General features: G+C 44.2%; 1 protein-coding gene across 1 annotated transcript; it reads left to right on the plus strand.

Annotated features, from left to right (window-relative positions):
- The first annotated feature begins 32,134 nt into the window (after positions 1-32,134).
- LOC144799350 (monocarboxylate transporter 13-like) lies at positions 32,135-52,071 on the plus strand. The gene is made up of 5 exons (XM_078670609.1): positions 32,135-32,215; positions 32,322-32,550; positions 36,428-36,571; positions 40,241-41,026; positions 51,812-52,071. The coding sequence occupies exons 1-5, from the start codon at positions 32,135-32,137 to the stop codon at positions 52,069-52,071; spliced, it is 1,500 nt and encodes a 499-aa protein (XP_078526735.1).
- Positions 52,072-72,089: the final 20,018 nt, after the last annotated feature.

Raw genomic sequence — 72,089 nt, forward strand, 5'->3', positions numbered from 1 at the left:
TAAATACATAGATTTCCATCTACAAGAGTTTGTGATCACATTACCAGCATACATCAAAGACACTACAGAGTTCCTGTTTCACATCAACCAATGCACATGGTCGGATGATCTACTATTTATAACCATGGACATATCCACATTGTACACTAGTATAGCCTATGCAGACGGCATTAGAGCTATGCAATATTTCCTTGACAAGCGCCCACTTGAAATGTACCGGCACAATCAAATGCTAACCAAGATGGTTGAAGGATGCTTACACAATAATGTGTTTTTGTTTAACAACACGGTTTACAAACAGCTCTGGGGCGTGGCAATGGGGGCATGTTTTTCCCCCAGCTATGCGGGGCTCCACGTGGGTTGGTGGGAGGAACACGTCCTCAAGGGACAGCATGCGGATTACTGGATAAACAATGTTGTCAAATATTGGCGTTACATTGACGATGTTTTCGTTATTTGGCGAGGCACTGTGGCACAGGCCAATGAGTTTGTCAAAGATATCAATGTAAACCAACTGAACTTAAATTTCACAGCCAGTATCAGCCCTATAGCAGCTAATTTCTTAGATGTGCACGTAGAGATACATTAAAGTAAGATAGTCACCAGTTTGTATCGTAAAACAACCTCAGGAAATACAATCCTGCATGCAGGGAGTTTTCACCCACGCCACACCATCAAAAGTATCCCCTATGGGGAGTTTCTCAGGATACATAGAACCTGTAGTACACCAGAACTCAGGGACCAATACCAACGGGAGGCCAAAATTCGATTAATGCCAAGGGGTTATAATCCCAATAGTTTGGAGGAGGCGATGAACCTCAAACCGCCAAGACCTCCTAGATCCCAATAGAAACAACGTGGGTACTCCTGTGAGGGGCCAGGACAGTGGGGCGATAAGGCTGATAACAGGCTATAGCCGACAATCACGCCAAATCACGAGGATAGTAGAGCAACAATGGTCAATTGTCATGACAGACCATGTACTTAAAGAAGTGTTACCAGATGCCCCGATAGTCACCTTCAGACGGGCTTACGCAATGCGTAATGATCTGGTCACAAATAGTCCAGAAACTGCATCCAAAGATGAATGGCTTTCACCACGGAAAGGATTTTTCCGTTGCAGTTCTTGCCGGGCATGCAAATTCGGGGTGAACACTTCCACCTATGTCACCACGTTTGATGCAACCCCGCTAGCCATAAAGGGCCATTTCACATGCCGCACAGAACTGGCGGTCTATGTACTACGGTGTAGTTGTAACTTAGTGTACGTGGGCAGCACCAAGCTGGCAGTCCATGTACGCATTTTGCAGCACTTACGAGCGATAGTTAATGCCGATCAAAGCTACCCAGTAGCACAACACTTTCAAACCACTCATGGCAAGAATGTATCACACCTTAAGTACTTTGTATTTGATGCAGTGACCCCCAGTAAAAAAGGTGGTGATAACGAGAAGATTTTGAGACAACTGGAGTCCAGGTATATTGTCCAACTGAATAGCAAGGCTCCGGGGGGTCTCAACATGGGGGAGGATCTACGCAACTTCCTATGACCATCATCACTCCATCTAGTCACATAGCATGGACTCTGAAATAGGCGTGTTATGGTAGGGAGTGACAACACATTGGCCATTTGATGTAGCAGGAAAGGCTGAGGGCTCTCAGTGATTAGTCTGCTACTGCATGTGATTATGCATCCCAAGGGCCCTTCCTAGCGAGCATGAGAATCAAGCAACTTTGAAACACTTGCACAGAGCACTTTATCACGAATTTATTACTATTTGTGGTCGCGAGGCAATCACTTAATCTCTTTTTTTACACTATTTTAGCACTTTTTTAATATCATAGGATCAGTACCCTCCTAACGCCATGCACAAGCTGAATAATCATGCCAAGTTTACCCAAATAAGGAACACCACATAGGTGGGTGTGTATGATACATAGAGACAGTAGGATGGAAGTGTGGGGCATTTGGGCCGAATATGACAACTACAAAACGATATGTTTTTTTGGGTATAGATAACTGGCTAATGTGTGGACATATGCCATGTAAATCAGCTATCTGTTTATAAGGTATGAACGAAGGCATTACGGACTTTTGTGCACTACGCATGGCATTAAGTAGCATGTGAAAGTTTAAAACGTATACTTCACCATGGGCATTAATTGTGCATTATTTAGGTTAATAGTGTCAGTAGTGACAGCACACGAATCACTGTAAAGCATCAGGGGGTGCAAACAGCAGCTTAATGACGACGAGGCACAACGATTTTACGTTTGGCCTATATATGGGTCGGTTTAAACATTTATGTATCTGTACGGACAATGGCTTTTAACGACGAACCTTGTATTCCAGTTCATTGGTTTTTGCTGCTCGAATGGGGTTTAAGTAACCTAAAGTGAAATATTAACTGCTGTTCAATAACTGATACTGAAATGCATTATTGGCTATGTATTTTTAAATTGCACATGAGCACTTTAACGAATATGTAGAAATATATTCATCTGTTAGCTATAGTATGCTAAATTTGATTACTTATTGCCTACCATGTATGCCATAGCCATATGTTCAATGTACTTTACAAATGGCGTCCACATTGGTAACAGTAAGCCGGTTTTCTTGTGACATAGTCCTATCACTGTGTTTATGCATGATTACGATTTGGCGCGAAACGGATAGGGGTTCATTTTAAACCACAGTGGCTAACTACCGTTTGACATCAGTGAGCAAGGGCACGGACGTGCCCGAGACACGTCTGACGATATGCACTACTTTAATGCATAAATAAAAGCAACTACAAAGAAGAAATCTGACTCTGGCGATTTTGATATTGTTGCTGTCTGCATACCTGTCTGTGCACGAGGCACCCTGGAGGAATGTTGGATTTTATATATATATATATATATATATATATATAAATTATTCCGTTTGTCTCTTTACAGAGACGCTTTTCCTCGTGCACTCCCGTGTGATTAGCAATAATACCACACTCGTATTTAGTCGATATTCTGTTTATTCTTCCATAAACCAGCAACACCTTACGCGTTTCGGTCTCCACAGAGACCTTGCTCACAGGTTCACACAATCGACAATTTTTTACCATTAAATAACGTGATGAAAGGAAATTACTCATTGCAGTTACATCACTTCCTGTTTACACACAGGATTTCTGGGACATGTAGTTTTTTGAGGAGTTGTTGTTGAATTTTTACACTTTAAGGCTTTAAACTCTTTTCTATATAGTCATTATGAATTCGAACCCTGAACCCTTTTGGACATAATCAGGATGAAGAATTACATTGCCACCTCTAAACAAGTTTCCAAATGAACTAATGTAACTGAGTAAAAATGATGCCTACCCTGCAAATAATTTTAAATCACATTAATTTAATTGTTGAATAATGATTTTTTCTTCGGAGAAAGGACTTGTAGACATTACCTGATAGGCTCTAATTTAAGTTTAATGGTTAATTAATTTTTTCTAGAAGTGAATAGCAATCAATTGTTCCCACATAAGAACACTTCGTTGGTGACACAAAAGGTGTTTCACTAAATTTAGATAATTCCAAATGTCAAGAGAATTGAAATATGAAGTTTATAATTATAATTATACAAATGTTGTTGGGGATACCGCAATAATATTATCAACAAAGCCCACTGGAGGGCTATATTGAAAAAAGTTTTTTTCTTCTCAAATTCATAATGACTATATAGAAAAGAGTTTAAAGCCTTAAAGTGTAAAAATTCAACAACAACTCCTCCAAAAACTACATGTCCCAGAAATCCTGTGTGTAAACAGGAAGTGATGATGTAAAGAGACAAACGGAATAATTTACACGCGGCCTGGTCCTCCCGCGCCTCGCGTGCACCACCTCAGAGCACCTCGGAAGCCCCGACCTTGGATCAAATAGAATTAATATATATATATATATATATATATATATATATATATATCCGTTTCACTTCCTCCAACGAAACCGGGACACAAAGACTGCGGTGCAGTACAGGGTCAGAGGGTTTCCTGCCAATAGTACTCCGTTTCACAGAAGCACTTCAAAAAGCGAGCAATGCACTCTTTTTCCAGTTTTAAACACCACGCGTTTCACCGAACACCCGTGATCAAGCCGAGTGTTAGGTGAAACGCGTTGGGTTGGTTCCATGCACTGTTGTCATGCTGGAATGAAAATATGGAGAATATGAAATACGATCTTTTGGTCTGAAGAAGTGGTGTTTAAAACTGGAAAAAGAGTGCATTGCTCGCTTTTTGAAGCGCTTCTGTGAAACGGAATATATATATATATATATATAATTAGAAATGGGGGTCTCTAGTTGGCAAGGGTTTGCACCTTTGTCCAAGTGGGGACCCTTCTTCCTAGTCAGGATAAGGGAGTTGCACTCCTAAAATAACCCCTGCTCATCCCCTTGGTAACTTGGCACGAGCAGTAAGGTTAATCTTAGAGGCATTGTGTAAAGCATTTTCACATAACCAACAGTAATACAGTAAAAGCACTACAAAAGGACACCACACCAGTTTAGAAAAATATCCAATATTTTATATACTCAAAACAAGACCAAAAAGATAGAAATCCACAATATAGTACTTAAAAAAGTATACTTTGCAAGAATACTTGAAAAACACAGTTTGTACGAGTTGGTAGCTCTATTCGGGGCTACCACCATACTGAAAACAACATAGTCTAACAGTTCCAGCCGACCACATTGGTTCTGGTCAGCGAAAGCGTTGACAGACTCGGCAACCGTACCTTTCTCGTTGTGGCTGGCACTTTGGTTTAAGTTGGTTGTGGCAACCGTCGCGGTTGCATTGCAAAATGGAAGCGTTGCAGGGTGTGGTGCCCTCTTGAGGCAGGCAGCCGCTCGGTGATGATCATCCAGACGGCGTTGGTGAGCCCAAGCCTTACAGTGCAGGCGAGGCGGTGCTCGATGCGGTGCAGGCAGATTGCGGTGCAAGGAACAGAGCCGGTTAGCGGGAACTGGCGTCAGTCAGCCCAGACTGCTGTGTTGGACGAGGCAGTGCATCGTGAAACTTATGAGCATTGCCCCCAACCCCGATGTGGTCACAGGTGTCGAAGTCAGCAACAGCGACGGTGTCGGTGAGCGAGGTGGTGCAGAGTGCTGTGCCCACAGGTCACGGTGCAAGCAGTGGCTCTGTGGCGTCCATCATTGGTGAGACCAGGGTTGCGGTAGAAGATGCGGACGGTGCCTTCTGTGGTGCCATCAGGACACAGAGCCAGCGAAGGAGTCGGTTGTGTTTCCCTTCTCTGTTGCAACTGAAACCGCGGTTCCAGAAGCGGTATCCAGAGGTTGGTGAAGTCTTTGCAGTCCCTGAGATTTCAGAACAGGAAGCACGCTCTGATACAAAGCCCTTGGAGATACTCAGCCGAAGTAAAGAAAGTTCAGTCCAGTCATTTCCCTGCCCAAGGCAGAAGCAGCAACTGCAGGCCAACCCAACAAAGCAACAACACAGCAAAGGGGCAGTACTCCTTCTGGGAGCCCTTCCAGCTCTTCTCCTTGGCAGGTTCCTTGATTCCATCAAGTTCTAAAGTTCTGGGGTCTGGGCCCCACTATTTATACTACAAAAAATCCTTTGTTCTCTCAGTCAGAAAATGTCTGTGCTTAGTCCAAACCAGTTCTGTCCTCTCTGGACCAGCTTCCTGGAAGGAGGTGGAGACTACAAGGTGGAAGGCAGACCAGGCTGATTCAGGTGAAAGGAAGTCTCCTCCACTACTCTAAATGCAACCGAGGTCTATTCAGCCCAGCCCTGACTCATCAGACGCTCTAGAGCTACTGCACATCCCCAGCCCGTGTCACCCCCAAAGCCAGACAGCCAAAACACATCCTAGCAGAGGCACAGTGGATGGCTAAGCAAGAAAATACCTACTTTCTAAAAGTGGTATATTCAAACACAGAATGGAAAAACACTTTCACTAAAAGATGCATTTTAACATTCTAAGTTCAGGCATACTAAACATTTTTTTCCTACCTGGTTCCCAGGGGTAGTTATATTATGTTTATAAGATGTTATAAGCAAACTCCCCATTCTATCCTATCCTATAGGAACGGGTAGCCTTGCAATAGTCAAAAATGTAATTGCCAGTATTTCACTATCGGGACATGCAACACACACCAGGACATTTCCTACCTTTGACATACACTGCACCCTGCCCACAGGGGTACCTTGGGCCTACCTTAGGGGTGACTAACATGTAGGAAAAGGAAAGGTTAGGGCCTGGCAAGTTGGTGCACTTGCCAGGTCAACATGGCATTACAAACTGCACACAGACTCGGCAGTGGCAGGTCTAAGTAACCTTTCCAGGGCTACTTCTGTGGGTAGTATATATGAAAAGGGGTCCCAGACAAACCACAACAAATTAACAGATTCACAGTGTTTAAGTTAAATTAATTCAAAAACAATCGAATCAGGGTGCAAGGTGTTTTTATTTTCACTGCACCTGTTCTAAATATTCATTAGTTCATTTAGTCAGAAGATAAATATATACACAATATACATAAATTCAATGCGCCCACGGGGGAGAGGGGAAAGTGCAAGTGAAATGATACACATTTTGATAGTTCAACATCACTAATCAAAAAAAAATTCTCATTTGCATATGTCCATATTTCAAAATTACAAGAAATCATAGATCCCCATATGAGAGGTCAAATACAGTGTATAAACATCAGAGAGAATTTCATAACAGAATCTCCTATTCAGCTATAAACATTAAACTGTTCTGTAGGAGTTCAAGTTAGTAGAGAAAAGTCTACGTTTCGACCCATAGGATGTAGGACGATCGATCCTTACTACGCGGGTCTTCGTCAGGACGTGAGGGAGGGGGAGGGAAGGTGGGGCTGTTCCTAAAGACAAAACAGTGAAACACGATTTTTAAAAAAGGTCTCTGAACAGAGTCCTTGAACATAAGATGCCAATATATAACAGAAGAATGGAAATTATAAATAAAAATAAAATTCAAGGTGATTAACAAGGAGGTGAAACTGGTGGCAAACCGTTAGGTTACACGAAATTACCTGTAGAGGAATCAAATGGTGACCTGAGAGAACGTGGTCCTTGCCATCAATGTGGGTATCAGTGGAAATAGCTGTATCTAGGAACCAATAAAGGCGCCAATCAATTTGTATCCTCGCCGTAAAAATGTAATTCTACTTGGGCTACACACAATAAATGGCCTACCTCTGCCGTATTTCAAATTGGACTCGAAGATTCAAATTATTCTATTATTCTCAACCTCCATGGCGGGGGAGTTACTCGTGTTTCAGGTCAAACAACGTCATTTTGCCCTCGGCATATCTGTAAGGGCAAATTACACATAGCCGCGTCAATTGTTAAGAAAGCTAGCCGCTCGATCAAACGGAGCCGAGTAAACACACGTCTACAGACACCGCCTAGTTAAACACTCACCCGATCTGATTTGGAAAGGTTGGGGAGCGTGTGGGACAGCGTCTTCCCCGTTGGCAGACAAACAGGAAGTGCTGTCATGGTAACCCGAAGGGTTTACCCACACCACATGAAAAAAGACTGGCGTTACTATAGTAACACAGAACGCCGTCGGGATACATTGACGTCGGAAAAGAGACTAATATCGCAAAAAGTCCGCAAAGGAGCTAAAAATATTAAATAAATACATTCAGGCAATTGTTAATGTGACGTTCTCCAGCAGGTAGGTAAAATACACCATTAGCTAAATGATAAAGTTAGAGGAGCAAACAGTCAGTTTAAAAATTACACACATTTTTGGCGCGGACCTACCGAAACGCAGGGCGGTCAAGGCGCACATTGTAGCACGGGACAAGTTATCTTATCGATAGTATATTATTGAGCAAAAGATAGCGCGCGGACCTACCAAGCATGGTGGTCTAAGGCGTGGTATGTATCCCAAACCATTCTTCTGTTATATATTGGCATCTTATGTTCAAGGACTCTGTTCAGAGACCTTTTTTAAAAATCGTGTTTCACTGTTTTGTCTTTAGGAACAGCCCCACCTTCCCTCCCCCTCCCTCACGTCCTGACCAAGACCCGCGTAGTAAGGATCGATCGTCCTACATCCTATGGGTCGAAACGTAGACTTTTCTCTACTAACTTGAACTCCTACAGAACAGTTTAATGTTTATAGCTGAATAGGAGATTCTGTTATGAAATTCTCTCTGATGTTTATACACTGTATTTGACCTCTCATATGGGGATCTATGATTTCTTGTAATTTTGAAATATGGACATATGCAAATGAGAATTTTTTTTTGATTAGTGATGTTGAACTATCAAAATGTGTATCATTTCACTTGCACTTTCCCCTCTCCCCCGTGGGCGCATTGAATTTATGTATATTGTGTATATATTTATCTTCTGACTAAATGAACTAATGAATATTTAGAACAGGTGCGGTGAAAATAAAAACACCTTGCACCCTGATTCGATCGTTTTTGAATTAATTTAACTTAAACACTGTGAATCTGTTAATTTGTTATGGTTTGTCTGGGACCCCTTTTCATATATACTGTCCAAATACCCAGGTCCCACCGACTATATGGGTCCAACCCCTAGATTTATAATATACTTCGAGCAGACGCTGGTCTGCGAGGTTGTCCTTTCTTTATATTATCAAAACCCTCTGTTTGGTTCTTTTATTTTCTAATTTGTTTGTCCACCCAACCAATATGGTTGACAAGGAGGTCCTTTCCTATACTGAGGATTACATTAAGCAACTCCTATTAGATCCTGCTAATAATTTCCTGTCTCCAACTGCACCTGTGATTGATTTTTCTCTCAATGATAAAGTTAACAATTTGGAACGTCTCGAAAAGAAATTGATCAGAACTAAACTCCATGGTAATTTCCTCGCACAGTGTTTGCAATCTAACATCATTCCTGTAGGCTTACAGGTTAAAGTTGAACCCGCAATTTTCATAGACGTACCCAAATTCCGTGAAGGCTTCAGTTTTGTCGCGAACAATTGTTCGCGGCATTGGATGGTCCTAGGAATCGAAACTGCTAATGAGCAAATTGCTACCCTAACCAAGCAGATAGCTGACTTGAAGGCTGAAATATCTGGGGACACGACTCTCACTAACTCGAAAGAGGCTTTGACCAAACTTGTAGCAACTCTCCAAGACTTTGAAACAACTACAATAAAAAGGAAACTTGAGAAACTGGCACGTGATGTGAAACTCTATGACAAAAAAAGAACATATCCCTACCTTCAGGACGAATATTACAGGCAAGATAGCCAAGGAAGATTCACTAACCGCGGCCGCGGTTCTTTCAGAGGAAGACGAAACTTTACCACTTTCTCGGATTCGTCATATAGTTCCGGAGAGGATTCCGAAAGAGCTGGCCCAAGTGGGGCATACGGATATCAGGACCCCTACGGGCCCCCATACCAACCTACAGCTTTTTTAGGTCAGGGCGGATGGAGACCACCACGTGGCAGAGCGAACAACTGGAACAGAGGCACCGGCAGGGGCCAATCCAATGCTGGACAAGAGTGGGACTCCGGGAGAGGGAGAGGCACGAAACAAGTGAGTTTTCCCCAGGAGGAACACGGAGAAAGATCAACACGCAGGAAGAATTACAGGTGGTAAAAAGGACTTCCCCTGTGATCAACATCTCTAAATACTCCTTACTGGATGATGAAATCAAAGTACTCAGCCGAGGTCTATCTTTCGTTCCTACCTCGAAACCAGATACCTTCAACACCATAGTTGAACTCCATAAGTTCTTTCGTAAGATACGCATTCATGCGTCTTAACCACCATGTGGTAGGTTCACGCAAATTTTGTGACACTGATAGTGGTTTTTCCTAAACAGAGACTCTGTGAGAATTATGTCTTTTTGATATGCCTGTGCTGAATTTCACTACTTGTCTTCTTTTTGATTGTTTCCCAGGTGGTCTTCACCCTCTGGTTGCATATGTCACTGGTTTGGGATACCGCGCCTTAGACCACCATGCTTGGTAGGTCCGCGCGCTATCTTTTGCTCAATAATATACTATCGATAAGATAACTTGTCCCGTGCTACAATGTGCGCCTTGACCGCCCTGCGTTTCGGTAGGTCCGCGCCAAAAATGTGTGTAATTTTTAAACTGACTGTTTGCTCCTCTAACTTTATCATTTAGCTAATGGTGTATTTTACCTACCTGCTGGAGAACGTCACATTAACAATTGCCTGAATGTATTTATTTAATATTTTTAGCTCCTTTGCGGACTTTTTGCGATATTAGTCTCTTTTCCGACGTCAATGTATCCCGACGGCGTTCTGTGTTACTATAGTAACGCCAGTCTTTTTTCATGTGGTGTGGGTAAACCCTTCGGGTTACCATGACAGCACTTCCTGTTTGTCTGCCAACGGGGAAGACGCTGTCCCACACGCTCCCCAACCTTTCCAAATCAGATCGGGTGAGTGTTTAACTAGGCGGTGTCTGTAGACGTGTGTTTACTCGGCTCCGTTTGATCGAGCGGCTAGCTTTCTTAACAATTGACGCGGCTATGTGTAATTTGCCCTTACAGATATGCCGAGGGCAAAATGACGTTGTTTGACCTGAAACACGAGTAACTCCCCCGCCATGGAGGTTGAGAATAATAGAATAATTTGAATCTTCGAGTCCAATTTGAAATACGGCAGAGGTAGGCCATTTATTGTGTGTAGCCCAAGTAGAATTACATTTTTACGGCGAGGATACAAATTGATTGGTGCCTTTATTGGTTCCTAGATACAGCTATTTCCACTGATACCCACATTGATGGCAAGGACCACGTTCTCTCAGGTCACCATTTGATTCCTCTACAGGTAATTTCGTGTAACCTAACGGTTTGCCACCAGTTTCACCTCCTTGTTAATCACCTTGAATTTTATTTTTATTTATAATTTCCATTCTTCTGTTATATATTGGCATCTTATGTTCAAGGACTCTGTTCAGAGACCTTTTTTAAAAATCGTGTTTCACTGTTTTGTCTTTAGGAACAGCCCCACCTTCCCTCCCCCTCCCTCACGTCCTGACGAAGACCCGCGTAGTAAGGATCGATCGTCCTACATCCTATGGGTCGAAACGTAGACTTTTCTCTACTAACTTGAACTCCTACAGAACAGTTTAATGTTTATAGCTGAATAGGAGATTCTGTTATGAAATTCTCTCTGATGTTTATACACTGTATTTGACCTCTCATATGGGGATCTATGATTTCTTGTAATTTTGAAATATGGACATATGCAAATGAGAATTTTTTTTTGATTAGTGATGTTGAACTATCAAAATGTGTATCATTTCACTTGCACTTTCCCCTCTCCCCCGTGGGCGCATTGAATTTATGTATATTGTGTATATATTTATCTTCTGACTAAATGAACTAATGAATATTTAGAACAGGTGCGGTGAAAATAAAAACACCTTGCACCCTGATTCGATCGTTTTTGAATTAATTTAACTTAAACACTGTGAATCTGTTAATTTGTTGTGGTTTGTCTGGGACCCCTTTTCATATATACTGTCCAAATACCCAGGTCCCACCGACTATATGGGTCCAACCCCTAGATTTATAATATACTTCTGTGGGTGGCACAATCAGTGCTGCAAGCCCACTAGTATCATTTAATTTACAGGCCCTGGCACTCTCAGTGCACTTTACTAGGGACTTACAAGTAAGTCAAATATGCAAATCCTTGAAACACCTAGCCATAACACAATTTACAACAGGAGCACTTGCACTTTCACACTGAACAGCAGTGAGAAAGTGCAGATAGACACTAGACACTAAACCAGCAAAAATAGAATCAAAACCGAGAGGTAAGAAAGCAAAAAGACAAAGGGAAACATTCCAAAAGATGCCACGTCTAACACACACTCTGTTCCACGGCCGTTCGAATCCTCAGGGTTGGTTCGATGCTCAAATAGTATCCATCTCTAAACCGCCCCAAATCTGCTATACATAACACGCAGACTGAAGGATGGTTAAGCGAGGGAAAGATGGAAAAAAGCTAGGAAGGAAATGAATGGGAACAGCGGGGAGGGAGACCTTAGAAGACACAAGAAGAGAGAAGAACAAACAATTACTAACCACTATATATGTTCTTCTACTCTATAACAATGCATATATGATACACTACCACTAACCTGTAAAGGAAAATAAATTGGCATTCAAACATGGGAGTTGTGTATAAGGAGTCTTCCTACTGCAGGAGGCTGTAACAACAATGAGGGATATCAGACAGTTCTCCACATATTCATTATAATCCTCAACAATAGGTAAAGCACACTACCTGTCTAGTATAGACGAACCCCTTCATTCATACACAACTCCTGTAAAGAAAAGAACAGCATGTATTTCATGAATGATTTTCTTGTGCAGTATGCCTTCCGTGATCATTTGCATGCAACACTATCAGACCTTTCCTTCGTCTTGTATTAATCCTGGAGTTACGTCACTCCACAACATGAAATGTTATTGAGGCAAAAAGATGTAACAAGGTTTCCTTATAACTGACGAACACAAATGAAGCCTTGTACATTCCAAGCCATCACGAGCAAGAAAGAGACTCCTTGCACCCAGAATAACTGACTTGGTAACCAATCCTTAAAGTACCCAATGAAGAATATAGTTCACCATCCTCATGGAAGCGTTAACACCACCAAGTAGTCACAAACGAGTATACAGTTCCAAAACATATACGATCCCGAGAAAACAAGGAAAACGCCGTTTGTTGACTTCACAAACGATCGTATATATGAGCTCCAGAAAGCACTCAGAACACGGTGCCAGATGGCACCCTTACCAGCCGCAGAACGCCTCCGGTAAGAACCTCCAAACGCCTGTAACACAAAATAATCGGCAGCATTCTGCCCAGTCTCCGTGATGATATGCGTTGCACACACGTGACCCGGAAGTGATCTGGTCACGGCCGCGCATGGCGCAACTGCCTCTGGGTAATATAGTTCGTGACGGGCTGTGCCCTCGTACAGTCTAGTGCCCCCTAACAGTACATCCCCCTCCCGGAGGGCACAGACAGGCACAAGGCTTACCAGGATGGTGACGATAAAAGGCAGCAACCAATCTGGGAGCATGTACTCCCGGAGCAGGTTCCCACGAGTTCTCCTCAGCTCCATAGCCCCTCCAGGCAATCAGATACCACAGCTTACCCCTGCTAACCTTAGAGTCCAGCACCCTCGCAACCTCGTACTCATCCCCCTGATCCACCCACATGGAAGGAGGCTGCACGCGAACATGCCCAGCAGCAGATTTCAGTAATGACACATGGAACACAGGATAGAACTTCATGTGAGAAGGTAAAGCAATCTTTACAGCAACTGGATTCACATGTTTAACCACAGGGAATGGACCTATATAGCGTGGATTGAAAATGCTATACCTTCTGAATCGAATGTTCCTTGTGGACAACCACACCAGATCGCCTTTCTTATACACAGGCCCCTGTTTACGATGCTTATCAGCTTGTTTCTTATACTTCAGCTTAGCATTCACCAAATGTTTCCTAGTATTCACAATAACATTCTGGATTGCAGATATCCTATCTCTGACTTCAGGGACCCGATCACCCCGGATAGGAGAACTAAAAGGGATGAACCTGGGATGAAAACCATATGTGCTGTAGAATGGTGTGTGTTTTGTAGAGCTGTGAAGTGCATTGTTATAGGCTATTTCCGCCAACCAAAGCCATTCCACCCACATGTCGGTATTGCAGTCCACGTAACAACGCAAATACTGCTTCAATGTTCTGTTCAACCGTTCAGTCTGGCCATCCGTTTGCGGGTGGAAACTGGTCGACAAAGCTGAGGAGATATGCAAAGACGAACACCACGCTTTCCAGAATTTAGCAGTGAATTGCGAGCCACGGTCTGAAACTATTACCTTAGGTAAGCCATGTAATCTCACAACGTTCTCCATAAGTAACTTGGCTAATTGACCTGCTGTGGTAAGGGTTTTGCATGCCACAAAGTGTCCCATCTTAGTTAGATAATCAATAATTACCAGTATGACAGTATGTCCTTTGTCTGCAGGTAGATCTACAATGAAATCCATGGATATGCTTTCCCAAGGCACTTCCGGTGTGGGTAGAGGTTGTAGCAGCCCTTGTGGTTTCCCTGTTAAAGGTTTGTTTTGCGTGCATACGGTGCACTCTTTTATCCATTCCGGAACGTCTTTTCTCAGAGACGGCCACCAAAATTGCCTCAAGATCTTTTCACAAGTCTTCTCAACACCTTGATGACCAGCACAAGGGACTTCATGACACCAATGAAACACCGTGCGGCGTAATTGTAAAGAGGGCAAGAGTAACTGCTTCCCTTTCACGTACACCCCTTGTTTCTTGATCCATTCGGGATGGTATTTCAACCAATCCTTCCAATGAAATGTATTAAGACCCTTCCTTGTTTCCTGTAAGAAATGATCAGTGTGAATCACTCCTATCACTTTGTGTTCCTCGAAGATTGCTCTTTCCGAGGGCACCACAGAACAGACGGTAGAATCTTGCCTGGATAAAGCGTCTGCTTTCTTGTTCTGGCTCCCAGGACGAAAGGTTACAATGAAATGGTACTCTTCGAAGAATGTCATCCATCGCAAAAGCCGAGGAGTGAGAAGACGAACAGTTCTCAAATACTGTAGATTGCGATGATCCGTGTACACGGTGATGGCATGTCGCGCTCCAAGCAACCAGTGTCTCCACTCTCCAAATGCCTCCTTGATAGCGAGAAGCTCTTTCTCCGTGATGGTATAGTTTTGTTCGGCAGCATTGAATTTCTTCGACATAAATACCACAGGATGTAGTTGCCCTGTTACTTGGTGTCTTTGCGAAAGGACCGCACCCATAGCCACATCTGATGAGTCTGCCTCTACAATGAACGGAAGACTTGGATTTGCGTGGACTAAAACAGGAGCAGATGTGAACGCTGTTTTTAATTCCTCAAAGGCTTCCTGAGCTTCTGAAGTCCATACGAACGGAATGTTTTTCTTAGTCAAATGGGTAAGCGGTGCAGCTTTAGCAGAGAAGTTAGAAATGAAACGTCTGTAAAAGTTTGCAAATCCCATAAAACGCTGGATGTCTTTGATGTTCTTGGGACTGGGCCACTCTGCTATCGCTTTGACCTTTCTTTCCGCCATTTCTTGACCAACTGGAGTGAGAATTACCCCCAGAAATTCTACGGTGGAAACATGAAATTCGCATTTGCTAAGTTTGCAATACAAATGGTGTTTTCTTAATGCCTGAAGAATGAGACTCACGTGTTGTACATGTTGTTCTTCATGTGTGGAATAAACCAGGATATCGTCAATGTAACGATCACAAATTTATCCAAGTACTCCCTCAAGACATCGTTTAGAAAAAATTGAAATGCAGCTGGCGCATTGCACAGCCCGAAGGGCATTACCAGGTATTCAAATAAGCCATACCTTGTTTTAAAGGCTGTTTTCCATTCGTCGCCGTGACGCATCCGGACCAAATGGTATGCTCCACGTAAATCCAGTTTCCTATAGATTACTGCTCCTTTTACCTGTTCCAACAAAACTGTTATCAATGGTAAGGGGTATTGATTTCGGATGGTGATAGAATTCAATGCTCTAAAGTCTATGCACGTTCTTAATTCCCCATTTGCCTTGGGAATAAAAAACAGTGGAGAGGCCGCTGGTGAAGCAGATGGACGAATGAACCCCAAATTCAAATATTTATCCAAATATTTCCGTAAATGGATATTTTCTGGTTCGGTGAGTGCATATATCCGTCCACACGGCACTACTGATCCTGGTTGTAGATCTATTCTACAATCATATGGTCTGTGGGGTGGAAGTGACTCCGCTTTCTGATCACAGAACACATCCTGAAATTGTTCATACCATGAAGGCAGTTCGATGTCTTTCTCTGCAGCCGTGGCAATGTGTAGCGTCTTCCTAATGCCTGATTCCGCTGAAGTCCAACAATTAGTGGCACAATAGTCTGAGGATAGACCCAGCGTTTTCTTTTCCCAATCGATGTTTGGGTTGTGAATAGACAACCACGGTAACCCCAAAATTAAACCATAAGAAGGAGCGGAAATGATGTTAAACGACAAATGTTCTTGATGGCCTGGTAGGCATTCCACTATACATGATTTAGTGATTTGTCGAATGGGGCCTGCTTCCAATTGCTTGCCATCTACCGCAAGTACAATTTCTGGTTCAATTTTATCCATTAGTGGAATACCTAAACGCTTGGCCTCCATGATGTCCATGAAACACCCTGTTGCTCCTGAGTCTACCATGGCTTGGGTGCTACATGGTTCTTGATCCCGATATATGATAATGTCAATGAAAAAGTGCTCTTTAGGCCCACTGTTGTTCTTCTGTAATGAAGGGATTCCTAACACGCTTGACGACTCCCCTTCTTTGCATCGCAAGCTTTTCAGTTTCCCGACTCAGCTTTCGGGTTTTGTACCTGTATGGCAGTGTTTCCATATCTGAAACGGCCGGATTTGGGTTTAACAGGGCATTCACGAAGGTAATGCCCCTTCTTCCCACAATAAAGGCATAATCCGTTCCGTCTTCTATGATCCCTTTCTTCTCCTGTTAATGCGGCTCTCACTGTTCCGATTTCCATAGGTTCGGAGGAAGATGCTCCTGTTTCTGACATCTTAGGCTTGTCATAACGTGTTGGGTATCTATCCTTCCTAACATGTTCACCTTTACGTTCTCTCATTCTATGATCCAATCTCATAGTAAGTTCAATTAACGCTGTACAGGTTTGAGGTTGAGGATCCACTTGTGCTATTAAGTCCTTTAGATCCTCTCTGAGTCCTTGATAGAAGACTGCTGCTTGTTTATCTTCAGGCCACCGAGTTTCAGAGACCAACCTTCTGAACGTGTTCACATAAGTCAACAGATCTTTATTCCCTTGTTTGATGACTATCAGCTCCCTATCTGCTGCAAAAATGTCTGCACGCCGATCAAATGTCTTTTCAAATTCGTCTCGGAAAGCATTCCAATCGTGTAGTAGATTATCCTCATTTCTCACCAATGGGACAGCCCATTGTGCTGCGTCGCCTGCCAAATATGAGATTAGAAACGATACCCTGGCTTGGTTGGTGGCAAACACCTTAGGTTTACAATTAAAGTGTAGTAGCACTTGCGATAAAAACACTTGCGCCTTATGTGGGTCTCCCGTGAATTTTTCAGGTGGCGCTAAAGGAATCGGGGTTGGGATTTCAACTACCATGGCATTAGAGGCAGTTTGTGAAGTGCTTCCCATATCAAAAGGATTGCGTTGCATCCTATCTACCTTGGCTTGTAATGCAGCCGTTTCATTACGAGAGGCGGCTAATTCTACTTGTACTAAAGCTAACGCGGCCATCACATCATCCATTGTGGCCATTGTATTTGAGTTCGACCCAACCGGGAGGATAGGATATTCGTGGGCCGACTATTCTGTTCCACGGCCGTTCGAATCCTCAGGGTTGGTTCGATGCTCAAATAGTATCCATCTCTAAACCGCCCCAAATCTGCTATACATAACACGCAGACTGAAGGATGGTTAAGCGAGGGAAAGATGGAAAAAAGCTAGGAAGGAAAGGATGGGAACAGCGGGGAGGGAGACCTTAGAAGACACAAGAAGAGAGAAGAACAAACAATTACTAACCACTATATATGTTCTTCTACTCTATAACAATGCATATATGATACACTACCACTAACCTGTAAAGGAAAATAAATTGGCATTCAAACATGGGAGTTGTGTATAAGGAGTCTTCCTACTGCAGGAGGCTGTAACAACAATGAGGGATATCAGACAGTTCTCCACATATTCATTATAATCCTCAACAATAGGTAAAGCACACTACCTGTCTAGTATAGACGAACCCCTTCATTCATACACAACTCCTGTAAAGAAAAGAACAGCATGTATTTCATGAATGATTTTCTTGTGCAGTATGCCTTCCGTGATCATTTGCATGCAACACTATCAGACCTTTCCTTCGTCTTGTATTAATCCTGGAGTTACGTCACTCCACAACATGAAATGTTATCGAGGCAAAAAGATGTAACAAGGTTTCCTTATAACTGACGAACACAAATGAAGCCTTGTACATTCCAAGTCATCACGAGCAAGAAAGAGACTCCTTGCACCCAGAATAACTGACTTGGTAACCAATCCTTAAAGTACCCAATGAAGAATATAGTTCACCATCCTCATGGAAGCGTTAACACCACCAAGTAGTCACAAACGAGTATACAGTTCCAAAACATATACGATCCCGAGAAAACAAGGAAAACGCAGTTTGTTGACTTCACAAACGATCGTATATATGAGCTCCAGAAAGCACTCAGAACACGGTGCCAGATGGCACCCTTACCAGCCGCAGAACCCCTCCGGTAAGAACCTCCAAACGCCTGTAACACAAAATAATCGGCAGCATCCTGCCCAGTCTCCGTGAGGATATGCGTTGCACACACGTGACCCGGAAGTGATCTGGTCACGGCCGCGCATGGCGCAACTGCCTCTGGGTAATGTAGTTCGTGACGGGCTGTGCCCTCGTACAGTCTAGTGCCCCCTAACACCCACACGCACACACCCACACGCACACACACACACACACACACACACACACACACACATATATATATATATATATTTATATTTATATAACAGCTCCCAAACACCATCCAACTGCACTCGTGAGCGGGTGCACACGCAACGGGGGTGCACCCGTTATTTAAACCAAGCTACAAAAACATCCCAGGATCCTTAGTCCATAAAGAAAGTAGCACTCACAGGGGGTCGTTCCTCACGGCAATTTATTCCGGGAACACACAGCAACGACGCGTTTCGCCTTAGGGCTTTTTCAAATTTATATTTATATATATATATATATATATGATCAAGGCAGGGGATCCTGCCGAAACGTGTCATAGTCCTCAAATCTGCAATAAAGTGAAATTGGAGAAACTCACCTTGGACCGCTGTGTCGTGTTCTGGTACGAGGAGGTAACACGCTGGTTTTGTTTTGATTATAGATATATATATATATATATATATATATATATATATATATATATATATGTATTACCTACTGGCGGTCGCCAGTAGGTATATATAGTTAGGATTTTTTCTCTATGGGATTTTTGAAAATTCTATGTCTAATAACTTTGGCGTTTGTGGACGGAATTGGCTGAAATTTTCAGGAAAATGGCACATTTTGTTTCTGAGCAGCCCTTGAAAATTTGGGGGGGGGTTCGTCAAGGGGGGGCCGAGAAAAAAGGGGGGTCCCAAAACGTGTTTTTAACATTGAGTTTTCCATAGGGCGGTTGGCCTCACTTTTAGCCCGAACGGCTGAATGGATTTGCACGAAACTTGGTAAAATTGTAGGGACTGGTAGCCCGATGTGCCTTTTGTAGGTCTCAATATATGTGCTCCAGTGGATTTTGAGAAATTAACGTTTAAAAAAAGATATATATCTGTAACAGCGGACCAGGCAGCGTCCCAGGACGCGTACTTTTCGCGCAACGGAGCTTTGTGAAGCGAAGCTGATTGGTTCTCCGGCGTCTGTCAACATTCCAAACAGTCCGTAGCGGCCGCCATCTTGTCTCTCGGTAGGATCGAGAGACAAGAGGAGGCGAAAGCGAAGGGGCAAATGACCATAAGGGGGAATAGTAGATCCTCGCTGACCCCCTAGGTTTGATGTGGAGGTTTTAAAAGGGCCCCGCGGGGCAAAAAAAAAAATAATAATAATAATCGAACGGCTGAATGGATTTGCACGAAACTTGGTAAAATATTAGGGACTGGTAGCCCGATGTGCCTTTGCTAGGTCTCAATATATGTGCTCCAGTGGATTTTGAGAAATTAACGTTCAAAAAAAGATATATATCTGTAACAGCGCTCCGCTTCGCGTAACGGAGGTTTGCGAAGCTGATTGGTCATTCTGTCACTGGGCTATAGTTGGGCTACATCTGGCTGATATTTGGGCTACATTTGTTTTTTTGTGTGTCTGGCGGCCATCTTTGGGCTACATTGGGCTACATTGGGCTTCATTGGGCTACATTGGGCTACATTTGGGCTCCAACATATATAGAGGCCAATGTAGCCCAATATATATTTTTCAAAGTTAATTTTCGTAAAAACCACTGGAGCATATATCTTGAGACATAGCAAAGGCACATCGGGCTACCAGTCCCTACAATTTTGCCAAGTTTCGTGGAAATCCATTCAGCCGTTCGAGCTAAAAGTGAGTCCAACCGCCCTATGGAAATGAAGGAAATGAATGGGTAATTTGTAATTAGCAAATAGCTAATCGCAAACTAGGAATGGTAAAGAATCGCTATTTATTCCTTAAAGTTCGCTATTTAGGAAATGCAAAAAACTTTGATGATACATATGGCGGTTCATCTCTAACAAGATAAGAAGCATAGGGATACATTTATGATGACTGGCGCATCACCAGGGATGTGTTAGTCATTCTGTGCCGCTGTTCCGTCACCTATGGTGTGCTGCATTTACAATGCGGCGCATCATGGGGCAAAAACAGCACAGATGCGTGATGTATCTGTGCCGTAAAGGTGGCGCATTGCTGGAGTTGTATCGCAAGTGTGATGAAGCTCCAGCAAGGGTCGGGGGTGCCCCTGTCGCAGGGTTTCTGTTCTCACACAGAACTGTGGACAGAGGATTGGAACCTCGGCGAATTAGGGTGTCCCAAAACTCACGTTAGTAATCAAAAACTCCTTAGCAAGCTAGGTACAGTGTCACATTGGATATAACAAACTCTCAATGTTTAGACAATCCAGAATATGAACTTATAGTACCTCAGGATACGTGGAACTCATGAACAGTCGGTCGTTATATATTTCTTAGAAACCAGAACATGGAGTTAAGAAGAACACATGTGTATTTGAAATGTTTATTTACTAATGCCGTCTTCTCAGGCGTAGTACCTTAGATAATACAAGTACACATATTATCAGTAGCAAAATTACCAGCATAGTTACTAGTACATAAAAAGCGAATGGTGACAGTATGTTAACATGCTGTAAATGAATAAGAGTTAGCAACACTTATAAGCAGCCGCGGGCCGTGGAGGGAGTTACGGTGGGGCAGGGAGGCGGGGAGGGGGAGGGGCAGGGTGGAGAATACAAGTACACATATTATCAGTAGCAAAATTACCAGCATAGTTACTAGTACATAAAAAGCGAATGGTGACAGTATGTTAACATGCTGTAAATGAATAAGAGTTAGCAACACTTATAAGCAGCCGCGGGCCGTGGAGGGAGTTACGGTGGGGCAGGGAGGCGGGGAGGGGGAGGGGCAGGGTAGAGAGGGCTCCACCCTGCTTCTCCCCCTCCCCGCCTCCCTGCCTCACCGTAACTCCCTCCACGGCCCGCGGCTGCTTATATCTCACCCTCCCTAATACACATATTATATTATTTGCTAAGAAGGTCTCTTTGTGTTGGTTTAGGGCGTGCCCATACTTTAGTGTCTTAGATTTGAAGGAATCACATCAGCATACACCAGCTCTCTCTTCATGTGAACCGCATCAACTGTTGTGTATGTGTGTTCGGCAAAGCAATATAAAACCCGCCTCATGCCCAGAATTGGCAGAAGTTGCACTTATGTTATGAGTATGAAGTCGTGGAGATCAGACCTCATAACAATTCTGTATCGTGTTGTTCTTGAAACTTTAGCACTCGCTGTACAGATATAGTTTAACAAGCAAAGCAGATAGTAGAGCAATAACATATTATTCTCATGTAAACCACGATGAACTACTAGGTGGAAAGCTAAAGCAACAACTAAGTGTCGTGTGCAGAAGTTGCAAAAAAGGAAAAATGGCGTTTAAACCGGTAATGAGCCCATGCTAACTTAACACGGTGTAAAGATATCCAGGACCTAGATGACACCTCCCCATGATCCGGAAACGAACTGAATAAGATAATAGAAGTGCCATCTCATGAGAGCAGATTGCAAGTTTATATGTGGACGGTCCGCAAGGTAAAGCATTAAAAACTAGGAAAATTTAATGCTAAAGAAAAATAAAACAGCCAAGTACTTTATCGAGTCTTAAGCCAATAGGCAAGGTAAATAATAAAAACTTGAAAAATAAGTCAATGAATTGTCAAAGAAATGCTAGTACTCAGCATATCAAACATGAAAAAGGTCTATGACATAACTGTGTATGCAAAATAAGCTGCAACAGCCTCCAATAGGAAGTCACCGTCTTCATCCGAAAACAGTTCAGCCATCCAATTTAAAAGCGGAAAAGAACATACGTGCTCTCCCAGCACCGGATCCTCTATCACCATCAGAGGACAGCTCGGTGGGTTTTCAAGAAAGCTCTGTTCCAAGAAAGACTGTGCTGCCGCCAGTAAATTCCAGGGACCAAATAGTCCATGCATCAATGCCACAGCCATAATCCTTTCGCCAGGACAAACCAACTCGTGAGTAATGATAGGAGTCATCAGCTGATTAAAGTTGACGTCAGGAGAAACCGGTCCGCAGAGACACAAATCAATGGCCCAATCGAAATCACAGGTCAGGCAGTGAAATACAGGCTGGACACAGGTGAAGTAGGAGAATCGAAAAGATAATCCATATGCCGTGCTTAATATCGCCAACGGCATTGTGCCATAATATTCTAGCATGCGATTGCGGAACAGTGTCAGCAGCTGCAGGGTGGGAGGTTGCATAGGAGGGACATCCATATTTAAAAATGTAAAAAAGCACAAGAGCGTCCGCTGGTAATGCAAGTAAAAATGCCAATCCACGAAGCAGAGTGGAGAAAATACAATGAAAGAAAGCAGGGATGACTCCAAAGATTTTCTCAAATGAAGTCACGAGACCACTGGTAACAACTTTAAAAAAGTGCGCCAGGGCCTTTGTGGAGGATGCGTTAAAGATAGTCCGAACCATCTTGCTGAAATTGAAAGGCAAATGTGAATTGAAAAGGGTCTGCACCTCTGTACGGGTGTTCGCTATGTGAAGCACGAAAGTTTCACGGGCCGAACTCAAGGCCACCTCTCTCTGAGACAAAAGAGCTCTTATTCTTGCCATGCCGTTGAAATCTCTCCCAAGGTTGGTATTTGTGGCCAAATTGAAAACTCCCTATGTTCATGTGTGGGAGGAAATAGAACATTTCTGCAGCAAATAACCCGTTCACTTACTGTTACGATAAAAGGAATACTTTTAATTAACTCAGAACAATCTTCATTATTGAGCATCAAATAACTACCATTTTCCAACAACTTGAACGTGGGGATGATAGCAGGAACTGGCGTGCCTTGCAACACGCAAGCCATATTTGGTCGGTGTTTGTTGCATGAACCGTGTAACTGTATGTGCCTACACATTAGTGAATGATCTGGCGTCTCAGTGCATTCCTCTCCATTCAGATAAACTTCTTGATCATCTTTGAAACATCTGTATGTGTATGGAAGCGACCAGACCTCATGAAGAAAAGCACTACCTAAAGGTTCATAACGACCTATTGGTATATATTTCATACAATTTGAAAACTTATATAAAGCAAAAGGCAGCGTTATTAAACCGTGGATAAGGCACGTTGCCAAAAAACCCGCAATCCTCTGCTGATGATGTCACTGAGCATGTCATGAATGATGTAATATGTGACATCATCAGCAGTGGATTACGGGTAATAGTATCTCTAGTTTACTCCCCTATAGCTGTCTTTCTTTTAACATAAGTGTCTGTTTCCTTCCCTTATACTTACTGTTTTTGGTTCGCTTCCGGTTCGCGTACCGGCGAGCGAACTGGGAAGCGAACTAAGAGAAATAGAGGTCGGCACAGTTCCAAATATTGTACCAATTTTTTAATAACGGGGAGGTAGTTCTGAAAAGAACTTTTTTTTTATTTTTCTGAACATTTTTTTACTTTTTTTGAATTTTTCTGAACAGTTTTATATTTTTTGGGGTTTTTCTTGGAGGGGGCAATGAAAACGATTCATTGTAAAGGGCTCAACAGGAGCAACAAAACAAAAAAAAGTATTTATTATTTTGGGCGTTTCGTACAAACTTGCATATGATAGTCAATAGCTCTGTTGATCAGAGTGATGCTTCTTTCTCCGTAGCAAATGAATCCATCGCAAAATACGCAGATGTGTTTTACTTCACCAAATCTCATTTGTATATTTGGCACCATCTCCCTGCCCTCTGGTCCCGTTACTTCCGGTACAACAGATCTTCTGGCCATAATAGGGAGATTATCTAGGTCGTTCCGAAACTGTGCAGCACTGTAGTTGTTAGGATGCCACCTAGTCATATGGCGATGCATTGTGTAGTTTCCGAAACTGTATTTTTTCTTGGTTCCTCTGGACAGTCTATCTTGACATATAAGGCAAGTTATGTATCTTGCATTTACTTTTTTCTGACCTTTGGGAATTTTAAAAAATTGCCAAATGAAGTTTTCTTTCCGGTGAGACGTCCTGGGCTCCTCAGGCAAAAACTGCCTCTCTTCGTGCTCGTCGTTCTGTTCCTCTTCTTCCTCTTCTTGTTGAATTATAACTTGAGCAGGTGGTCCACTCTTCCTTGGAGGTGGTGGAGGTGGTGGGGAAGCACCAGCTGAAGCTACTAAAGAAGCCATTGCTCAGTGATCACAAAGGGTCTTTCTCTCACAATGATGAAAGTCAGAGTGAGGAAAGAAGGAGGGATTTTCATCATTTGGGAAAAACAAGAGTTCTCAACCAATGAAAAGTGTTCATTTTAGATTATATGACCTAGTCTTACATCATTAGGAAACCAAAAGTGAAATGAACCAATGAAAAGTGTTATTACCAAGTCACATGACCTGCTGTGTTTACGTTAAGCGCTTTGCAGGGCCTCCCGGTTTGCTTCCAGAAACCTGCGCTTTGCGACTCGCTTCGCGTACCAGTTCGCTAACGTAGCACGTCATATGACGTATCACGCGACAACGTGAAACGTCATGCGGACGGGAGGCGTCACGATGTTGTTTTCTAACGCGGCACTTGCGGTAAAGAAACGTTTACCGGCTCGCGGTCTATTTCGCGGCATCAAGGTCAGCTAACGGGAAGCTTCCCGATTCGCGAAGCGGGAACGAAGAAAAAAAAATATAAAAAAAAAAAATTCTTCATAAACATATAAAATATATTTTTGGATTTAAAGAAGAATACATTTTACAGCTACAGATATTAGCTGTTAAAAAACCAATGAAATTCACTGAAAAAACCATAGGTTATAGACCATATATAGTTAGGAATTAGCATTTACAAAACCTTGAAAATTCACTGAAAAAACCATAGGTTATAGACCATATATAGTTAGGAATTAGCATTTAGAAAACCTTATTTTACTCACACAAAACCATTGAAATTCCATATATAGTTAGTTGCACTAACTATATATCGCGCATCCGCAATCCACTGCTGATGATGTCACATATTACATCATTCATGACATGGTCAGTGACATCACTGATGACATCACTGATGACATCTCAAATGACATCACTGATGACATCTCATTTGACATCAATGACCACATCACTGATGATATCATTCATGTGACAATACAATGCATCTCCTCACATTTTAATATAACCTCTGTTACAACCAGTGTTAAATACAGAGTATAATTTTTGAAACCATTGACACACCAATACTAGTTACTACATACGCACTCACTGATTCCTACGTCTACACACACATTCACTCATTCATCCATACAATCATTCATACATACAATCACTCATCTTTACAACACTATCATATGCACTCATACACCTATACAGACATTTACACTCTGTTGCTCATCCATGGAGTTACTCACACACCTAGTCAGTCATGCAAAGAATCAATCACACCTCCATTTTCTAATCTATACAGTTAAACATAGAGCACCTTACATTTTCAAACATATACTAACACATACTTACTCTCTTATACAATCACTGATACAAGTACACATTGATCTGCACAGAGTCACACACCTCCCAACCAGCCACACACACACTCAGTCTCCCATACAAATACTTGGCCAACCAATCAATAACCCATATAGCCACTCATATAGCTACTGATCAACACATGCAGCAGCTTGCACAACAACAGACATACTGATGCAAACTTTCACACAGTTTAGTCACTAACCTATGCATTCAGTAGGACGCATTTAATCACTCACTCATACAGTCAACCACGCACCTACTAAAACCTTCATTCAGACACTTATACATCTACTCATTCTTCAATATGTAAAACATATTTTAACTTTACAGAAACATACAGTCACTGGATGTTGTCATCAGTGATGTCATTTGAGATGTCATCAGTGATGTCATCAGTGATGTCACTGACCATGTCATGAATGATGTAATATGTGACATCATCAGCAGTGGATTGCGGATGCGCGATATATAGTTAGTGCAACTAACTATATATGGAATTTCATTGGTTTTGTGTGAGTAAAATAAGGTTTTCTAAATGCTAATTCCTAACTATATATGGTCTATAACCTATGGTTTTTTCAGTGAATTTTCAAGGTTTTGTAAATGCTAATTCCTAACTATATATGGTCTATAACCTATGGTTTTTTCAGTGAATATATATATATATATATATATATATATATATATATATATATATATATATATACACTCAAACATGTACTCACTCACGTACAGTTACTGCCACAAGCACATACTGTCTCATACAGTCTCTCATACTCACTTATTCACAGTTATAGACACTCACATAGCCATTCACTCACCATGCAGCCACACATACAGCCACTCAGATAGTCATATATGCACTTACACACCCATACACATACCCATACAACCAATCATGTTCAGACACACTTATATATGTTTTCACTCATCTATACAGTCACTCATACACCATCTTATTCCACAATTACAGTTACCAACACACCCGCCCAATCACACATACAGGCACTCATTCACCCACTCATACACCAATTACATCCACTTTTACAGACATTCACACACCAATACACATATTCACAAAGCTATTTGTGTACTCATACACCTATTAAGACACCACACATTCACCCATAAAAACTTCACAGACATACACTCACTCATGATTACAGTCTCTGACATACATACTCACTCTTCTATACTCCATATACACACCCACAGACTCACCCATACAGACACTATTTTAGCCCCTTACCTCACTATTTACATTTTACACAGTAAGTTATGGAAAACCCTTACAATGACTCCATGATGATTTTGTGAGAGGCTGTGAGTAGTTGTATGGGTGTGCCAATAGGTATGTTGAGATGGTGTATGGATGCGTGACTCGTTGTCTAAGTGATTGTATGACTGATTAAGTGGGTGTGGGAGTACGTGTATGGGTGATTATATGGCGATGTTGGTTGTTGAATGACTGAGTAACTGGCTGCATGAGTAGCTCCATGAGTGAGTGAGTAGTTTTATGAGTGGTTGTATGGGTGAGTGAGTGGGTATGCAACAAGTTGTATTGATATATGAAAAGGTATGTGAATGGTTCTTTGGGTGTGTGAGTGAGTGATGTCCCAACGCGCAGCGGCCACGCGCTGCGGCCGCGCCGAAGGTGCGCCAAAGGTAAGCCCGTCTGCGCCCGTCCGCGCCTGGCCTGCGCCCAGCGCCCGTCCCCCTGCTCTATGCCGCTCCCAACCCCCCAGAGTAACTTATGATGCCGCTACTCTCCTCGCCCTCAACGCCGGACGCACCCCACTCTGCTGCGCAGCTACCCCAGGACGTACCCACGGCCCATTCTCCTGCCTCTCCTGTAAGTTCAACTGCTTCAGGACCCTCACCAAACACACTTCCTCCATTCACAGCTCCGAACCCAACGACTTGAAATGCATCCTACTGAACACCCGCTCGGTCCACAGACATGCAACCGAACTCTGGGACCTAATCGACACTGCGTCACCTGACATCGCCTTCCTTACTGAAACATGGATGAATGCATCCTCTGCCCCCGACATCGCCATAGCCATACCGGACACGTACAAGATCATTCGAAAAGACCGCACCGATCAAACTGGAGGAGGCATCGCCATCGTCCATAGAAACACCATCAAAATTACAACCAGCTCTGACGACAATCTTGCAACCGCCGAACACCTCCACTTTCAGATCCACACCGACCCCAGGACCACACTTAGAGGAACCCTCATTTACAGGCCCCCAGGCACCCGATCTCAATTCAGCGACGACATCACTGACTTCGTCAGCCCGCACGCCCTCGCCTCAGAGAACTACATTCTTCTAGGAGACCTCAACTACCACCTTGACAACATTCTCGACAACAACACCACCACCCTTCTGGACAACCTGTCCAATCTCGGACTCAAACAACTTGTTGACACCCCCACTCACACAGCCGGACACACGCTCGACCCTATCTTCACCTCCAGCAAGCACATCTCCTTCGATCACACTACAGCTCTCCACTGGACGGATCACAGCTGTGTTCACTTCACCTACAAAACAACCCTGACCCACAACCGTCCACAACCCTTTCCCCGAAGAAAATGGAACAAAATCACCACCGACCAACTCCTCACATCACTCAGCCAAAATACTCCCACCTTAGCAACGGACCCAGACCAAGCGGCCACCAACCTCAGGCAATGGATTACCCACAGTGCAGACGAACTAGCACCCCTGAAAAAACACTAGTTGAAATCATCCAGCAAAAAGGCTCCCTGGTTCAATGATGACCTTAAAAAATCCAAAAAGACATGCCGCACCCTGGAGAAGAATTGGAGAAAAGAACCAACCTCAGACAACATGGCCTCCCTCAAGACAGCCACCCGCAAACACCACCAACTGATTCGATCCGCCAAGAAATCAGCATTTAAGGACCGTCTCGACAACAATTCTCATAACAGCAAGGAACTCTTCAATATCGTCAAAGAATTCACCAACCCTCCCGCAGCATCCAACGACATCACTAACTCCCAAGACCTCTGCGATGCGTTATCCTCCTTCTTCTACAACAAAATTGCCGACATCCACAACAGCTTCAAGAATACTCCCAATGACACACTCACCCCACCCCCTTCAAATCCCACCCTTCCAACTAACTACCTTAACTCCTGGAACCCAATCACCATTGAAGACACCATTCGCCTCATGAACTCAATCCACTCTGGCTCACCTTCTGACCCCTGTCCCCACTACATCTTCAACAAAGCTGACTCCATCATCGCTCCCCAACTCCGCGATGTCATCAACTGCTCCTTCAACTCCGCCACCTTTCCAGAAATATGGAAACACGCCGAACTCAGCGCCCTTCTGAAAAAACCAACAGCAGACCCCTCAGAACTGAAAAACTACCGACCCATTTCCCTCCTCCCTTTCCCAGCCAAAGTCATCGAGAAAGCCGTCAATAGCCAACTCGCAGCCTTCCTTGAATCCAACAACTCCCTGGATCCCTCACAGAACGGCTTTCGAGCCAAACACAGCACCGAAACCGCCCTCATTGCGGCGACCGACGACATCCGAGCACTCCTGGACAACGGTGAAACAGTGGCCCTCATTCTACTCGACCTCTCCGCCGCCTTCGACACTGTCTGTCATAACACCCTAATACAACGCCTCTACAACATCGGCATTCAAGGAAAAGCCTTGGACTGGATCATCTCGTTCCTAGCCGGGAGAACCCAGAGAGTCCGACTCCCCCCTTTCTATTCAGAGCCCACCGAAGTCATCTGCGGCGCACCTCAAGGCTCCTCACTCAGTCCCACCCTCTTCAACGTCTACATGAGTCCCCTCGCCTCCATCGCATGTCAACACAACCTCAACATCATCTCCTACGCCGACGACACCCAGCTGATCCTTTCCCTCACCAAAGACCCCAACACCGCCAAAAACAACCTTCACGAAGGTATGAAAGAAGTAGCCGAATGGATGAAACAGAGCCGCTTAAAACTCAACTCAAACAAAACGGAAGTGCTCATCCTAGGATCCTCCCCCTCAGCTTGGGACGACTCCTGGTGGCCTTCCGCTTTGGGATCAGCGCCCACACCCACAGACCATGCACGCAACCTTGGCTTCATTCTAGACTCCTCTCTCTCAATGTCCAGACAAGTCAACGCCGTATCGTCCTCCTGCTTCAACGTCCTTCGCATTCTCAAAAAGATCTTCCGCTGGATCCCCCTCGAAACAAGAAAAACTGTCACCCATGCACTGGTCACGAGTCGACTGGACTATGGCAACACACTCTACGCCGGAATTACAACAAAATTGCAGAAAAAGCTCCAGCGCATCCAAAACGCATCAGCGAGACTCATATTAGACATCCCGCGCCAAGAGCACATCACCGGTCACTTAAAAAACCTCCACTGGCTTCCCGTCAACAAAAGAATTACTTTCCGCCTTCTTACCCACGCACACAAGGCCCTTTATAATCTAGGACCCGAATGCCTCAACACCCGACTGTCCTTCTACTATCCCACCCGCCAACTAAGATCATCCAATCAAGCCCTCGCCGCAGTCCCGCGCATCCGAAAAACCACCATGGGTGGCAGATCCTTCTCCTTCCTGGCTGCCAAGACCTGGAACTCACTCCCCACCCACCTCCGCCTTACTCAGAATCACATCTCCTTCAGAAAAGAACTGAAAACATGGCTATTCGACAAACAGTGAACCCCTCCCTCTAGCGCCTTGAGACCCTCTGGGTGAGTAGTGCGCTTTATAAATGCCTGAACTTGAACTTGAACTATGAGAGATTGTATAGGGGTATGATTGGGTGTGTGAGTGGTTCTGTGGATGATATCATCAATGATGTCAGTTGAGATGTCATCAGTGATATAAAAAAGTTGAATAATCAGCACATTGAAAGTAAAACTGCAGTGTCCCTGAAATAAAAAAAACTGTATAATGGGAAATCAAATTGCAGTAATTACACAAGCAAGGAGATTCTGCTTTCCCAAAAAAGGTGTGTCATGGGCTTTCCAGTATCTATAGGACTACAGGAGAACGGAATAGTTCTAAAGGGTGTATAAAGTCATGTGACATCACTGCTAACACATTGATGGCCCCCCTGTGATCAAGGCTTGAATGAACTGAAACATGCTCGGAAGGTTTTATGGACTTGAAAGCCAGCTGCCTAGTTGCTGTTTGGAAAACAAATTACCTGTTATCCTGAAGGTCTTGTGTGTGACGTGCTTCTTTGGTGGTGACAAGGAAGGTGTTTGAATTTCTATGGGGAACTCTGTCCCCGTGCGCCGAGGGCGGCCTGTGGAGGTTGGGGCTCTGACATGGATTTATTGGTATCTATATGTATGTATAGTTTATACTTACACTTTCATGGTAAAAGCATCCATGGTAAAGGCATACCCATTGTTAAAAATGTTGTTGTAAAAGAGTTTTGTTGTAATAGCGTTTTCTTTGTAAAAACATTGTTGCAAAGCCATATGTTGTGATGGCATTCGTTGTTCCAAGATACATCCCTGTGTGAGGGATCAGACCACAACCCCATTGTGTTTCACTGCTGTAGGAGTAGGATAGGCTGAGCATGCAGATCACCCTCCTCTGGAGGCATAAATATTGAGTAGGCCAACAATACACCCAGGACACATAGCAATCATATGTGAGCCCAGCACTTCATCATCACTTTTAGGCACAGACTTCTCACTGCTGAGTTTGTCATTGTCTGACCATAATTTACAATCAGAGCTTAGCACCAGACTTCCTTTTTCACTTAAAGCATTCCACACATACCAAGGGAGAGACCTTCCATTCTAGAGTGGACAGGGTACAGACAGGAAAACACCTTCAGGAGAGATAACAGATTGTTGCAGAAATAATGAAGCTCTTCTCTGACCATGCACGGTCTCACATAACACAAGGCCCCCATCTTCTGCTTCAGGACCAATATAATGAAGCTGATTCTACAGCCAGAGGCTAAGGACCATTTATTGGGTTGCAGGATTTACATCTGGCATGCAAAAACTATTGTATGTTGCATGTCTATGTTTTGAGATGCAGGGATTTTATTTTGAGAAGCAGGGCCTTGTTTTATTTTATTTATTTTAATTTTATTTAGGAATTGTAGTGCGCATGGCTGCCTCAGCAACGAGGTGTCCCAGCGCAACCAGAAACCAGGGGAGAAAATATATATATATATATATATGTATATATATTGGGGTATGGGGATCCTAAAGAAGTGTTCAATGTTTATAAATGAAGTGCAAAACCCATATTTTCGGAAACACCTCCCACATTTCAAGGTACAAAATCTATAACTAAGGAATCACCAGTTTAGTGCCAATATTTATGGTATATGGCTAATATGTGCATCCAGATGTCATGTGACTATTTTTTTCTTTAATGCAGGTAGCACCCAGAGTTTTGATGGTGCTCCCGAGCCCGGGCCTAGATGCCCCCTCTGAAGGAGGGTGGGCGTGGATGATCGCCCTGTCTGGGTTTATGGTGAATGCACTCACCTATGGTGTTATTCGCTCCATGGGAGTCTTTTACATGGAGTTTGTCTACTCGTTCCACAAACCGTCCAGTGAGGTGTCTTGGATCACCTCCATCTCTATCACTGTTCTACAATTTGCAAGTGAGTGACATTGTGGATGTGACATTGAGTAACACCTGAGGAGGAGGGCAAAGACCAGAGCTCTAAACACTAACATGGTTAATGAGTGAATAATTTAGGGATGCTTATAGAGGGCTAGAGAAGGGAGTGGGCAGGGACCTGAGAGGTGATAGCTCTGAGAGTGCAATCATCTTAGGCCTTCATTATAAGTGGACAATTGCCCGATGCGTTAATTATCGCATTCAACCGAATTCTACACCAAGGTGATTGGCATCTATTGGGATTATCCCCTACCTCAAATTTTCTCTGTGAAAATTGGACATAAATGCAGATTTTTATACTTTCCTCACCAAAATAAAATCTGCATGTCCCCTTAGTTGCCAGATATATTTTTCCCCTGAGTATATTTCTGCAGGTCTGACCTGACAGAAATTACCCATGTATAACTGCATGTGTGTGGCGTTTGCTGCAAAACCTGTAATTCAGGTATATGCAATTATAGAAACTAACTCACAAAGCCACAATTCAGAGGCCAATCATAAGGGCCTTGAAGGATAAGCCTCAGAAGGAATGATTTTCTTAGGGACAGAACAGAGAGGACATGGCTTTGAAAACACACTGTTCAAAAATGCATGGCTCAGATAGAGTCAGGCTCCTCAGTGGTAGAGACATTCAAGAGCCAGATTCTGAGAGAAAAGGGCTCTGACAGTGTAGGAATCAGACAGCAGGAAACTGAGTGTGCAGTGATGAAGGTGTGCATCTTAGAGAGGGCCCTGCTCTGAGAAGGAAAGGTTCAGCAAGGGAAGAAATCAGACAGGGCAAGATTCAAATGGCAACAGACTGAAAGCAGCACAGGCTGAGCAGCACAGATCTTAGATTGTACTGCTTTAAGTAGGGAGGAGTCTCAAACAGCAAGGGACTGAGAAGGTGGGTACCTTTGACAGGAAGTCCTTGTCAGAGGGCAGGGCTCAGATAGAGCATGGCTCTGTGGATGAAAGGGTCTGATATTGCAAAGGACTCTGACAGGGCTTGAGTGTGAAAGGGAGAAGTGATGAATGGTAAATCTCTTTTAGGGCATGAATCAGAGTACAGCACTGCGAAACCCTACTTGGGTAGCCATGCACACTATAAAATATATAAATAAAAATAGAATAGAAATAGTCTGAGAAGACATTGATTTGTGAAGGCAGGGTTTTAAGTGATCCGATCTTAGGGCGGAGGCAAGAGGGTATACCTCTGAAAGGGGATGGGGTTGACTGGTTACAAAACCCACAGCTCCTAGAGTTCTGAGATAAGGATTTGGAGTAGTAAGGGCATAGGTCGGCAATCACACTGACACAGACTGGACAGGACCTAGAGAAGACAGAGCTCAGTATGGTCTTGGGCTCGGTAATAGAAGGACTCAGGGGCAGAGCTCAGACTGGATAAGGCACAGGGATGGCATGGTTCAGAGAGGGTCTAAGCTCACAGAGAGTTGGGTTCAGAGAGGGCATGGAGAGAGATCACAAGTCTGCAGAGTCATCTTTGCATTTGAAGATGGTATGGGCTCAGAAAGGACAGATAGCTGAAAACGCATGGGTGGGAACCCTTTCTTGTGATCTGGGAGTGGTCAGGGGTTACTGGGCACCAATTGTGAAAAAGAGTGTCATTCACCACTGGTGTCCTATGACAACCATACTGTTGAATGAACAGGTTCTCCCTTTTTTGAGGTAAAGGGACAAGCACTCCAAGGGTTACTCTGGATGTTGAGTAGGGTTAGACACTCAGAATAGAGTAAAAACCTAGATGTAGTTTAAAAAATGATTGTCCAGTCAATGGTTTGCTTTAGAAAACTATTTAAATACAAATAATTAAAATATAATAAAAAGGAGTCTGAAGCCTGAGTATAAATGCCCATCTGTTAGTTCCTTAATACAGACCAGTTGTGAGCTAAAAGATCAGAAGAAACAAAAGGCCAGCATGTTTATGTATTACATGGTATAGATCTCCACATCAATGAGATAATCTCTGCATAATTCTACACAATCTAAGTCACAGTACTTTCTTAATCTGATTTTGATTACATTAATCAGATTCTAGTATATTCTTGCAAAAATACTAACTGCTTTTTGGTGTCTTTAATTCCTCAATAAAGATTCTGCTTTTATTAGTGATGTTTGCAGTGAACACAAGAACACAATAGCAAGGATTTAAGGGGCATATCAGCAAGGGCCAGAGTTAAAATTATCGCCGCTTTGGCGTCCGATTTCGGTCGAAAAGCGGCGATAATTTTAACGCCCTATTAGCAAAGACACGCTGTCGCGTGAATCCATGCTTCTTCGCCCTTTCCCTTAACGCCCACCTTTGCATCTCTAATGAGATGCAAAGTGGGCGTTCCTCCCCAGGATAACAGGAGAAATGTCGCTAAGTGATATTTCTCTTATTATCAAGCCTCACGCAAAGAAGCATAGCGACAAGGAAAATAGCGATAACCTCTGTTATCGCTATTTTCCTTATGCCTGCTGTGAAACTGACTTAGCCATGATATCCTATGGAAGGTGGATATCATGGCTAAGTATGTGTAGCCCTATCAGCAAGCTATCGCAGAAAACTTGATGTGTCTTGAACCTTTCTACCAAGAGATACAAACTTATATAGTTAACATGAGGGTAGGACTCATGGAGGGATTAGAGACAGCAGGGTTCAGGTACTCATTCCATTAATGTTGATCTTCCTGGCTGAAGTCCACATTAGAGGTCATGTGTTGAATTGGATTCAGTCTTTCTAAGAGACGGTGAAGGTGGGCTTGGCACCTCTCCCACTAGACCAGAAGTATGTGGTCCTCTCTTTTGCCCCTGTTGTTGAAACAGAACCTAAGGCCATCGGCCCATCCGCAGCATATGGGGAGATTTTCCTTCATGTTTGTGGTTGATGCTCACGTCTTGTTGGACTTGCGAAGATGAGATGGGTTCTATTGTGAAGGGGCTTCGTCCAGCTCTGAATGTGATCTATTAGTGGATGAACTCAAACTTCTTACATTTTTATCCGACCGAAAACAAGATACTGCTTATGGAGATTCACCCTCACTTGTAGGACAGTAGCTTCATCAACTGCCTCCTATTTAAGCTACTTAAGGGGTCCCGATGGATCAGAACATTCCTTGACCCTGCAAATTGCGGCATTAATTAAAGCCTGGTTCTTCCAGCTGAGAGCTCTTTGGAGGCTACCACCGTTTGTGTATTTTGTCAAAAAAGTCAGAGAGATGAAAGCTTCAATTAATTCATGCATTCACTATTGTAATTCTATCTATTTGGGTAGTCACTCTGGGTCCAACAGGAAGCTATGCAATATTCAGATTGGCATTACGCAGACTCTGTTTGACCTTACAAAATATATTACATTTGCTTCCTATGATATTAAAGATGGGCTTTAAATTCCTACGTCTGAGGCAGTGCCTCCTTTACACATAATCTCTCTGTGAAGCCTTTTTCATCCCTTCGGAGGCTGTACACTGAACCTTTTATCAAGAGACCTCAGTGGGAAGGAAGGGCCTTTACTGTGCAGAGTTTCAAATTATCTTCCCTTCAAATTGAAGCTGGTGCCTGGCCATGATCAAAATGTAACCTAACCAGTGATCAGACCTTGAAGAGGCAGCTTTTTGGGCTCCCTCCCAAATGTGCTTGCTATCTACAGCACCAAGATATCCACTTCAGGGTGTATGCAGTGTGTATGTAGTTTGATAGGTTCATTGATAAGTAGTAGTGTAGGACACAAGGAAAGGTGCCCTATGTTGGTAGGTTAGGGGCCAATGTGAAAATCATGGTCAGTGCCTGTATATTCTAAACAGTTTTTCATGATCATCCATCCATGTGTGTCCCCTACTCACTCCAATGTGTCTTTCCCCCCCTTGTTGCTTCAGGTCCGGTTGGCAGCGCCCTCAGCATACAGTATGGGGATCGAGCGGTGGTGATGGCTGGAGGGGTCCTCACCTTCTTGGGAACTCTTCTGGCTTCATTTGGAAACTCCTTGCTGCACCTCTACCTCACCATGGGAGCCTTGACAGGTAAGAGACACTCCCTGTGAATGGAGGGTGGACTGTCGCTCCCTTGGAGTGATGTTCTGGACTTTGGAAGTATGACAGTATGGTGAACACCCTAAATATCGATTCCAAAATATTGAATGGACAGAATATCGAATCAAAAATATAGAATAGACAGAATATTGAATTATCAAAATATAGATAGGCCAGAATATCAAAATTGGGGTAGGAAATCTCGAATTCCACAATATCGAATTTTATAATATAGATTCCCATAATATCGAATTGTATAATATAGATTCCCATAATATCGATTTTTTTTTTGTGTTATGTATAGTAGTATATGTGTTAAAATTATGTATTGTTTTTCTAATGTATGTTTAATTTTTTTAAAGTAATGAATGTTATGTAACTTAGTTTTTGTGTAATTTAATTCCGTAGCTGGTTGTGGGATTATAGGGGAATAGGGTGGGAAGTAATTTAATTATATTAAATTAAATATTCATTTTTATTTTGATGTATTGATAATTAATTGATTGATAATTATTTATTAATTGGTAATTAAATGGTATGAATTGGTAATGAATTTTTATTAATGGATTAATTGATAATTCTGTTAATTGTATTTTTTGTTATTAGGAGCCGGTTGTGGGTTCATAGGGTACTAGGGTGGGAAGTAATTTAATTATAGTAAATTAAATATTAAATTTTATGTATATGTATTGATAATTAATTAATTGATAATTAATTATTTATTGGTAATTAATGTTTTTTATTTGGTAATTAATTTTTATAAATTGGTAATTAGTTTTTATTAATTGATTAATTGATAATTATGTTAATTTTTTATTATAAGGAGCGGGTTGTGGGTTTATAGGGGAATTGGGTGGGACGTCATTTATTTATAATAAAGTTAATATATATTTTTTATATGTATTGATAATTGATTGATAATTTATTATTTATTGGTATTTAATTTATTAATTGGTAATAATTTATTAATTTAATCTTATTTTAATATTAAATCATTTCTTTCCCTACTGTTGCACTCTCTGGAGTGGGAATAGTAATTTTTACCCCTACGCTATCCAACGTTTTCCCTACAGTTGAACTCTCTGGAGTGGGAATAGTAATTGTTACCCCTACGCTGTCCAACGCTTTCCCTACTGTTGCACTCTCTGGAGTGGGAATAGTAATTTCTACCCCCCCCCCGCTATCCAATGTTTTCCCTACTGTTGCACTCTCTGGAGTGGGAATTGTAATTTTTACCCCTACGCTATCCAACGCTTTCCCTACTGTTGCACTCTCTGGAGTGGGAATAGTATTTTTTACCCCTACGCTATCCATTGTTTTCCCTACTGTTGCACTCTCTGGAGTGGGAATAGTAATTTTTTCCACCCCACTATCCAACGCTTTCCCTTCTGTTGCACTCTCTGGAGTGGGAATAGTAATTTTAACCCCCACGCTATCCAACGCTTTCCCTTCTGTTCCACTCTCTGGAGTGGGAATAGTAATTTTTACCCCCCCCCCGCTATCCAACGCTTTCCCTACTGTTGCACTAACGGTAGTGGGTATAGTAATTTTTACCCCTACGCTATCCAACATTTTCACTAGTTACACTCCTTATTAATTACCATAAAATATGTTATTTTAATTATTATATATTTTTTTTTTTATATGTATATATTATGTTTATTTATATATTTATGTCAATATATTTTTATTAATGTTCTAAATATTTTATATTTAAGATTAATAATTATTTTATAATATTAATAAGTAAATTTATATTAAACATTTTTTTTTACATTTCATTTATTATTTTTACATTTTAAGCTTTTTTACATTATTTTAATTATGTTTTATTTAATTATGTTAATTATTTCACTACATTTCTAGTATTTCTAATACATTTAAAAAATTTTAATTAACTATATTTTAACATTCTATATTTTGGAATTGATATTTTAGTACTTACCTGTATGTAGATAGGCATTCTATATTCTGTCCCTCGATATTCTGGCGTCGATGTTTTGATAATTCAATATTTTGTCCCTCGATATTTCAATACTGAACCTGACAGTATATGTGATGTGGTTACTGGCATCATGTTCCTTCCCTCCTACATACTGAACACTGCCCTCACACTCTTTGGAGTCTCTTTGTAAGGGGCACAGACACAAAGGGAATCTGAGGTAGAGTGGTGTTTCATGGCATGATCTGTGTTTATTTCTTCTCTACCTGTATTATCAATGTATGTGATGTGACATATAGGCCCCATTAGGATGGCGGGCGGACTTTGCCTGCCCGTCATCCTTGCAGAAAACGGGACCGCCCGCGAGCTGTGCCGCAGTCCCGCCTAGCATATTATGATGCGCCCGCCACAGTGGTGGGCGTATCATGCATTTATAACATTGCGGTGGGCGGTTTTCACACCAGCACCCGCCGCAATGCTTGTGATGCATTTGCATACACAAAGCGGCAGGCACCGCGCGGTGCCTGCAGCATTGTGTATGCAAATGCAGGGGGGTACCAGAGGTAACCCCCATGTTCATCCCCCCCCTCGCCTTCACCATGGGGGCCCACAGGGCATGACTTTCCGTGGTTGCAAGGCATCTGATCCTGGCCTTCCTAATATGGCTGGCGGTGTCTGAAAGACACCGCCAGCCATATGAACCCTTTTCCGCCCCCGGGGCGGAAAAGCGGCGGATGGCGTTTACGTCCACCGCGGTCCCCCCGCCATTGTAATATGGCGGGGGGGGAATGGGTGGCGGCCGGTGATGGATGTCGGGCGGATCGCCACCGCCTGCATGGAGGCGGCGATCTGCCCGACATCCTAATGGGCCCCATAGTTAGGTCTTTAGATCTAATATTATGTCTGGTAGGAGTAATAATAATAATAATAATAATAAAAATAATAATAATAATCTTTATTCAGCAGTAATCACAGCCATTAAAGATACACAGATAAGAATTCAACAACAACAAAATTAAAACAGTTAGGAGTAGGCAAGCTGGAAGGCGGTTCAACATCCAGGGTTTTCTGGAATAATTCACTTGAAATCGAAATCACGTGCATACCTCTCTTCCCATTCATGACAGACAAGGGAGCTAGAAAAGTACTTTGAAAATATTATATTTACTAATAATTGGAGTACAAAGGCACAGGAGACTGTGCACTTGCATAAACAATCTCTGTTTCGCACATCTCGATCTACAAAAGTGTGTGAACATGTGGTCTGTGGGTCCATTGCAGAAGGGTCCATCAACCAGTGTCATGTATGTTTCCCCTTTCCTATGTCCTCTCACTCTTCCCTCCCATTCTTGTGCTTTCCTGTTTTCTTACTGTCATGATTCTGATTTATTTATTCTTTAATGTAACAAGTATAGTGTAATGTTTATGGTGAGTTGTCCTTGGTCACAAGCTACAATAAAGGTAAATCTTATGTTCTATTTGCTGGAACTTTTGATTTCTACAGGAAGCTGCAACTGGGTATCCCTTGGGGGCTTTGTGTCTATTAGTGTGTGTGTGTGTACATGTGTGCATGTGCATCTGGGTTTAAAGGCAGTTCATCAGAGGCCTAATAAGACTACACCAAGGAAGCACACTGAGAAAAAGAACTTGGTGCCAGTGGTGGGTGGGTGGGTGTAACTGAGGCAGATCATAACAATCTTGGTTTTCTTCCCTCTCAGGTTTTGGTTGGGCTCTGGTATTTTCACCAACCATGGCAATCATTCCACAGTACTTCCACCGCAGAAGGGGCCTAGCACTGGGCTTGGCACTCACTGGAAATGGCCTCTCCTCCATCCTCTTCTCACCACTCTTCCAAGCTCTCATTGACATCTACAGCTGGCGTGGGGCTCTCCTCATCATCTCAGCAATAGAGTTGAACCTGTGCATCTGTGGGGCTCTACTTAGACCTGTCCACTTGCTGCAAGACCACCACCGCGGGCGAGTAGAAACAGAGAAGTCTTCAAAGTGTGCCTCGTTCTTGCGCAAGTTGGCTTCTGACCTGGACCTCAGTCTGTTCCGGAACTGTGGCTATGTATTGTACCAAGCTGCCATGTTTCTTTACTTTGCTGGTACCTTCATGGTTTATGCCCACCTGGTGTTACATGGCAAGGAGATGGGCCTCAGCAGCTATGAGGCAGCCTTTCTCATGTCAGTGACCGGTCTAGCAGACACATGCTTTCGCCCTCTATCAGGATGGTTTGCGGACCTCAAGCTACTTACGACGCTGCAACTCTCGGTGCTTTGGAGTTCAGCAACTGGGCTCAGTCTGCTCTTCTTGCCCCTTACCAACACCTTCCCTGGCATCATGGCCCTGTCGTTCATCTACGGCCTGAACAATGGTGCCAATACACCTCTGTTTTTCGCAACACTGCCTGATCTGGTGACCATTGAGAGGACGACCAGTGCTGTGGGGCTCTCCATGATGCTCAACAGCTTTAGTGCATTGCTAGGTCCCCCATTTTCAGGTAAAGGGAATTGGAATATCTATATTGCAAGGGGCTTTGGAGAAATTAAGTGATTGGGGAGCAGGAAATAGAGTATCATTAGAGGAATGTAGAAAAGGGTGAGAGTGAAAAAGATTCACCCTCCACAAATGCATAAAAAATATTGGTGTTGGATGAGGTTATGACTATGTGGCTGGGAATGGACAGAAAAGGAGATATCAAATGCAGTGTTGTACCTGGTTATTTCTAATATGGCTCTGAAACACTAATTACTGCACACTAACACATTACTCCAGCTCTGGAGTGCACATGTACATAGCAGCTTGGGTGAACATCTGTGTGTCTGTCTCTTGATAACTTCATGCAATGGGCTATTGGTAGATAAAACACTTCTGAGAACATAACAAATGCTGATGAGGGAGTCCCCCTCAACTTGAGGACCCCAAATCCTTCTCCGAAAGTTCATTCAAGTATACAAGAAGACCACCAATATCCAAAATCTCCAAAAGAATTAGCGTATGACTGTTTCTTTACCTCTCCTTATGCAGGATGATCTCCTACATGCTCTCTGGCAACATTCTATGGAGTAAACTAAAGGGTCAGGGGGAAAGAAAGGAGAAAGAAGAAGGAAAAATAGGGTATTTAAGACTTCCCATTATAGTCTATCTTTTCCACTGGACAGATAACTTATAAAACACTTGATTTTGAAATGATTATAAAAAGATTACACATTTGCTAGTCCTTAAACCAAGTCAGATTTTTGGTTGCCCTCCATTTCCTAACTCTAAATACACATTGGTCTATTCCATGCCCTCTGTTATGATTTCCCATTCACCCTTGACAAACAAAGATCATGGAGATAGGATCTTCGGGCCCGATTCACAAAAGTAAGTCATAAAGTAAGGATTTTGGCTCAGTTAAACTTAAGTTTTAGTAAACTTAAGACCAAAACTTAAGTTTAACGGAGACAAAAATCCTAACTTAAGCTTTCGGCATTCACAAAGGGCATTTAGAAGTAGTAACGTTAGGATTCCTAACTTTACTACTCCTAAATGCACTTGTGAATACAGAATCAATCAATCAATCAATCAGAGTACTTGTAAAGAGCGCTACTTACCCGTGAGGGTCTCAAGGGGCTGAGGGGAGGGGGTACAGCTACTGCTCGAAGAGCCAGGTCTGAAGGCGAGTAGGTCTCGGGTCTGCCGTAGGTGGGTAGGGAGGGTGTTCCAGGTCTTGACGGCGAGGTAGGAGAAGGATCTGCCACCGGAGGTCGTTTGTTGGATGTGGGGGACAGCGGCGAGGGCTAAAGCTGGCCGAGCGGAGCTGGCGAGTGGGGGTGTAGAAGTTGAGTCTGCTGTTCAGGTAGGCTTGTCTGGCGTTGTGGAGTGATTTGTTTGTGTGGGTGAGGAGCTTGAAGGTGATCCTCTTGTCGACGGGGAGCCAGTGTAGGTCTCTCAGGTGGGGGGTGATGTGGCTGCGGCGGGGGACGTTGACGATCAGTCGGGTGGAGGCGTTTTTGATGCGTTGTAGTCGTCTTAGGTGTTTGGCTGGGATTCCTGCATAGAGTGTGTTGCCGTAGTCGAGTCTACTGCTGACGAGGGCCTGTGTCACCGTTCTTCTTGTTTCGGTCGGGATCCACTTGTAGATCCTGCAGGGCGTGCGCAGGGTGTTGTAGCATGAGGAGGAGAAGGCGTTGACCTGCTTAGACATGGAGAGGGAAGAGTCGAGGATGAGGGTGTCTGTGCTGTTCCCAGTGTGGTCGGCCACCAGGAGTCGTCCCAGTCTGAGGGGGAGGGTCCGAGGATGAGGACCTCCGTCTTGTCCGAGTTCAGTTTCAGACGGCTGCTCCTCATCCAGTCGGTGACGGCCTTCATTACCTCGTGGAGGTTTGTTTTGTCGGTGTGTGGGTCCTTGGTGAGGGAGAGGATGAGCTGGGTGTCATCGGCGTAGGAGATGATGTTGAGGTTCTGATGGCGGGCCACTTGTGCGAGGGGGGCCATGTAGACGTTGAATAGCGTCGGGCTGAGGGATGAGCCCTGGGGGATGACGCAGATGATGTCGGTGGCTTCGGATCGGAAGGGTGGGGGGGCGGAAGCTCTGGGTTCTGCCGGAGAGGAAGGACGTGGTCCAGTCAAGGACCTTCTCTTGGATTCCGGCTTCTTGGAGGCGTGTCTTTAGAGTGCGATGGCAGACCGTGTCGAGGGCGACAGGTCCAGGAGGATGAGGGCTGATGTTTCGCCGTTGTCTAGTTGGCTCCTGATGTCGTCTGTGGTGGTGAAGAGGGCTGTCTCGGTGCTGTGGTTTCGTCTGAATCCGGACTGGGACGAGTCCAAAATGTTGTTGTCTTCGAGGTGGCGGGCCAATTGCATGTTGACGATTTTCTCGATGACCTTCACTGGGAATGGGAGCAGGGAGATGGGCCGGAATTAGTAAAGTTTGTGAATCAGGCCCTTTATATTGTGTTCATTCTCGAACCCTGGACATTTTTCAGCATAATAGCATTCTTACAAATTGTCCAATTTTGTGAGCCTCTTAGAAAATGGTCCTCTTGGCTTGTTTGAGCTTCGGAATTATTCCAAATTTAAGATGTGCCTAAAGCTATCGCAGATCTGCCCTCAAGGGGGGCATAAGCAGCCAAAATGTTCACAAAAAAAAGGGAGCAACCCTAGCCTAAGAGGCCGCTCCATCACATGCCCATAAACAAATCTCTGGTGCCTAGTGGGCTTTCTGCCCTCCCGGGGGGCAAACGGTGACTACTGCCCCATCTGCCCCTCAGGAGGGCAGAATGACTGTGGCTATTTTTTGGGGCGTATTGGCATCACCCCTTATGGGCTGCTCCTACTACTCTTTTAAAAAAGAATCCTGGTGTCTAGTAATAACCCCCATCTGCCCTCCTGGGCAGGCAGAAAGACTGACACTTTTTTGGGGGGAATGGCATGCCTATTTTGGGCAGGCCCCACCCTTACAAATTCAAAACAAAAAATCCCTGGTGCCTATTGGGATTTATGCCCATCCAGGGGAGCAGAAAGCCTTTTTTTTTAATAATTGTGGGTGGGGGCATGGTCTTGGCCATTGTGGGCAGACCCCACTCATCTTTTATAAAATAAAAATCCCTGATGTTTAGTGGGCTTTCCACTCCCTGGGGAGGGAGGGCAGATGAGGGTAATAACTCACATCTGCCCCCTAGTGGACAGAAAGTCTGTCCCTTTTGTTTTGGGCAGTAGAGGCAGATGGTCAATTTTGTGTTGGGGGTGGGGGTATTGGCATGACCAATGTGGGCAGCCCCCCACCCCTTGTTTATTAAAAGAAAAATCATTCCTGGTTTCTAGTGGGCTTTCTGCCTCCTGGGGGGAAAGATCGGGGGCGATTGTCCCCATCTGCACCCCAGGGGTGCAGAAAGACTGTGTCAATTTTTGGGAGGGGTGGGGTATTATAGTGCCCATTTAGGGAAGCCCCATCCCTAATTAGTAAAAAACAACGAATCCCTGGTGTCTAGTCTGCTTTCTGCCCCCCTGGTGGGGCAGAAAGACTGAATATGGCCAATAATATGTTGGGGAGAGCTAAGGCCCTTGCCCAAGGTGCCACTCCCCCCCTCCCTAGTGTCTAGTGGAAGATCCCTGCTTGGGTTTCGCCCTGCTGTGGCAATCTACAAGCAGGGATCCACTAGGGAAGGGTACCATTGGAAAGGGGCGATTCCCCCCATGCCAACAATACCTCTATAATGTGTTTCGGTAGTCGGGGGATGAGAGAAACCCACGAGCAATCAAGAAGTGAAACTGAAAAGAGTCAATCAGCTCATTTCGGTTTAACAATCAATGTAATGACGTCAGCTCGCCATGCGTGCGATCATCATTACATTGAAAGAAAAAATGGCTCAGGAGATTGGGGAAGCTCTTCCCCATCTCCAGAGGCAAAAAATAAATAAAAAGGAAATCCCTCTTATGTTTACAGTAGAGGGATTTGGCGGTGGTGTGCCGAGGACGTAACAGTATATCCTTGGCACACCAGCCCCACAGCCAAGGACGTAACATTTATGTCCTCGGCACCAAACGGGTTGAGAAGTAACTACATTATATTTATGTAATGAATATTTTTGGGTCCACAAATAATTTTAAATAAAAATATATATTTGTTTGAATTTTGTTGTATTTTATATATAATAATATTTGTTGTTATTTGTGGTATGTATTTAACATTGTAATATGTTTTATTTATTAATTTTGAATAATACATATATTTTTAGTGGGAATAGTGCAATTTACCCCTCTGCAATCTAACATTTTCCCCATTGTTGTACTGACTGGTGTGGTAATAGTAAATCTTACCCCTCCGCTATCCAACACTTTCCCAACAGTTGTACTGACTCGAGTAGGATTAGTAAATGTTATTCCTTTGCACTCAAACAGTTTCCCTACTGTTGTACTGGCTAGAGTGGGAATAGTAAATTTTATCTAAGCGCAATCCAACACTTTCACTACTATTGCATTTACTGGAGGGAGATTTGTATATTTTACCCAGTTTTGTTATTTTTCCGTTGTGTGAAGTGGGAGTCGTACATATTTAATATTTTTACTATAATAGTTTGCGTAGTTATATATAAATTGTAGTGGAAATAGTATATGTATTGCATTTTATATTTTATAATTTATCTTATATAGGTATAATGTATATTATTATTTGTTTTTATAAAAATATTTATCATTATTAATTTTTTTGATATATAAAATATTTGCACTAAATTTGAAGTTGTTTACTTTTTTAATTTAATTAAAATGGTTTGTTTTTTAAAGATTATGGGGTCTATTACGATGTCAGTCGTCGGGCTCCTTGAGTCCATCGGAAGCCAGCCGGAATGACTGACTGGTTTCAATTCTCACCGTATGAAAGTATGATATAAATTAAACATATTAGTTTAATAATTCTTTTGTAAATAGATATATGTTAATATATATATATATTAATTATTAAATATGTGTATTGAACTTTTTAAATTACGTTTTTATTATATTTGTTAAACTATATATTAAATCTAATTTATTTTTTAGTTAATGTTACTATTTAATATCATTAATACTTACAATTTTAATTAATACAATATTTTAAAAACTATATTTTTAATGCAATTATATGTATTACATCAATGTTTTTTTTTTCTATATTTTTGTACTTACCATAATAAGTATAGGACAGTGATATTTTTGACATCAATATTTTGGTCAAAAATTGTTTGATAGGGGCATATTTTGAGGGTCGATATTATGTCAGTGAACCGACTAAATCATGTCTGTGTTTGATACCCTCGTGGGAAATGATGTGGTCAAAGTAGTTTAACAATCGCAACCCAATTTATTTATCTTTCTGTATCTCTTAAAATTTCCAAACATTCCTTAAGTTCCAATTATCTTTCTCTCCCATCTCACAATGATCTAGAATATCATCCTGAAAACAGACAACTTTAAGTAGGTTGAATGTAGCAGCTGCTGGTGCTAACCAGAATGCCATGCAACAACACAGATAGGGCACCAGAGAAGTAACAAGGGAGGTGGAAATAGTTTCAATAAAGGCTGTTTTAGCCAAAAAGTTATTATTGTAACAATACAAAGGAAATTGCTTATTGAGTATTTTCCATAGTCAAGGAAATTGTAATTTTGGAGGAAGGTAGTGTTGTATATGTAAGCCACCGCAACATCAAAGAGGCAAATTCAGAAGATGGGAGGAGGGTCAAATGGCAACCAACCGAATGTAGTTTGGAAGGAGATGGGAGGGTACTAGAAGGAGATACTTTAAATGGCATGAGAAAGAACTATAAAGAAGAGTAGAAGGCAGCAGAGTTAGCAAATACTAGAATTGAGATGAAGATAGAGTTAAGAGACTAAGAGGGCACTCTATGAGTTTGGAAACGCACTCGATGGAGCTAGGATGGACAATTGGCATTAGAAAGAGTGTGACTGAAACCTAGAGAGCATTAGAAATGGGAAGAAACTAGAATTGAGATGGAAATGGATTAAAATATTAGAGGGCGCCACTAGGAAATGGGAGTGCCCAAGACTTGGTGAGATGAGAGTAGATTTGAGATGGAGATCAGAAGCCACTAAAGGGAATTGGAAAGGAGCTGGGGCATCAGAAGGACATTGAAAGTGGATGAAAAAAAGGCTATGAAGCAGAAAGAAAGAAGCAGGGATGTTGATGGAAGATGGTGCAGGAGGATTAGGATAAATAGGCAGATAAGAGATTACATTTTATGGGACTTGAACAAATTGGGAAGGGGCTGGGAAGAACTGTTAAGCCATTGGGGAAGTAATTGAGATGTATTTATTTATTCATTTATTTATTTATAAAGTTTTCTATAGCGCGAACAAGATCCCGAGGGATAACAGAGCACTTTACAATATGCCTGGAGGGAGACAAAGAAATATCATAGGCAAAAGAAAAGAAGAGTACGGGCAAGAAAGAGAATATATTATAGAAAACAAATAGGAGGATAATACAATAAAACAAATGTAGAGCGTAACAAGGGTGAAACACAATGTTCAGGGGGGAGTTGCCACAAAATAAGAACAAAGTCATCAGGAGAAATGTCAACGGACCTGTGCGACTAACCCGATTAGGGTATTAATTTGTTCATTAGGAATCTTTTGGCTTCCACTTTGAACTCTGTCAATGAGGAGATTCTGCGAGTTTCTGGTGGGAGAGAGCTCCAAATCTTAGGGGGGCTCCGGAGAAAGCTCGGTGGCAACTTCTCTTTTTCTTAAGGATACCAGGTTTCAGGAGGAGGGAGGAGGCACTTCTTGAGGCTCTTTCTCCACAGGATAAAGTTAGTTTTTCTGTAAGGTACGTAGGAGTATTTAGGTGAAGGGCTTTGTGTGTGAGAACAGCAATCTTTATTTGAATTCGTGCTTCGAAGGGCAGCCAATTGAGGGACTGGTGATATATGATTTTTTCGCTTAGAATCCGTAACCAGTCTAGCAGCTGAGTTGAGTGCAGCCCTTAGTGGAGCCAGACGCATTTGGGAAGGCCACAGAGGGTAGCACTGCTGTAGTCTAGCCTCGTCAAGACGAGCGCTTGCACCACTTGCTTCAAATCATTTGGGGGAAGCAAAGGTTTGATATTTCTTAGAGCTCTCATCAAGTGGTTGGCTCCTTTGCATACATTGCTGATGTGACCTTTCATGTTCAGGTGCTTGTCCATAGTGATACCGAGAGACTTGGCTGCGTCTATGATTTGAGGCGTACAGTTGAAAGCAGTGAGGTGGTTCAGCCACAGATCTAACTTGGGGATGCGATTCAGGGGGAGATGAGCAGGAATTCCGTTTTTGAGGTGTTGAGCAGTAGATGATTCTCCGTTAACCAGTTTTGAGTAAACATTAGGATGGTGCTAAGTACGATGATGTTTTCCGAGGATGAGATTTTCAAATATAATTGCGTGTCATCCACATACATGTGGAAGAGAATGTTCATGGAATTTAGGGGGTGAGCAAGAGGTTCCAAGAAAAGATTGACGAGAATAGGAGATAGAGCAGATCCTTGGGGGACCCCCATGAATACGGGAGAGGGCTGGGAGAGATAGTGGTTTGCCTTGACTCTTTGAGTTCTGTGCTGAAGGAAGGATGAGAACCATAGTAAGACCTGAACAGAAAAACCCATTCTATTTTGTAGGATAGATAGCAAGTTGTCATGATTAACCATGTCAAATGCGGAGGAAAGGTCGAAGAGGATCAGGAGGCAGGATTAATTTTGGTCGAGCATAATTAAGATGTCATCAAAGACGTGAGTGAGAGCCGATTTGGTGCTGTGCCATTTGCTAAAGCTTGATTTGTGCTGGTCTAGGAGTTGGTAGTTCTCAATGTGGGCACAAAGTTGAGATTGTACACATTTTTCTAGTAGTTTCGCTAGGGTGGGGATGTTGGAAATGGGGCAGAAGTAATTGAGATCAGATTTGTCAGCGATAGTTTTTTTTAGTATGGGTGTTACCTGAGCTTCTTTGAGGCATTCAGGAATCATGCCTTGTGCTAGGGAAGCATTGACAATCCTAGTCCATGTGGGGATCAAAGCATTCTTGATTTCTTTGAAAATAGAAGGGGGCAATGGGTTGCTGAAGTGGTTTGAAGGGTTGATATTCTGAAGAATCTTGAAGATATCATATTCGCTAAAGGTGGTAAAGGTGCACCATGATGCATTTTTCTTGGGATTTGTGGAGGTCAGTTTAAACCTCACAGAGGGGTCAATGAGTGAGGGAGTAATAGGAGACGGAAGTAAAGCCTTCTTAGCGGCTAGGTCAATGGAGATGGTTCGAGATTTTTCCGTGAAGAAAGCGGCAAGATCATCACAGGAAGGTGGGTTGCCACCAGGATCAGATTGGTTGGACCCAACAACACATTGTTGTTTGACCAGTTCGAAGAGTTTCTTAGGGCGATTTGCAGCTCGATCCAATTGGTGTCTGAAGTAGGTTGCCTTAGCACTCTTGATTTGCTTGTTGTATCGGCTCCTGGCATCTCTAAGGAGTTTTAGTTGGTCCGAGGAGGGATTGGCTCGCCATGACCGTTCAAATACCCTAAGGTTGCGGCGTTCTGAGTTTAGGTTTCCATTATACCATGGTTTGGTTATTTTTGTTGAGGCATTTTTTAGTTGGAGTGGAGCAATATTCTCCATGATTGGATAGAGTTTATAGCTCTTAAGTCCCTTTTCCAGATCTTAGATTTTAGAGGTTGAACCTTTCTCATCAGTACTTCCCTGTTGATATAGAAGAGGATGTAGTGGTGGTCGGACCAGTCGCAGGGGGTGATGGACTCAATGGAGATAGATTGCTCTTTAGAGATAATGAGGTCTAACATTTCTACTTTGTTATGAGTAGGTTGGATACAGTGCTGAGTAAGATCTTGATCAGTTAAGTTAATGCAGGATACAGTGAGGTCGTTGGTGTTAGACCAATAAAGGTTGAAATCACCATGGAAGATTTGTGATACCGCTGAGTTGACATTACTAGTGATGATTTCCATTAGTTGCTCAGTGAAAGGGAGATTGTCGTCCGGGGGGTGATAAAAGATGTGAAGTTTGCAGACAGGTAGGTTCATATTTGATATAGCGAGACATAAGTATTCACAGGAGGTAGGCTTCAGGGAGTCTGATTGAGAAACCGAAAGTGTGTTTCTGTGAATACATGCTAGTCCCCCACCCAGTTTCAGATCTCTGTCAAGCCTAATTATATCATGAGTGGGAGGGTACTAGGAGGTCTAAGATGGGAGTGGAAGCTAAATTTAACCAAGTTTCAGTAAGGATGATAATGTCTAAATCGTTGTGTTGGATGAGGTTGAAGATATCGGTGGCATGTTTACTGGTGGACCTGCTGTTAAGTAGTACACATTTAAGACAGGGTGGATTTGGGGAGGGAGACGACTGGGAGATCTTTACACTTGTGAGGTTGTCAGTGTTACTGCAACAATGATTGCGACAGGGTTCTCTGCATGGATTAGATGGAATGGAAGGAATTTGTCTCGGAGGGTCAAGGTTAGATTCTGACAGGGTGGGGCTGGCGTTGTGAGAGACATCTGGATCAACAGACGAAAAATAGGACTCAAATCCACTGAGACAGGTGTTAGGTCATTGGTTAGGTTTTGAGAAGGATGCGTTAGTGTTGAGCGAGTTCGGTGGATCAGTGGTCGAAGGTTGGACCTCATCTCCTATGCAACAGGCATTGGTGTTGACTAGGGGGATCGATTCGGACGTGGAGGGACCAAGAGGCTGGACCATGTGATCCGTAGTCCGAGAGGCCTCTATAGGCCAGCTCGTAGAAGAGAGAAGAGAAATAATCCTAGGGACGAGATCTGTTGATAGGGTTTTCAACTCGTGTAGTTCAGAGGAGATAAGGTGTAGCTGTAGAGAGATATCATCAAGGCGTGAAGTCAAGTCAGAGTGTTGGGTGAATGGAGGCAAGAGTGGGGGAAGAGCGGTCGGCAACGGGGGTTGAGGAAGGCCAGAAAGGTCTAGTGGTGGCGATCGAAGCCCGGGCTCATTACTAGTGTGTGGCAGTGTTATAGGGAGGTGGAGGGGGGCATCATCTGCTGTAAGAGAGGGCTGTACTAATGAGGAGAGCAACTCAACTCTAGAGCTTTCCTGAGTCAGGTTGGCGGTAGGAGAAGAGATTGAAGCCATTGGGACCTGAGGGAGCAACTCCGTTCTAAAGTCAACAGATGATAAGCTAACCGAAGGTGAGGAAGAAGAGGCCATTGGGGCATGTAAGGGGGATTGAAGTCCCGAACTCAAGACAAGTATAGGGCAGAGGTATTGGGTTGGTGAAAGGGGCAATGTCAGTTAAATAGGAGGACTGAGTGACTTGGTGAGGTATCTCCACTCGGAAGTCCTCGTGTGTTGAGGTTACAGTCAGTGAAGAAATAGAAGACATCGGTTCGTCCTCCAGTTGGGAGGTGAAATAATGAGATGATGGGATACGACTGGGGGCACTGTAGCTATGTGAGTGGGATATAGGGAGAAGAGAGTGGTCATGACCGTTAAAGAGGGTGTTCTAGTGAGTTGAGGTAATCCTACTGGTGACGTGTAGGCTGTGGACTCAGTAGAAGGAGATGAGGGGTTAATAGAGACTGAGGTATTTAATGATGTTGAAGGAATAGTAATATCCAGGCTCGGCATGGACGTGGTGGTTGACATAGGGTCAGGGGAGTCACTAAAGATCGCTTTCCTGAGAGTTGGGTAGATATTCGCTATCTATGTAGTTTTGCTTTAAGGCAGGTTGTCTGCAGTTTTCAAAATTTACAATCATCACCATCTTTGTTTCACCCTTGTCTTTTTGCAGGATTCCTCAGGGACCTCACCGGGGGCTTCACAGTCTCGTTCCTTGTCTTTGGGGGACTGACATTAGTTGCGAGTGGCATTATTTTGTGTGTCCACTTGTTCTTGACCAGAAACTCATTGCCCTGCCTGGTGAAGAAGAGCAGTGAGTTGCAATGTAATGAAAATGAACCATCAGCTTCCAGAACTCTGATGAGACTATCATCAATGGACCAATCTACAGACATCTCAAAGACCACTGAACTATGTACTGTGTCCAGTTAGTTATAGTCATCTTGGAAAACAACCAAATAACATCAGTGTGTAAAATCAGGAAATGGACTCTCTCTTCTACTTTAGACGAAAACTACAACTCCATTTCTCCAGATATTTTTGCTCTTTATCGCCTTCACCTTGGAAGTCAGACAATTTCACAATCTGTAATAAAAAAATAAAAGTGAATGTTAAAAAAATGTCCATATATATATATATATATAAACTCTTCGTCTCAGCACTTCCCCGCACAGCCAGGCGAACAGAGACAACACGAATCCCAGGTGTTCGGCACTGATGAGATTTTATTCACAGAGCTGCAATCTGACGCGTTTCGGACAGAATGTCCTTCCTCACAGATAGCCAGATTCGGCCTGCCGTGTTTTTAAATTTGCTAAGTGCATACAACGTGTTTGACAAACATAGACAAAATGCAATGCATAAATCCACCATACCAAGCATTGGTCAGTCTGTTTTCCAAATCACGATAAAACATGTAATTGTTATTTGGATATAATATCAAACAAATGGCAAAGAATAAATACCTAAATCAACCATTGTAATAATTAAATGCTTAAATTCAATTTTCATTTAGAAACTAATATTTCAAATAAAAAAAAACTGTATGGTCCAACCTCAAATAACTGTCCTAATACTGATAATAAATGAGTGTGAATCGCCACAATATTTATAAATATGTACTTTTTGGTAATCAAAATGTGCAAATACGCCTTTTGTTGTAAACATTGATCCATGTGCAAATATAGCCCAATTCTACATAAATGCGTTTAATAAATATGTGCAAATAACGCTAAATGTTTGTAAACATATACATCTTAATGACTAATATGTGCAAATTACGCATTTCTTTGTAAACGTAGATCCATGTGCTAATATCTCCAATCTCATTATAAAACCATAAAAGTCAATCCTGCTCAGCCTAAATGCTGATTGAGGATTCGGTGCAAATATCACTGAGTAGTATGTAAATTGGAGACCCCTGTGTAACCATTACAAAATAACTATGGCTTGCATTCCTATTGCCACATGTACCATTCTAATATCGTGTGAAAATCACTAATTGCAATATTTCAACATTTGAGAATGACTTGACCAGAATCAAGTGCTCTACTTAATAAATCTGGGTGCATAAATTGCTAATACTGTATAAACCCCACGCGAAATGAGAAAAAACCCAAGTGAAATGTGTATTTAAAAACAATCGTGCTGCAAGGAGGCCAACCTCTTTAAATGTGCATTCTAAAATTATCCCTTAAAAAAAACCAAAGTCCAGATTTAGGATACCATATATTACTACTTGTATTCTTTATAAAAAGTGGTACAGATCTTCTGTGGTGTTTAAACCGTTGGGGAATTTACCATCTAGTTCTAATATTATTTTGGATTCCATCCTTCTCAACATCTTATCCCTGTCACCTCCTCTACATGGTTTGGGATTCGCCGTTATTACAAAGTACTTCAAACATTGCAGATCATTGCTGTGTGCTTGTTTGAAATGCCTGGCTACAGGATACGAGCTATTGTTAGTAACAATAGCTAGAAGATGTTGGAGGATTCTGACATGCGCCTGCAGCTTGGTGCTGCCCACATATCGCAAGCCACAGGTGCATGTCAGAACATAAACTGCATACTCGGTCCTGCAATTGTAATTCCCTTTGATGGTGACCATTTCTGGACTCAACGTGGTGGCATATTGTGTGGTGTTGATTCCAAACTTGCAGGCCTTGCAGCTGGAACATTTAGCAAACCCCGGCCTGAAATAATATTTTTATTTGAATGATGATATATCCATGCTAATATTATAAAGAGAGAGCCCAAACCTTTGAGGCGGGTAATCTCAGTAACCACAGCACCAATCACAACACCCAATACAGCGTTGGAAAGGGCAGTTGCAGCAGAAGGACATAGGCTATGCAGAGGGAAAGAAAACTACATCATCCAGATGGCCGAGGGCCAAAATAACATCAAACAGGAAATGATGTAATAATGTGACTCACGGGGGAGAAGCCAAGCAGGCATTCGAAATGGTCGCATAGTCGCTCGGCTCCGCGAGCCCTTTTTCCCCACACGGCTATCCTGCCACATATCCTGGCCCACGGAGGCATACTTCGATTGAGGAAGATAACGAGCACCTACCGTTTGCTCCCGGAGCTCCTGCATGCCGCCGTTCCCGGGATTTCTCCCCGAATGTTCTGCGGCCCATGAGGTGGAGAGACCGGGGCGTTAATTAGGCGGGGCCTCCGGCCGCAACCACAGTGCCAACGATCGTTGCTTGCGGAGGGGAGCCTTGCCGGTGGAAGCCACTGATCTGAAGAACCGCTGCCTGCGGTGCCTCCCCGCGCCGCTTGACGGAGGCCCCCGAGGGGCGGTGTGGTGGCGAGGACTCGGAGGGGGCGCTTGGTTCCTGCCCCCTCCCCAAGTCTTGTTGCCCTGGTGTGGCCTGAGATCGCCCCCGACATAGGCGGCCGGCTCCCGGGATCCGGCGGGACTTTTAGCCTTCTGGTGACTCTTCCATTCTGGACCCTGTCCCACAATCCGTTTGACCTGAAGACACGTCCTGCGGTGCCCTCGCAATGCGGCCTGGTCCCTGAGTGTGTGCGGGGGGACGGTGTTGATTGGATCAAGATGGCGGCTGGTGCCCTTCTTCATGGCTCACGTCCGTACCGGGCGGCTGTTCCAGAGATGGGGCCAAAATGCTTGCAACGCGTGACAGAGTTCACGCCCCGGGATGTGTTTGAGGCCATAACAACTTTGCACGAAACCATTGATTGTTACGCCCTCGATCTAGGCGTACGGATCGACGCCATTTTTGTTTCGCTGTCTGTGGAGGCCGCGGTTCTACTTCAGGGGTTAGCCGCTGAACTTGATACTGTCTTCATGGAGGAGGTCTCGGACCTTCGAGTGCCCTTCGGGCCGTTTAGTGACTGGACTCCTGTGCCCGTGCGACTCGTCTCGACTGCTCGTGTGGCTCTATCCCTGGGACACATCTCCGACTGGCGGTTGGCGGTGGAGAGTCCCTCTCCTCCCTGGACTGGCCTGGATGTATCGCGGCAGTGGCCGGAAGTTTGACTTTCATCTCCTGGGTGTTTCTACTCCTTGCCAGCTTCGGGAAGTTTATGGGACCGGCATTGTTATTGCCTGATCTTCACTATCTATATTGTGATGGTTTGAGATTATTATGCTTTTTTATGGCCTCGTCCCTTCCGGGCCGCTTATCCTGTTCAGACCCTCTATACTGTGCTCCGTATTGCTTACTGGGAAGGCTTCGGGCTGTGTCACTGACAGACAGGGCCAGGGATGAGATGGCCTACGGCTTATTTGCTCTATTGCCGTTAAATGATGCAGTGGGTATCTTCACCTGACATTTCATTGAGGCGGTTTTTATGCTCGTGATTTGCATTTTTCCTTGTGGTATTGCTTCCTTCGTGGGATTTCTGTAGTGTTGGGGTACTGGGCGGGGCCGGGCGGCGAGTTATGGGCCCTCCTCCGCTTATGTTTTCTTTTCTTTTCTTCTTCCCTTTCCTATCTTCTATATTTCGGGTTCTCTTAGGGCGACGGGCACGTGGCTGGGGGGTAGGCCATGGCCTTCTGCTGGTGTGCAGGGTGGGGGGTAGCGGGTTGGGGACTGGATTAGTATTTGTTTCTATGGCCCTTTAGTTTCCTTCTTCTTCTCCCTTTTTCAGTGTCGCCATTGCCCATGTGTTTTGCGGGGTGTTGGGGTGGAGGGGCGGGGTTTCTACTCTTTGCATGTGGGGGTTGTGTTTTCATTTCTCCTGCCATTTGTCTTTTATCCCCTGATGGGGCCCCCCTCTCCTCTCCCCCCCGTATTGTCATTGTTCTTAATATCCTGATTCTTATACCTTCGCGAGAATGGGAGTAATTGTGCGACACCATTTTTCAGTTCTTTATTTGAAAATGAACCTTTTCCATCCTGACCCGAGCTGCTGTGTTTACTTATAATTACTGTGCTGTTTTGATACTATATCCCGTTCTGGTTTGTTGCCACTGTACGTAATGCTTGCAATGTCTGATCTTTTAGCGGCCAGCCGTGATGGTTGTAGGCCCATCCTTGTAATCGTACTTACTATTAAATAAAGGTTCAATAAAAAAATAAAAAATAAAAAAAAATAATAATGTGACTCACTATATTGAGACTGAGAGCCTGGAGCCAAATTGATTGTGAACAAGGGATATGCTATCCCGAAACACGTAGATTTGTGCCTGCCTGCTTGAAAAACTCCATGCTGTGAGGATTAAATAAAAAAGCACATAAGTGAAGACAAACGCGAGTTCGTCCCGTTTTTCTCCCAGCTGGGAGAATTGGTTGTGGATTTAAATGCGGCATGGTTCTGCTGCGGGGATTTACGAACCGGCGAGAGAGCGCTGCAAAAGGAACCGAGGGGTATCAATATATATAATATATATATATCAATACTAATATTATAAAGAGAGAGCCCAAACCTTTGAGGCGGGTAATCTCAGTAACCACAGCACCAATCACAACACCCAATACAGCGTTGGAAAGGGCAGTTGCAGCAGAAGTACATAGGCTATGCAGACGGCCACCATATAGATTTAAAAGGTAAAAGAACCGTGCCAGCAAAGTAGTCTCTTGTGGGCGTCTCTGCATTCTGCTGTGGGCGTGTGCTGGGGGCGTGACAAACGCTGGGGGCGTGTGATACATTCCGCCCTTCATGCCATGTGAGGCATAATTGCGCCACATCAAGGGGCACGCTGGGGGCGTGACATGCTGGGGCCGTGACAAACGCTGTGGGCGTGTGCTACGTTCCGCACTTCATGCCATCTGGGTCGTACATTAATCAGATCGTCTGCTGTGGCCGTGTGCTGGGGGAGTCACAAAGGCGTTCACCTCGAAGCGTGGTAAGTAACCATTCTCAAGACTCCCTTGGGGGATAGCCCGTTGTCTCACACATACTGGGGGTGCCAAATGCAGTGTGTGCCTTGGCCTGGGTGCGTCTGAAAGGGCCGAACGCAGTGTGTGGCTTGGCCTGGGTGCGTCTAAAAAGCACTCGCGCCGGAGAGCGTCGGTGTGGGTCATAAAAAAATAAGAACAGCGGGAAACAATCATTCAAGACTCACAGAATTCTAATTGTTAGACGGTCGCCGCTGGCCCTCAAGCGGGGGCACACGTGACTGAGCGTGTCTGCGGGGACAATTACTGGAGCCTCTCATACGCGCTGTTACTGAACTATCACATTAAACCAAATTACACGCGCCTGCTAACATCAGCCAGGGCTGTAGCCGGGCTCAGGTGGCGGATCACTACACTAATTACTTGCGCCTGCTAACATGAACCAGGGCTGCAGCTGGGCCTCAAGCGGGGGAACACGTACCTGAATACACACATTACACACATTCTATTTCATACCCAGACAACGTCGGGACGGGCTGCTAGTATATATATATATATATATATATGCACACACAGAGTTGGCGTGCTTAAGCCACTTCGGCGGCGGGCTCTCGACGGGGTTCGCCAACCCCCTCAAATTACACACATTCCTGGCCTGAATCCTTACACGGAGAAACCAGAGTCGGAGCCCAATTGTATTACGGTGCTTCATCAGTGTTTATTCAGCAGAAAAAAACACACTCGCAACGCGTTTCGAGATCAGCCGATCTCTTGCTCACGGGTGGAGCTTACCTGCACCATCATTCATTTAAAGAAACATACTAAGTTGTAAGGTGTACCACGTGATCATAGAAATAGAGAATTTCTTCAAATTACATGCTGTGTTAACAAAATAACCATTTCAAGTGAATATATTATGCAGAAACTAAATCAGTTATAAACGAAAGTCACCTTTCATCTGGCAATTAGAAATCAATTACGAACTAATTCACGAACTAATTCAACATTGCCAGAGAACGAAATATCCCGCTTAATGGCCATGTGAAATTCATCTTCTCATGATTAACAGCCAATAGTCGTACAGTACCCCAACTGTATTAGTTGCATAGAATTGTAAAATAGTTCGTGAAACAATATTGCCCAAGTGGGCATATGTCGTGTATTCTGTTAGGCCCACAGACTGACTTCCAAATTCAGCCCGAGTGGGCACAATCAATTAAAACTTCATGCTCCTGAAAAGGAAAAGAAAAAACACAGCTGTATATGACAATTCATACTTTACAGATCCGTGTACTATTAAAACCAATTAAAATCCTTGAATTTCAGTTACCCAAGAAGCAGCATCATGTTCCCACACCAAAATAGACTATTACTCAAATCTGGAGGTGAATGGCTAACTCCTCCCCCAAGTTGTGACCCACAGGCTGCATGGTGTTGTACATTATGATATACTTCGATTCTAATTTTCTCAGTTCTAGCCATCTGTTACCTCCCCTTTCATTGCTTTCAACGCTGTCCAGAACACAAAATTTAATTAAGTTCGGATTCTTGTATGTTTTTCGGCAAAGTGCCTAGCTACAGGATATTGTTGGTTCACATTCCTGATAGCTCTCTGGTGTTCTAGAATTCTGAGTTTTGCTTGTTTCGTGGTGCACCCTATATAAAACTTCTTACAAGGACATTCCAGTGCATAAATAACGTACTCTGTTGTGCAGCTCAGATATTTGGTAATCTTGTGTGCACAACGGTCGTTGGACAGTTGGATAGATTTGCAGTTATTACTGTATTTGCAGGCCTTACATCTGCGACAGGGATAGAATCCTTGAATAGTATTGGTTTTCTGGCTACCTTTTATCAATGTGCTGCTTAATATATCCTTGAGGGATTTTGCTTTTCTGTATGTCAGAGAAGGGATGTCATGAATGGCTTCCCTGATATCATTATCAAGCTTGAGAGTATCCCAATATGTAAGTAGACATTTACGCAATCTCCACGATTGACTGTTATAGGTAGTTATAAAACGTACCTTATCCTCAGTGTTGCGTTGTCTGGGAATTAACAGCTCTCTTCTATCCATGCATTGACTCTCAAAACCGCCTGCTTGATTACCTTCTGACTGTATCCTCTTTCTGAGAACCGTTTGATCATAGTCTGGCTCTCTGTGGAAAAGCTTTCAGCCGAGCTACAATTTCTCTTAGCCCTGATCAATTCACCAACTGGTATACTGCGTATAAGGCTAGTGGGATGACTGCTCCTTGCATGGAGCAGACTATTGCCTGCTGTAGGTTTCCGAAAAAGGGCACTGCTTAAAACTCCCTCCTCGACTTCTAGCCTTATATCTAGAAATTCCAACTGTTGTTTACTAATAACACTGGTGAACCTTAAGTTAAGGGTATTGTCATTCAGAATAGACTCAAATTCATGTATCTGGTCCAGGGTGCCACTCCAGATACAGAAAATGTCATCAATGTATCTTTTCCAGAGGATGACGTGGGTACCAAAGTGGGAGATCTTACGCACCACTAGCTCTTCCCACCAGCCCAGATAAAGACATGCTAGGCTGGGGGCAAAGCAAGTACCCATCGCCACCCCATCCGACTTTTTGTGAATTATTAATGGCGTCACCTGGAGTCCTGAGTACTGGCTGGTGAGTTTCGACGTAACCAGCCTGTACACAAGCATTCCCCAGGAACTTGGTGTAGAAGCATGTAAATTTTATTTAAAAGAGAGATCGATCTCTCTTCTGTCACATACTCACATACTTCTCGACATGATGTGGGAATGCTTATCCAATAATTACTTCATTTTCAACAAATCACTGTTTAAACAAACCAGGGGGGTGGCGATGGGTACTTGCTTTGCCCCCAGCCTAGCATGTCTGTATCTGGGCTGGTGGGAAGAGCTAGTGGTGCGTAAGATCTCCCACTTTGGTACCCACGTCATCCTCTGGAAAAGATACATTGATGACATTTTCTGTATCTGGAGTGGCACCCTGGACCAGATACATGAATTTGAGTCTATTCTGAATGACAATACCCTTAACTTAAGGTTCACCAGTGTTATTAGTAAACAACAGTTGGAATTTCTAGATATAAGGCTAGAAGTCGAGGAGGGAGTTTTAAGCAGTGCCCTTTTTCGGAAACCTACAGCAGGCAATAGTCTGCTCCATGCAGGGAGCAGTCATCCCACTAGCCTTATACGCAGTATACCAGTTGGTGAATTGATCAGGGCTAAGAGAAATTGCAGCTCGGCTGAAAACTTTTCCACAGAGAGCCAGACTATGATCAAACGGTTCTCTGAAAGAGGATACAGTCAGAAGGTAATCAAGCAGGCGGTTTTGAGAGTCAATGCCATGGATAGAAGAGAGCTGTTAATTCCCAGACAACGCAACACTGAGGAAAAGGTACGTTTTATAACTACCTATAACAGTCAATCGTGGAGATTGCGTAAATGTCTACTTAAATATTGGGATACTCTCAAGCTTGATAATGATATCAGGGAAGCCATTCATGACATCCCTTCTCTGACATACAGAAAAGCAAAATCCCTCAAGGATATATTAAGCAGCACATTGATAAAAGGTAGCCAGAAAACCAATACTATTCAAGGATTCTATCCCTGTCGCAGATGTAAGGCCTGCAAATGCAGTAATAACTGCAAATCTATCCAACTGTCCAACGACCGTTGTGCACACAAGATTACCAAATATCTGAGCTGCACAACAGAGTACGTTATTTATGCACTGGAATGGCCTTGTAAGAAGTTTTATATAGGGTGCACCACGAAACAAGCAAAACTCAGAATTCTAGAACACCAGAGAGCTATCAGGAATGTGAACCAACAATATCCTGTAGCTAGGCACTTTGCCGAAAAACATAACAAGAATCCAAACTTAATGAAATTTTGTGTTCTGGACAGCGTTGAAAGCAATGAAAGGGGAGGTAACAGATGGCTGGAACTGAGAAAATTAGAATCGAAGTATATCATAATGTACAACACCATGCAGCCTGTGGGTCACAACTTGGGGGAGGAGTTAGCCATTCACCTCCAGGTTTGAGTAATAGTCTATTTTGGTGTGGGAACATGATGCTGCTTCTTGGGTAACTGAAATTCAAGGATTTTAATTGGTTTTAATAGTACACGGATCTGTAAAGTATGAATTGTCATATACAGCTGTGTTTTTTCTTTTCCTTTTCAGGAGCATGAAGTTTTCATTGATTGTGCCCACTCGGGCTGAATTTGGAAGTCATTCTGTGGGCCTAACAGAATACACGACATATGCCCATTTGGGCGGTATTGTTTCACGAACTATTTTACAATTCTATGCAACTAATACAGTTGGGGTGCTGTACGACTATTGGCTGTTAATCATGAGAAGATGAATTTCACATGGCCATTAAGCGGGATATTTTGTTCTCTCGCAATGTTGAATTAGTTCGTGAATTAGTTCGTAATTGATTTCTAATTGCCAGATGAAAGGTGACTTTCGTTTATAACTGATTTAGTTTCTGCATAATATATTCACTTGAAATGGTTATTTTGTTAACACAGCATGTAATTTCAAGAAATTCTCTATGTCTATGATCACGTGGTACACCTTACAACTTAGTATGTTTCTTTAAATGAATGATAGTGCCGGTAAGCTCCACCCGTGAGCAAGAGATCGGCTGATCTCGAAACGCGTTGGGAGTGTGTTTTTTTCTGCTGAATAAACACTGATGAAGCACCGTAATACAATTGGGCTCCGACTCTAGTTTCTCCGTGTAAGGATTCAGGCCAGGAGTGTGTGTAATATATATATATATATATATATATATATTCCAGCTACGAAGTACCCAACGTACAAAGGAGCACCCGGACCTCAGCTGCACACAAGGAGCCTTGAATGGTAAGCACGCCTCCAGCACGATATCCTTTAACTGTTCAAACTGCCCTGGATGCCTGACGCGTTTCGAAGTGTCCCCACTTCTCTTCAGAGGCTTTGGCAGTTATGAAGGAGCGCTTGAGGCACCACACCCCTTCTTGCTTAGATGCACGCCCTGGATGGGACTTATGGGACTTGTAGTGCCTCAGGTCGCGCTAATGTTCAGTTGGTAACTTTTCAAGCCCACAGATGGGTCTCGCTGTGTGGGATTCGTGCAAAATCCATATGCTGCTGTCCCATGTTCTCGGCCCGTAGTCAAGACCGCATGGCCCCCGGTTCTTGCGGGGTGGTGCTCCTTCCGCGGCATGGGTCGCCGCGTAAGTATTCCAGCTCCGAAGTACCCAACGTACAAAGGAGCACCCGGACCTCAGCTGCACACAAGGAGCCTTGAATGGTAAGCACGCCTCCAGCACAACGATATCCTTTAACTGTTCAAACTGCCCTGGATGCCTGACGCGTTTCGAAGTGTCCCCACTTCTCTTCAGAGGCTTTGGCAGTTATGAAGGAGCGCTTGTGGCACCACACCCCTTCTTGCTTAGATGCACGCCCTGGATGGGACTTATGGGACTTGTAGTGCCTCACGTCGCGCTAATGTTCAGTTGGTAACTTTTCAAGCCCACAGATGGGTCTCGCTGTGTGGGATTCGTGCAAAATCCATATGCTGCTGTCCCATGTTCTCGGCCCGTAGTCAAGACCGCATGGCCCCCGGTTCTTGCGGGGTGGTGCTCCTTCCGCGGCATGGCTCGCCGCGTAAGTATTCCAGCTCCGAAGTACCCAACGTACAAAGGAGCACCCGGACCTCAGCTGCACACAAGAAGCCTTGAATGGTAAGCACGCCTCCAGCACAACGATATCCTTTAACTGTTCAAACTGCCCTGGATGCCTGACGCGTTTCGAAGTGTCCCCACTTCTCTTCAGAGGCTTTGGCAGTTATGAAGGAGCGCTTGTGGCACCACACCCCTTCTTGCTTAGATGCACGCCCTGGATGGGACTTATGGGACTTGTAGTGCCTCACGTCGCGCTAATGTTCAGTTGGTAACTTTTCAAGCCCACAGATGGGTCTCGCTGTGTGGGATTCGTGCAAAATCCATATGCTGCTGTCCCATGTTCTCGGCCCGTAGTCAAGACCGCATGGCCCCCGGTTCTTTCAGGGTGGTGCTCCTTCCGCGGCATGGGTCACCGCGTAAGTATTCCAGCTCCGAAGTACCCAACGTACAAAGGAGCACCCGGACCTCAGCTGCACACAAGGAGCCTTGAATGGTAAGCACGCCTCCAGCACAACGATATCCTTTAACTGTTCAAACTGCCCTGGATGCCTGACGCGTTTCGAAGTGTCCCCACTTCTCTTCAGAGGCTTTGGCAGTTATGAAGGAGCGCTTGAGGCACCACACCCCTTCTTGCTTAGATGCACGCCCTGGATGGGACTTATGGGACTTGTAGTGCCTCACGTCGCGCTAATGTTCAGTTGGTACCTTTTCAAGCCCACAGATGGGTCTCGCTGTGTGGGATTCGTGCAAAATCCATATGCTGCTGTCCCATGTTCTCGGCCCGTAGTCAAGACCGCATAGCCCCCGGTTCTTTCAGGGTGGTGCTCCTTCCGCGGCATGGGTCGCCGCGTAAGTATTCCAGCTCCGAAGTACCCAACGTACAAAGGAGCACCCGGACCTCAGCTGCACACAAGGAGCCTTGAATGGTAAGCACGCCTCCAGCACAACGATATCCTTTAACTGTTCAAACTGCCCTGGATGCCTGACGCGTTTCAAAGTGTCCCCACTTCTCTTCAGAGGCTTTGGCAGTTATGAAGGAGCCGCGGAAGGAGCACCACCCTGAAAGAACCAGGGGCCATGCGGTTTTGACTACGGGCCGAGAACATGGGACAGCAGCATATGGATTTTGCACGCATTCCACGCAGCGAGGCTCATCTGTGGGCTTGAAAAGTTACCAACTGAACATTAGCGCGACGTGAGGCACTACAAGTCCCATAAGTCCCATCCAGGGCGTGCATCTAAGCAAGAAGGGGTGTGGTGCCTCAAGCGCTCCTTCATAACTGCCAAAGCCTCTGAAGAGAAGTGGGGACACTTCGAAACGCGTCAGGCATCCAGGGCAGTTTGAACAGTTAAAGGACATCGTTGTGCTGGAGGCGTGCTTACCATTTAAGGCTCCTTGTGTGCAGCTGAGGTCCGGGTGCTCCTTTGTACGTTGGGTACTTCGGAGCTGAATATTTACGCGGCGACCCATGCCGCGGAAGGAGCACCACCCTGAAAGAACCAGGGGCCATGCGGTCTTGACTACGGGCCGAGAACATGGGACAGCAGCATATGGATTTTGCACGCATTGCACGCAGCGAGGCCCATCTGTGGGCTTGAAAAGTTACCAACTGAACATTAGCGCGACGTGAGGCACTACAAGTCCCATAAGTCCCATCCAGGGCGTGCATCTAAGCAAGAAGGGGTGTGGTGCCTCAAGCGCTCCTTCATAACTGCCAAAGCCTCTGAAGAGAAGTGGGGACACTTCGAAACGCGGCAGGCATCCAGGGCAGTTTGAACAGTTAAAGGACATCGTTGTGCTGGAGGCGTGCTTACCATTTAAGGCTCCTTGTGTGCAGCTGAGGTCCGGGTGCTCCTTTGTACGTTGGGTACTTCGGAGCTGAATATATATATATATATATATATATATATATATATATATATATATATACACCATCATTCAATACTTGCACCGTCCCCTTAGTGGATGTCCTTGGGGGCAAACTACCCCTCTTGTTACCTCCAGTAAGTCTCACACAGTGGGGTTGCTAAAACATCTTCGGAGGCCATGCCCCCTCTTTCTCCACCACTCTGTAAATGTGCCTCCTGGCAGACTACAGGATGGGGGATGAAGTCCAATTCACTCTTGAGGGACATTGGGGGCCAAGAAGCCCTCCTGGTACCTCTTCTAAGTCCTACGCAGTGGAATTCCTGAGCGCTGGTCAGAGGCTTACCACCCTTTCTCCACCACTCTGCAAATGCGACTACTAGTTAAAGAAGTGTTTGCAATGTAATAGGTTTTGCAGTTGCAAGAATTAGAGCTATTGGAGTTGTAAATGTAAATGTTTTTTACTAATGTTTTTTGGAGTGGAGTGGAGTGGATGTATGTTGTGTGAGGTGGAATTATGTGGTATGTTGTGCAGTGAAATTATGTGGATAGAAAGTATGTGGTATTAAGTGTATAGGAATCATGCAGAGTGGGATTATGTGTTATGGAGAGTAATTATGTGGAATGATAGTTTGTCTTGTGGAGTGGTAACCTCAGGTTTAGTCTTCCTTATTTCTGTTGAAGCTAAACTATGAACTCAGTGAGACAAATAAAGAAGGAACATTGAGGAGCACTTGGGGACCTAGTCAGAGGTATGAGCAGGGCCACTGAAATGATGTGACTGGCTGCACCGACTTATACATTTTCTGCATTAGCCACATAATTCATCATCTGCACGTAATCTGCAGATTTGAACAAAAAAGGCCCTGTTTCTAGCTCAAACGGCTCAAACGTTAACAAAAATCAAGTGACAAGCGTTACAGCGTGGAGGAAGGCCCTTTGCAAACCTAGAATAGTCAACGGTTACTTACTGCTAAATGTGGGTGTTAAATTGGGACTAATGGTGTGCAAGCCACTCTTGCTTCCCTCTGCGCCTCTCTTGCCTCTTTCTGCCTTTCTGTTGCTTCTTTCTGCATGTGTCTTTCTTTTTCTGTACTTCTCTTGTCTCATTCTGCAAATCTGTTGTAGTCAAGTCAAGTCAAGAAAACTTTATTCGGTTTATGATTGAAACCATAAAAGTTGCACAACATAAAAACATTACAGATGACGGTGCTTGTGTTAAGATGACAACCAGAACAGCAATGATAATTAATAAATAGATAAAAAGAAAGAACCTGAGGAAAACACTCTTTACTGATCCATGTGATTCCTAGAGTAAAAATAGCTTTTAAAAAACCCACTATAAAAACTAGGCAGTCATCTTTCAGTAATTGCAAATACAACAATGCAGGACAAACTTGTCTAAAATTCATTCTTTTTAAAATAGGAACCAAATAGCGTTTATGAGGTAAATCATAAAGTTTACATAAAAACATAAAATGCAGCATATCCTGCAGAGACTGTCCGTCGCAGCCGCAGGAGCTGACACTTTGCCTCTAGTAAAACATTTGGGTCTGGCAAGCAGAAGGTAAAAAAGGTTCAGCCGAAACCTAGTTAATACGAATTTTTCATGTGTGGACAAAGGCCCCATGTGGTATGACTCTGCCCTAGGGGTTGTTTTAAGCATTATATATGTCCGCACGCTAGATTTCTGTACCTCCTTGGCTTCCGTTTCCATATTCCTTTCTGCAATCTGTTGTACTTTCTGCACCTCTCTTCCCTCATTGTTGCCTCTTTCTGTACCTCATTTGCTTCTTTCTATATCTCTCTTATGTCTTTTGCCTCTTTCTGCACCTCTATTCCTTCTTTCTTCACTTCTTTTGTTTCTTTTTGCACCTGTCTTGCATCTTTCTGCACCCCTCTTGCCTCTCTCTCCACCCCACTTCCCTCTTTCTGCACTTCTGTTGCTTCTTTCTGCACTTATGTTGCTTCTTTCTGCACCTCACTTACCTCTTTCTGCACCTCTATTGCCTCTTTCTGCAGTTCTCTTGCCTCCTTCTGCACTTCAGTTGCCTCTTTCTGTAACTCTCTTGCCTCTTTGTGTACCTTTTTTACCTCTTTCTGCACCTCGTTTGCTTCTTTCTGCACCCCTTTTGCCTGTTTCTGCACCCCTCTTCCCTCTTTGTACAACTCTCTTGCTTCTTTCTACACCTCTCTTCCCTCTTTCTGCACCACTCTTGCCTCTTTCCGTACCTATGTACCTTCTTTCTTCACTTGTCTTGTCTCTTTCTACATCCTTTGCGCCTCTTTCTTCACCTTTATTGCTTCTTTCTGCAGTTGTCTTCCTCTTTCTGCACCTCACCTGCCTCTTTATGTATCCCTCTTGCCTCTTTGTGCACCTCTCCTACTCCTGTCTGCACCCCTGTTGCCTCCTTTTCCACCTCTGTTGGTTCTTGCTGCACCTCGTTTGCTTCGTTCTGTACTTCACGTGCCTCTTTCTTTGCCTCTCTTACCTCTTTCTGCACCTCTGTTGGTTCCTTCGGCACTGCTCTGGCCTCTTCTTGCACCTCTGTTCTAAATTTCTGAATCCCTGTTACCTTTTTCTGCATTCCTATTCCCTCTTTCTGTACCTTTCTTACCTCGGTCTGCCCACCTGTTGCCTCTTTCTGTACCTCTTGCCTGTTACTTCAGTTCTCTTTCCTCCTTTTGCACCCCTCTTGCCTATTTCTGCATCCCTTTTACCTCTTCTGTATCTTCTGTACCTTTCCTGCCACTGTCTGCACCTCTGTCCCCTCTTTCTGTACCTCTTTTGCCTGTTTCTACAACTCTCTTGCCTCTTTCCTCAGTATTCTTGCTTCCCTCTGCACCTCTGTTGATTTTTCTGCACTTCTCTTGCCTCTTTCTGCCCAGTTGCTTTATTGTGCACTTTCCATGCTTCTTTCTGAACTCCTTTCCCTTCTTTCTGCATCCCTCATGCCTCCTTCTGCACCTCTGTTGCCTCTTTCAGTACCTCTGTTGGTTCTTTCTGCATGCCTTTGCTTCTTTCTGTATCTCACTGTGTCCCATCAATGCCAAAAGTTAGGCACCCTGCTTTTTGCATTATGAGTTTAATGCAGGTTGGCAGTTTCACAGCGGTAGAGTAATGATGGTAGTATGTTTCGCGCTGGAAACGAGCCAGATTCCCATGCTGCCCACACTACTGACTGCTGAACACACCCAGAACGTGGTCCCAGTCAGTCGAACACTTATTTTCCTGCTGTTCATTTTACCAAGATCCCGACCCGAAGGTATTAGAGTGTTTTTCATGTGCACCAGTGACATCCCACAAGGGCACAATCACCCTTGGCACAATTTTAGGGCACATTTATTACCTTTCCACCAACTCTCACATGGCAGTGTCCCTGCCAGGAAAAGGTCAAAGGAAAGGCAGGTCATAATTTGTATGACGGTACATATGCTAGCATAGCCTGCCATGGGAGCTCTGATATTAGCAGTTACAATCTGGAGGCCGTATTTCTGCGCAAATCCTAATCAAGCATTCAAACTGCCATGGAAAAGGACGTTCAGGTGGCTGAAAAACAACATCAGTTCCCTTACAGCGAAGTTGTAATTAGGCCCAAAATAAAAAATTCACAGTCCAATATAACTCATTTTTAAGAAAGGGGTGACATTTACTATTCTCATTCCAATCTTTACCGTTTTGGGGAAGGGGCAGGACACCACTCCAATTTGAACCAATTTTGGGAAAGTGTCAGACAGCAATGTCATTTACTTTTTCCACTCCAATCTATACCAATTGGGGGAAAGTGATAGACACTAAAGGGGTGACATTTAGTATTTCCATTTCAATGTATACCAATTTGGGGAAGAGGTTAGACACTAAGCAGGTGATATTTACTATTCACACTCCAAGTTAAACCAATTTTGGAAAAGTATTGAACACTAAAGGGGTGACATTTACTATTCCCACTCCAATCTAAAACAATTTGAGGAAAGTGTTGTACACTAAAGTGTTGACATTAACTATTCCCACTCCAACCTAAAACAATTTGGGGAAAGTGTTGGAAACTAAAGGGGTGATATTTACTATTCCTAATCCAATCCATACCAATTTGGGGACTGTGTTGGTCATTAAAAGGGTGACATTTACTATTGCCACTCTAATATATACCAACTTGTGGAAGGTGTTGGACACTAAAGGGATAACATTTACTATCCCCACTTCAATCTATAACAATATTTTTTTTATTGAGCAGAGAGAACAAACATGGATATTAACAATATACTTACACAGAAAACAATTTTGTACATGAAATTATGATGTAGCGGGGGGCGCTAGAGGGCGCCAAGCAAGATGGCCGCACTGCTGTGAGGCTCTGCATGACCGGTAATATATCCGCCAAATATCGGCTGCATCCTGCACTTTTACAGCCATGAAAACCCAGAGGTGCCTACCTGTGTGAGTTCAGCGCTGCCTGAGTTGCCTTACTGCTGCGTTGGCCTGCCATTTGAGGTGCAACCGGCCCCCTACATTTCTTCGTGGCGAGGACTGTAAATGGCGTCTGCTGGACGCTGGTGATCCGTGGCGGATCGGAGCTCCCAGCTGCCTACGAGGTCCCATCGAGTGCCCTGGAGTGTATGCCGGTGACCCCCCGGCGGACGGTAGCGGCTTCGGAGCGGAAGGCATGCCTGGAGCCTTCCCGTTATATATCCTACACAGCGTGGCCCGTCGAGATTGGAGGCGGCGGGCCTGGGCAGATCCTGCAAACCCTCCAGCGACGCTGCAGGGGCGTGCCTGGTGCCTCCCTGGCCTGGTGAACGCAGCGCGGCTCCCCTGGTGCCGGAGGGGGCTGCGCCGGAGGCACTGCAACGGATTGCGGTGTATCCTGAAAGGAGGCCTGGTGGAGAGGAGCCCTGTGGTGGCGTAGTAAAGGCCCCAGCTCTTCTGGACAACAGTGCCCGTCGGTGCTGGATGCGGTGAGTGGGTGGGCCTGCACTCGGCCTGGGCTGCGGAGGTGTGACCGGGTCCGGTGCTAGGCCGCGCCTCACTTGCTGGGTCTGGTGTGGGGCGGAGGACATTGCGGAGCTTCAGGCCCATGGCAACTGGGGAGGACAGATCGGTGGGTCCACTGTGTGTTAGGCCTCTCTGCTGCTAGACGCTGCCATAGTTCAAGGCCTCAGTTGGGCAGGGGTGACAGTTGAGGCCCCGGACCGGCCCTATTGTGTACTGTGACTACATTAGCTGTGGAGACTCCTGGCATTTGTCTTCCTTGCTGCACTTTCCCATATCTGATATGTGGATCGGTGGCCTTTGATATGACATTCTCTTCCTGGGTGTAGCCGCGGTGGTGCATACGTGGCAGATCTTTGCGGAGTGAAATCTGGGTGGATAAAACGTGGGCCGCCATAGCACTTCAACACACCCTACTGTTACCAGCTGGTGGGGGGACTTTCCTTCATGAGCAGTGTGAGGCAGGCAGCTCCGCTACATTGCTCCACTCCCACTTGAGTATCCGTGATATAAGTTCTGCTGCCATCATTTTTGTGGGTGTCTGAATAGGAGGTGAGGCCTTGACGCTCGTTAATTCTACCTCCACATTGTGAGACCCTGAAGGGTGCGCCCCGGTCAAGCCCTGTGTTAAGACTGGTCCATATAGTGCCATCTGACTCCCACTCTGCCCCTGTTTCTGCACTGGCTGGCGTTTTGCGATTTGGGACCATGGGCCTGTATGATAGGACACAGCCTAAACTAACATTTGAAACTCAGCACGTCCCTAAGACCCCACAAAAGCCTGCCTCGGACCCGGAGGTGGATGCGGTGTCGGATGGGCCCCCCACCCTTGAGGATACACTGGTTGCCATGCAGCGGACCTTGCAATCCATAGAGGGCGCTATGACGGCGGTCAACCAGAGACTAGATCACATGTCTTTGCAGTTGGAAAAACAAAGCACGAGCATGGGTGCGGTGGAGCAGAGGGTCTCTGCCGCGGAAGATGGTCTGTCCACAGTTACAGACAAGGCCCTAAATATGGAGAAGGTCCTCTTGCTTATACAGGAGAAGAATGAGGATTTGGAGTCGCGGTCCCGACGCAATAACATCTGCGTTATGGGACTGCCGGAATCCACGAATGTGGGAAAAATGGAGACCTATATGGAACGCCTCATCACAGACATCTTTGGCACGGAACACCTCTCCCCTATGTTTATTGTAGAGCGCGCCCACCGTTCACTGGCTGCCCTGCCAGTCCCAGGAACACCTCCTCGTCCTATAATTGCTAGGATTTTAAACTATAGGGACAGAGACACGATTTTGCGACTGGCGCGAGAAAAGGGAGCCGTAGAACATCAGGAGAACTCCCTTACCTTCTTTCCTGATTTTACTGTTGCAGTGCAGGGCCGCGCGAAGGGAGTTCGTCACTGTGAAACAGTTTCTGCGCTCGGAGGAGGCCCCTTATGCAATGCTGTACCCTGCCTGCCTGCGTATTGGCGCAACTTCGGACAATAAGATTTTTACTTCACCTAAGGCTGCTATGGATTATGCAAAAAAGTTGAAGCGGAGGAAGCGGGCCTCTGCGGAGGCGACCGGAGGGGAGGAACTAGAAGACACTGAGTGCTGAGGGGTCTTTCTGGTGTGTAACTGTGACTGCTGCACTAGAGACAGCTAGACCTCTGGGACACTGTGCATAACAATATGTTTGATAGTTTACATTAGTTACCCGTCCTGTATGTAGATCTGCTTCTCGTCTTCTGAAGGGTAGGCTGTTACAGACATAGTGGCACTGATAATGCTATGGATGTCAGGAGTGTTATATATTTGCTGTCACTGGTGAACCTTAACGACTTTGACTATTTCTCGCTTTGCATACCACCTACTCTAAAACAAAAGAACAAAAGTTACTGTGGGAATCATGCCTGCCTAGACCTGAGTTGTTTATCTTAGAGTCTGGGTCTCTTGAATTATAATATGATGGTAGGATCTAAAGACAGATAATAATATGGCGCCAGATGTGCCAAAATGTTCCCCCGGTCAACCCCTGCTAGGCGGGAGAAAAGCGCTTCTGCGCTCCCTTCATATGGGTGTACCCCGACTTTTGTTCTCTGTTGTGGGTGAAGGGGGGAGGGATAGGTTGGGAATCGAGGTGGCTTTGGCATGGTTGGGGTGCTGAAGTGGGAGGTGGGTGGGATGGGACGAGTTGGGGGGTGATTGTTGGTTGATCGCTATCAGGTGCACATTTCAGATCAGGGACGTCTGCTGCGCTCTAAGAAAGTATTAAACTGGTGTTATTGTCCGCCACTTATTACGCCTACCACCAGATAATGGGTAGTTCCATTAAATTTGCCACTTGGAATGTGCGTGGGCTGAACTCCCCGCGGAAGATCAGGATGGTGTTTGCAGGACTGGATAGAATGGTTGTGAAAGTGGCTTTCCTTCAGGAAACGCATTTGACCTCTGCATCGGTACGGAATGTTGGCGCCCGGTGGGCTGGTGTGCTAGCTTCCTCCTCCTATTCATCGTTTGCTAGAGGTGTACTCACGTTAGTGAAGAAGGGGGTTCCCTTTACTGAACTTCAGACTGAATCGGATGACTGTGGACGATGT

This window comes from Lissotriton helveticus, chromosome 12, assembly GCF_964261635.1.
Source record: "Lissotriton helveticus chromosome 12, aLisHel1.1, whole genome shotgun sequence".
NCBI classification, from domain to species: Eukaryota; Metazoa; Chordata; class Amphibia; order Caudata; family Salamandridae; genus Lissotriton; species Lissotriton helveticus.

Bases quoted from the DNA above. Each gene is read 5' to 3' on its own strand.
- LOC144799350 (XM_078670609.1), top strand. From the start codon at position 32,135: ATGGGGATCCTAAAGAAGTGTTCAATGTTTATAAATGAAGTGCAAAAC. The intron at 32,551-36,427 runs GTGAGTGACATT...TTGTTGCTTCAG, and splicing joins CACTGTTCTACAATTTGCAA to GTCCGGTTGGCAGCGCCCTC. The intron at 41,027-51,811 runs GTAAAGGGAATT...GTCTTTTTGCAG, and splicing joins GCTAGGTCCCCCATTTTCAG to GATTCCTCAGGGACCTCACC.